The sequence below is a fragment of the Lissotriton helveticus genome, chromosome 1_1 (assembly GCF_964261635.1).
Source record: "Lissotriton helveticus chromosome 1_1, aLisHel1.1, whole genome shotgun sequence".
NCBI lineage: Eukaryota > Metazoa > Chordata > Amphibia > Caudata > Salamandridae > Lissotriton > Lissotriton helveticus.
In genome coordinates this window covers 1035376144-1035448232 of record NC_136057.1, presented here as the reverse complement: position 1 = coordinate 1035448232, position 72089 = coordinate 1035376144, and positions in this window count along the sequence as shown.

The following is a 72089-nucleotide window of genomic DNA, read 5'->3' as shown; positions in this document are numbered from 1 at the left end:
GAAGCTTTCCGTTAGCTCAAATTGATGCCGCGACCCGGTCCGCGAACCGGTAAGAAATCAACATAGTGACGGTATCGCATTGCCGCGTAATGCGTCTTATGACGTACTGCGTTAGCGCACCCGGAAGTGCCCCGGGGCGCGGACCGAGGCGCGAAACGCAGCTCTCCGGAAGCGATCCGCGGCGCGTCGCGAAAGCGCGATGTATCGCGTTGCCGCGTAATGCGTCTTGTGACGTACCGCGTTAGCGCACCCGGAAGTGTCCCGGGGCGCGGACCGAGGCGCGAAGCTCAGCGACCCGGAAGCTAACCGGGGCGCGTTCCGCAGCGCGTAACATGAGCGTGAGAGGTCATGTGACTTGTTAATAAAACTTTTCATTGGTTCATTTCACTTTTGGTTTCATAATGATGTAAGGCTAGGTCAGGTGACCTAAAAATAACACTTTTCATTGGTTGAGAAGTATTGTTTTTCCCAAATGATGAAAACCCCTCCTTCTTTCCTCACTCTGACTTTCATCATTGTGAGAGGAAGACCTTTATTACTATATCAGAAATGGCTTCAGTAGTTGCTTCAGCTGGTGGACCCCCACCACCACCTCCACCTCCTCATGGGAAGAGAGGACCACCTCCCCAGGTGATGACCAACACTGAGGAGGAAGAGGAAGAAATGGATGAAGAGGAGGGAGAAGAACCACAGTTCTTAGAAGAAGTGCCCCGGGTTTCCCATAAGAAAGCCCGTTTCATCTGGCAGTTTTATTCGATCCCTCGTGGCCAAAAAAAAGTGAATGCGAGGTATGTCACCTGCCTCATCTGTAAAGAAAAATTATCCAGAGGAACGGATAAGAAATATAGTTATGGCAACCATACTATGCACAGGCACATGACAAGGAAGCATCCACTCAATTATAGCCGGGCGGAAATACGGGATTTGCAGGAAAATCCAAGATCAACTCCTGTGGCCAGATCAAGAATATCCATTTCATTGACACCAGCAGAGGCACGGGAAACTGTGCCAAACATACAAGAAAATTTTGGCCACATGATCCACACTTATATGCACTGTCGTGCGTTGTTAGCATGTGGCAATATGAGCATAAATGCTATCAACCTGGCGTATGAACACCATAATTGCCCTAACCGCCCCCAGTAATTTTTTTTTTGCTCCTGTTGAGCCCTTTTCAATGCCTGGTTTTTGTTGTTTCCCCCCCCCAAAAAAACCAAAAAATATATAAAATCGTTCAAAAAATACAAAAAAAACAAAAAATGTTCAAAAAATTTAAAAAAAATATAAAACAACAAAAATATAAAAAAAAAAGTTCTTTTCAGAACTACCTTCCCTTTCAAAAAAAATTGCTAGAATGTTTAGCACTCTGGCAAGCTCTATTTCTTTTGGTTCGCTTCCCGGTTAGCTTCCCGGTACGCGGACCGGGAGCTAACCAAAAAATTTTTTTTTTTTAAAAAAGAGTAAGTATAAGGAAAGTAAACAGAGAGTGATGTTAAAAGAAAGACAGCTATAGGGAGTAAAGAAGAGATACTGTTTAATAGATCTATTTACCGAAGAAAAGACGGAAGAGGGTATAATTGTGAAAAACAAAATAGATAACGAAGTGAAAGAAAAAAAAAGAGAGTATAACATTAACAAAGAAGAGTTTCTTGGAGAATGTGAGTGAATGTTCAAAATAAGATTAAAACATGAGGAATAACAGAGAGAAAAAATAGAAAACAGAAAACAAAAAATAACAGAAAAAGATTAATTGAAATAGCAAAGAAATGTAAGTAACATAGAGCCATATCATCAACATAGGCAATAAAAGTTTTGCAGCTTTTATTGGCAGAAATGTGTCGCTAAAGCTGCTTTTGCGGCAGAAAACTGCCGCTAAAACCACTTTTGCACCAGTTTTCTGCCAATAAAAAGAGCAATAATTTTATTGGCTGTGTTCATAATATGCCCCTTAGTGTGCTTCAACTACACAGAGAAAGCATTATGAACAAATAGTGATAGAGTGATCAGTCAAAGACACTAAGAGTAATAGAGACGGAGTGAGTGAACAATAGTGAGGAACTATGAGAAGAGAGGGACTGAGAAAAAGAGTGGAAGGAGTTGAGTAAGTAGGTAATAGAGAAAGGAATGAGGGAAGTAGCAAAGGCAGGAAACTGAGGGTTAAAGAAATGAAGCAGTGGAACTAATAGAAGTTAAATGTGATAGAAATGTAACGAAAAGAGTACAAAACATTTACCTTATAATTGTCGTTAAATTACTCACTTTTTGTTTTTATACTTTCAATCTGTGAAAGAGAGAACAAACATTTGAAAAATATTAAAACATGTATTTAAAAATTACAAAAGACAAGGGAAAAGATTGAAGGACAAACAGTTTTTCAACAACTTTGACACTTACAGAAGCTTCTGCTTCTCCAGGCCCCCTACACAGTCCTAAAGATATACATTTTAAACTAACAGTATCTTGATGCAGATGAAGTGAGGCCTATCTTAAAACATGGTGCATCTTTTGCATTGCTGTTGTCTCAGAAAAGTGTCGCAAGACACTAAAATTTTAAATAATTGCTTCAGGATGCCAATAAGATGTCTCCTATCCAGAGGTTTGTTTGAGGTGAGGCCTACTCAGGGTTGCAGATGAAATTTCGAGTTGTTGAAGAGAATAGAGGACATAATATATGTGAAGGTCTACCAATGAAGTGAGTCATGTCGACTGCACTCTTGAACAAAGTCCAAACCTCCTATGTTTCCCTGGACAGACCTAAACTTGATCTACACAATGTGCTTCGTAATGATAGGAAACACAGGTGATGTAAATGAAATACGTGCAATTTATTTTGCTCATTTCACAATCACATCACTTGTGTTTCCTTTGCTTAGGTATCTCATTGTGCAGATGTAGTCTAGCATATGAAAGAATACGCAGAAGCGCAGCACTGCATGCAACAACTTTGACACTTACAGAAGCCTCACCTTCTCCATGCCTCCTACACAGTTCTACATATACATCATAAATGCAAACAGTACAGAATTAATTATACATGTTAAATGGTTTATTTTTGCTGTTCTCAGAATGTATCAAAATTCACTAAAAACAGTGACTTGAAGGTATTCATCATATAACAGCGGGGAAAAAAAAACACAATCAAAATGATTGTGTTTAAAAAACCCATACAACATAACAAATCAGAATTCAGAACTCCTTAAAGTTAACTTTCTTTCCATGACGTCAAAGGATGTCCTATGAACAGCTTACACTCTGTTGTGCTGTTATTACTTTCAGCCCGCCACTTTCTGAAAGAAAATCTCCATCGTTTTTAAAAACATGTTACATGCAATAAATGACTTCTTGCTCTCTACCACAAGTTTCCACAAGGCCAAATCTTGTCAGAGCCATTTATAACTCTTGGATTTCTTGTAAGCCAATCCCGTCATTTGGCATTTCTGCAACTTTCAGAATTAAAATGTTGAAGATCATTTTAACAATCCAGGAATAGTAATATCTTCCTCTTCTTGCTCAGTCATGTTCTACATTTCCTATGACACTGATACTGCTTACTATGAAGCAGACTTACACTAACTCTATGACTAGTACAATTATTTAATTCTCTACATCACTTTCAATCACAAAGCAATGTAAAACAGTAGACAGCATTGCAGACTTACATTCCCTCTACTCTATGTTTTGATTGGCTGCTTCAATTAGCTTATAAAAAGAAATAGTTTTTCTGAACTCATTCAAAGTGCACTTATTTCTCCATGACGTCCAGTCTTATGGTTAGAAGTTATGTCTCTGAACTACACTTATCCTCAAGGCCAAATTGTGTAGGAGCCATTAGAACTTCTTGAAATTCCACAGAGCACATCCCGAGATTATTTCCCTAAAATTTTGGTTTTAAAAACACCAGGTAAGAGTTTTTAAGGTCATACGGCAATTTTTTTTTGAAAATTAAAACAGAATCGTTGCAGAATGACCAGCCATTTCTAGACTTTAAATAAGCCGTGTAATGTCCTGATGTTATTGAAGGGCCGTCATGATATATAATTGCTGCAGTTACAAAAGTCCTTCCTGATATTGACAACTGCGAAGCTACAAAATTTTTAATTAAAGTTGTCAATTTTGTTCCATCAGGCCTACATCGTTGGAACATTAAAATGACATACTGGCCATATGTTCGTATAAATAATGTGGACATCATTTCAGATTTACATTGGCTACACTCCATGTTGTGATCAGCTGCTTTTACTAGCTTATTAAAGGAGACTGATTTACTGTCTGGCAAAGTTAAATATATAAATCTTTCTGAGTCTACACTAGTAGTACTTGATACCATACAGTTCTCGCAGTCATGCTGCCATTGATAAGAAAGCCCAAACAGCTGATCTACATCTACACCTTCAGCATGCAATACATCAAGCATATACATTAAAAACTCCTGACAATCTTGCTGAATATTTTGAGAGAATTGTGTTTGGCCTGAACATCTGTCTAACAGATTTCGAATTTCAGACACACTTTCTATGTTTGTTCTATCAGTGCTACATTTCTCTAACACAGAATTTAACAAACTGCAAAATCTTTGATCAGAATTGACCACAATCTCTTCTTTTACATTTTCTAGAGAAAACAAAACATTAACCACTACATTAGCATAGCAGTTGACACCAGAACTGTTTTCAAATTGAAAACCAACAACATCTTCAACAGAATCCTTTTTGTTTCTGCTTGTAATTTTAGGTTCATCGACTTTTCGTCTTTTTGCTACAACCTCCCCAGTATTGGTCACATTTCTTCGTTTCCGGCCTACCACACGTTTCTCAAACAAAGGATACTGAGGCAAATGTGGCGCATACTCTCTTCTTAACCTATTGTATTCCTTAACACAATCTAGATCCGCACAAATGTTTGTGACATCACACTCAATCAAGTACAATCCCGATAAAGTTCTAACTCGTGACAATGCCACATATGCCATACCCTCCTTGAACACAGAACTGCCAATATTCACCAATGCACAGTCTACACTTAAACCTTGCGATTTATGGATTGTCACCGCATATGCCAAGCAAACAGGAAACTGCTTACGGCGAACATATAAGTCTTTTACAACCAAAAATCTAGCAGAGCAACGACCAATTAGCTGTACTTCCTCAATGCCATCAAATTTAATTTTTAAAAATTCAATTCCATCTCTATTTCTGTATTTTACAAAATCAACAACATTACCCATTGATCCATTTACCAGACCTCTTTCAACATGTAAATTCCTTCTTAAAATTATACGGCAGTTCAAGCACACATTCAGAGTCTTTTCAAAACCTGCAGTTTTAGATATACTCTTCTCTAATGAATCCAATTTTGTTTTCAGATTCTCAGACAAAATAATTGTTGATTCCATATGCTCTACTCTGTCAATAGCTTCCAGTTTCACAATCTCTTGCTTTTCTAAATGCAACATTTTGTTGTTGAATTTGGCACATTCTGCAAGAGTTGGCATCAAACATATTCCAGATTTCTTATCAGTAATTTTCTGAAAAATATTCTCAGGCACAACATCTTGTTCTGGATATAAATTTGACAGTAATCGTGCATGTAAAGCTTCTTTCCCATGCTCGGTCACTTTTCCAATTCTAACATCTTGTAGAATAGTCTTGTAAACTTCATCCTTCGCCTGACGCATATTTTCATGCAGTTCAGCATAATTGAAGTTTAACCATATATTGACGTTGCCAATGCTGCCTAGGCACTTCCTGGTATCTTCATGCGTGAGCATTTTGAACACAGGTTGCCCTTTCACTGGTGTCAGCTGCAAAAGATCTCCGAAAACAATGATGTGTTTGCCACCAAATAACACATCATACTCTGTTTTGAGAACTTCTTGCATTCTCAAATGCACAAAGGCAATCATGACATTGGAAACCATGCTTACTTCGTCAATGATAAGAAGTTTCATTTTCCTCAAGATTCTTGAAACTTCAAAACAAGCATCTCCAGATAGCTTGTGATATTGTAATTTGTTGTCATGCTCCACTGGCAGCATCAGTAAACGATGTAAAGTAATCCCTTTAATGTTATGTGCTGCCAGTCCAGTTGGAGCGGTGACAACACAAGACAGCGATGACTCTGTCCTTTCCTGCAAATAGCATGAAATTGCTTTAATGAGGAAACTTTTTCCAGTTCCCGCTTCTCCACTCACGTACAGTCGGACAGGCTTCAACGACGTACATGAGCACTCTTTCTTGTCATGACTTAATCCATGATCAATTTGCATGGTAACTTCGTCATATATTTTCCTCTGCTCAACGTTGAGTTGTCTTTCCAACTCTTCTAAGTTAACCGCATCCTCCTGAGCATGTGCCATGGCTCTTTCCACTTCATTCATGGCAGTGGCAGCTTCATTTTCGATAACAGGTCCTCCTAGTGGATCCTGACTCAATGAAGCAGAACTCTGACTGTCCTGAGAACTGTCTCTGGCAATCTCGGCTGCAATCGTTGCTTCCTGCTCAATTTCCGCATTCAACATTTCTACATATTTGGGAAAAGCAGGACATTCTATGGTCTCCTTGGCGGCATTGAAAGAGTCTTCGTAACAGAGGAAATCTCCAAGCAGTTCCTCTTCTGCACGCCAAGGCTTGAAAAGTTGCAAAAGTGCTAAATAGAAAAACTCCTTTTTTTCAGGAGATTCGCCACTCAATTTTCGATGGTTTACCAAGTGGCATTTTCTTTGCTTGACCAGACATCCCTCACTTCCTATTACAGCATACACTCCTTTCTCAGTATCTTCTTTGATGTTCCTCTTGAATATGTAATTTTGAAGAACCTCATACAGACAAACATTGTCGAGGTGACTGCTTCTATTTGGATAATATGTATCCAACATGTTGGTCTTCAAAATGTCGGTACTGTTTGGCTCCTTTTCCGCCAAATACTCAATTTCCCGCACAGGTTTCAGAACTCGATTACGCGTTGCAGCAAGACCAAGACTCGCCCAAATGATACTCCTGGACTTGGCATAGAGACTTGCTGAAGACAACCGGTCAGAGCATTCGTAAGCTCCAATTTCTCGATGCGACAACATCTTCAGACTGAAACTGTACAACTTCTTGCTGAGGCTCTTTTCATGGGAAATGTCCTCCCACATATCCTTCAATTCTGTCTTCTCTTTTTTGGTGATGTAAGACGTCACATACCGTGCCACAGCCATACAGTTATCAGCCACAAACTGTATATCCATGTTAGCATTCCACATGGACAAAATCACCGGGTTGTAGTCGTTGATGTACTTGGACTCTTCGTTCCTCTTCAAATTGTATGTGTTTTTAGGTGATTTCTTCATGACATTATGTCGCAGCGAAGACATCAAACTGTTTACTCTTCCTTTAGAAATCACCGGTCGTGGAAAGCCGAAACGACATTTGGTGTAGAACTTGTCCTTGTTTCGGAATTTACGACGGCAGTACTTTCCACATCGATGGCTTTGGAAACGCAGAACTTTTTCTCTTAGGATTTTCTTCTCCTTTGCGTTTGGAACAGCACACGTAGAATACTGTTGGATGAAACTCATCACTGAGTCTTCTGGATCCGTTCCAAATTTAGGTGCATCCTTGATCCACAGCAACATATGTATATGAGGAGCACCTCTTGCTTGGTACTCCTTTCTCCAGAAGAAATCCAACACCTCTCCAAGAGGTGGATTCTTCTTATTCATGATGAAAGACATCATAGCTTCAAATCTATGATTGAAGTACCTACATACATTGACTGGATCCAAAGAGCACAGTTCTCCGGGTGTCTTGAATTCGATGTTATCTACGTTAGCATTTGCCTCTCGTAGAAATTCAAGTAAGTCTTCCCAGCCATACTCGGCACAGCTCAGAGTGAGGAACCATGTGGGAGTACCTAAGTTCCTCAGCATACATTTTAAATCACCATGACGACGGTACCAGTACTCATTAGTACCACGCTGACACGCCATGAGATTAATCAGGTGAGAATCCAAAATACTGTCTTGGACATTGACTTTATCCATAAAGTCACTTGCCGAGATGTTTTGCATGTGTATACCACTTTTCAAGATGTGGTTCACTGCATATGACAGTCCAGACAGATCGCTTTCAAACAGGAGATGAAACAAATAAGGAATGCATTGTCGAAACCTAGCATCTCCTGCATACAATCGCAAAGTCCGGTATTCAGAAGCAGGAATTTGATGAGGTCGCTCATCATATCTTCCTCCCTGACCTGTTGGAAAAAGCTGTGGGAAACACCGAGCTTCCAAACTTTCCTCCCAAACACTAATGGGACTCCCTTTGGCTTGTTTCATTTGAAACAACTCAATAGCATTCCCCATGACTTCCTTGGAATGCAAAGGATGAACACTATAATGTTCATATATTTCTTCACTAGTAGAGGGTTCTACTTTCTCAATTTGACCAGCACACAAATCGCTATCCTCTTCCTCACTTACTTCCTCTTCTGCAACATATACATTCTTATAGTATTTATTATTTTTTTCAAATACAATGTTGCCTTTTTAACTTTCCTAACATCTACTAAATCTTGCCATATTTTCTTATTCTTTGTCGGAACCCCATTAACTAAGATAACCAGAGGTTCCTCTTCCACTTTTTCTACTCCAATTGTGTTAATGTTTTTCTTCAAATCTAGAGGCAAATAAACAACTCTTCCCTTTAATCCTCTCTGTAAATCTGATGGAGGCAATTTCCCTGTCTTTGGCTCCATTCTTACAATAGCCTGAAAGGGATGGATACTTTGAATCAAAATAGATTCATAAGTATTTAAATCCTTCAATTCAGAAGGATTCTCAACCAATTCCAGATTATTATGAACTGCTCTAGCAGGCATCTGGTTTTGATTTAATTTGCAACAACAATAAGTACACACACGTTGATCCAATCCCAAATCAAAACAATTTTCTACCATCAAGTATGTTGCAAAATCCTTCCATTCACTATTATTTTCCCTTTCACTTTTTGCATATAAATCCACTAACTTAGTCTGATTCTTATAATAAGTGCGTCGACAACACACACAAGTGAAATTTGGCCTCTCACTTGATTTGACCTGAAATGTGACAATTTCCCTCTGGAAATTATCTGTACTGGAAACCTGTACACTATCTTCCACATTACCCGCTTCTTCTTGGTCAATTTCAACATTCTCCTCTTTACTTCCAAAGTAACAAAACTCAATTTCTTCACATATATTCTTCACATCTATTTCAGAACCATGCAAAAGAGCAGCGCATAATTGTTTAAGCATAATTGCTGGACTCTTAGCATAATACAACATTCTAACTAATTTCCTCACTTTATTATGATGCACTGCTAGCATTCTGAAATGATGAAAAACACTCTGGCATACTCTCCTGGAAAGACAAGCCAGTGAATGACCATGCAAACCTGTCACTTCTCTCACTCTGCAAGGATCTCATTCTTGCAACAACCTTATTTTCTGCTTCAAACTTTTCTTATTAAATGACCGTACAAAATCACAAAGCAAATTGATGGAATCCTGTCGCACACTACAAATACTACTACACTTCCAGGTGTACACAGGACCCTTAGCACGTCTTCCTAAAACCTCATTACCTAACACCTCTTCTGCCTCTGTTGTCACAAGTTTTTCTTTTTCAACTGGACAACCATCTTTCAATTCATAAGCACGACCACTGGTGTCAACTGCATGCACCAAATCATTATCCTGGAAATAACTCTCCTCATTAAAAAATGCCTCACAGCTTGAACTATGAATCCATTCTCCAGAAAAAACTTCACAAAAATTACTACGATTAACTATTCTCTTCCATCTACTATTTCTTTTAAAATCATAAATTGCCTTGTTTAGCTTCCTAATTCTATTGATTATCAAAATAAATAACTTACGTTTAATTTCAAATGCCTGATCAATAACTTTCTCAACTTTTTTTTTTCTCTTATAAAAAACCACTTTCTGTTGACCTTTCTTAATATTTTTTAACAAATTGCCAATTATCCTGTTGCGGAACATTCGTTTACGAATGTCCCTAAACTGTTGTTTCCTTCTACTATCATGCACAGAGTTATCTCTTGCTCTAGCAGTAACATTTTTGATTGGCCTTTCCTTTCCATTTGAATTGGTTCTCTTTTTATGGACTGAAACATTTTCTGTAGTAATATTTTTTTTACTACACATATTTCTTATGAATGTTTTTGTACTCTTACCCGGTGCTTTCTTCGTGACTTGACAAATCTTTTTGTTAGATGACTGCTGCTTCTTTTGATTCACCTGCTGTCTTTGACGTTTTGCAGCCTTTCTCTCTCTTTCTTTCGTTGGCATGGTGAAATGTTGAAATGATCTGCAGTTGAATCTGTGGTAAAATATATTAAAAAATGTTATTAACCACTATTACCAAACAGTAAATCAATAACAGTGATCAAAAACTTAACACACTACTTGACATTTTAAATAGAAGATTTTTTAGTCCTTGGCAAATTTACAATACAGAAATAGCAGAAAAGAAATGGAATTTATATTCATGTTACCTGTGCTATTTTATATGTGAATCTGATCTAATTTTATGAGCATATTTTAATATTTTATTGAAGACACTACACATAACCTGTTTTTGAAGGTGTCTTTATTTTTAAATTAAACGGTTTACACTTTTACTTTTTATTTATTATAAATTTTAAAAATAAATGTTTATAGTTCCATAGGCTCAAGCAGGTCAGCTTCCCACCCTATGTCATATAATTCGGACAAATCTGCATCCTCATCACGCTCTTCTTCATCCTCAGGATTTAAATCATCCAAGGGATCAACATCCACTGATGTTTCAATTACAAGTTCAATGATGAGGTCAAAATCAACTGATTGCAGATTGTCGCTCATGTTGATGTTGTCTTTATCTTTAAAGAAAGATAACAACAATGAGATGTTGCAGAGTAAGAGACAAATCTCAGAGATTATAATAGTAAAATTGTTTAACAAGAGTAACATTTTGCAGCTATTATTTAGCCATGTCCATCGATGCTGAGCAGGTGAAGCCTATGTCTAATTTTTCAGTGAACATGACTCATCTCTTCTTAACCTTGGATAAGCCTCACCAACTCTGTGTCCCCTGCACATACTTAAATGTAAAGGGGCAGATTTATGTTAAATGGCACATCCCCAGGCATGCACCAGTTAACGTGCACCGCTGCTCTGCCACCCATGGTGTGCCGTATTTACAATCAGATAGGAGAAAGCTGCGTCAAAACCCTGCGCCTGCTTTAAGCAGGCATAGGTCTTGACGCAACATTGTGGAGATGGGGCACCCCTGAGCCTTGCTTGAGCTGCATCGCACTTGCGATACAACTCCAGCAATCACTACCTTTACAGCACAGATACGTCACGCATCTGTGCCATTTTTGCCCCATGATGCCCCGCATTGTAAATGCAGCACACCATGGGTGGCGGAACAGCGGCGCAGGATGACTGGCACATCCCTGGTGATGCGCCAGTCATCATAAATCTATCCCTAAGCTTCTTATCTTGTTACAGATGAACCGCCATATGTACCATCAAACTATTTTGCATTTCCTAAATAGCGAATTTTAAGGAATAAATAGCAATTCTTTACCATTCCTAATTTGCAATGAGCAAATTGCTAATTGCAAATTACCCATTCATTTCCATGGGCTAGGAGGCTCATAGGAATGAAGGTACAATTTGCGATTAGCAATTAGCTCATCGCAAATTAGGAATTTTTCCAAGGGTGCAGGGGTGTCTCAAGAACACCCTGCTGCACCCCTGAAAAAGAAATTTGGGGGCATATGGCGCACATACATGCCCTAAGGGCATGTATTGGCGTCATATGGCACCTTTTGTTTTTTGGAAAAAAAGCTTTTTGAAAAGAATTCGCAAATTACCACAAACTAGAAGTTGGTGGTAGTTTCCAAATCCTTAATGTCATTTTTTACATATTTTTTGTTTGATACATTGCATTTAAGTAATCGCAAAATTTGCAAATCCTTCAGTGCAATCGCAAAATAAGGAATAGCAAATTTTGCTATTCCTTATTTTGCATCAAACTTGTTTGATACATACCATTTGTCTAATTAGCATTCGCAAAGGCCGAAATTCGCAGAATTTTGATCTTTGCGAATGCTAATTAGCTTCATACATATGGCCCCAAGTGAGGCCTGTCTTGCAACATGGTGCATCTTTTGCATCACTGCTGCATCGGTTTCATGTGGCACGTTTTTTTTACACCATGACACATCTGCCTAAATGCATCAATTTGTAATTTTGTCGCCTCATAGCAAATCTTTTGCACCGCCGCTGCATCATAAAAGTGACGCACAGTGGCGCAAAAGAGGCATACACCTATCATAAATCTGTCCCTAGCATTTTAAATGATTAATCCAGGATGACGATAAGGTGTGGCCTATCCAGAGGTTTGTTTATGGTGAGGCCTACTCACAATTGCAGATTAAAGTTACGCTTGATAAAGAATACAGAGGAGATAATACATGTAAAGGCCTACCAATGTAGTAAGTAATGTCCACTTTATTGCGCCAGTCATCATAAATGTATCCCTAAGCTTCTTATCTTGTTACAGATGAACCGCCATATGTACCATCAAACTATTTTACATTTCCTAAATAGCGAATTTTAAGGAATAAATAGCAATTCTTTACCATTCCTAATTTGCAATGAGCAAATTGCTAATTGCAAATTACCCATTCATTTCCATGGGCTAGGAGGCTCATAGGAATGAAGGTTTAATTTGCGATTAGCAATTAGCTCATCACAAATTAGGAATTTTTCCAAGGGTGCAGGGGTGTCTCAAGAACACCCTGCTGCACCCCTGAAAAAGAAATTTGGGGGCATATGGCACACATACATGCCCTAAGGGCATGTATTGGCGTCATATGGCACCTTTTGTTTTTTGGAAAAAAAGCTTTTTGAAAAGAATTCACAAATTACCACCAACTAGAAGTTGGTGGTAGTTTCCAAATCCTTAATGTCATTTTTTACATATTTTTTGTTTGATACATTGCATTTAAGTAATCGCAAAATTTGCAAATCCTTCAGTGCAATCGCAAAATAAGGAATAGCAAATTTTGCTATTCCTTATTTTGCATCAAACTTGTTTGATACATACCATTTGTCTAATTAGCATTCGCAAAGGCCGAAATTCGCAGAATTTTGATCTTTGCGAATGCTAATTAGCTTGATACATATGGCCCCAAGTGAGGCCTGTCTTGCAACATGGTGCATCTTTTGCATCACTGCTGCATCGGTTTCATGTGGCACGTTTTTTTTACACCATGACACATCTGCCTAAATGCATCAATTTGTAATTTTGTCGCCTCATAGCAAATCTTTTGCACCGCCGCTGCATCATAAAAGTGACGCACAGTGGCGCAAAAGAGGCATACACCTATCATAAATCTGTCCCTAGCATTTTAAATGATTAATCCAGGATGACGATAAGGTGTGGCCTATCCAGAGGTTTGTTTAAGGTGAGGCCTACTCAGGATTGCAGATTAAAGTTACGCTTGATGAAGAATACAGAGGAGATAATACATGTAAAGGCCTACCAATGAAGTAAGTAATGTCCACTTTATTGCGCCAGTCATCATAAATGTATCCCTAAGCTTCTTATCTTGTTACAGATGAACCACCATATGTACCATCAAACTATTTTGCATTTCCTAAATAGCGAATTTTAAGGAATAAATAGCAATTCTTTACCATTCCTAATTTGCAATGAGCAAATTGCTAATTGCAAATTACCCATTCATTTCCATGGGCTAGGAGGCTCATAGGAATGAAGGTGCAATTTGCGATTAGCAATTAGCTCATCGCAAATTAGGAATTTTTTCAAGGGTGCAGGGGTATCTCAAGAACACCCTGCTGCACCCCTGAAAAAGAAATTTGGGGGCATATGGCGCACATACATGCCCTAAGGACATGTATTGGCGTCATATGGCACCTTTTGTTTTTTGGAAAAAAATGCTTTTTGAAAAGAATTCGCAAATTACCACAAACTAGAAGTTGGTGGTAGTGTCCAAATCCTTAATGTTATTTTTTACATATTTTTTGTTTGATACATTGCATTTAGGGAATCGCAAAATTTGCAAATCCTTCAGTGCAATCGCAAAATAAAGAATAGCAAATTTTGAATTAAGGACATTTTAAGTCATTTCCACATGTGCAGTGTTTTCAAATTATGATTTGAAAATCGTTTTTGGGGAAAAGGAATGGTTTGCAAATTTATGACAAGGACATAATGGTGTATGCTTCTCTATAAGGCATTTCACTGTCTCTGATGTCATTTTTCCCATATTACATTATAAGACCTTTCCCCATGGAGCACATTCCTTGTAAATATGCTCCCACCTGTGCATGGTGAATTTACATTTTGACTGTTTGAGTCACATAGCCATGTTAAAAGTGACCCAAAAAAATTGCAAACGCTTTAAAAAAACACATTCATGTGTCTTAAGGACATTTTAAGTCATTTCCCCGTGGACAGTGTTTTGTAAGTGGCGCAAAAGAGGCATACACCTATCATAAATCTGTCCCTAGCATTTTAAATGATTAATTCATGATGACGATAAGGTGTGGCCTATCCAGAGGTTTGTTTAAGGTGAGGCCTACTCAGGATTGCAGATTAAAGTTACGCTTGATGAAGAATACAGAGGAGATAATACATGTAAAGGCCTACCAATGAAGTAAGTGATGTGCACTTTATTGCGCCAGTCATCATAAATGTATCCCTAAGCTTCTTATCTTGTTACAGATGAACCACCATATGTACCATCAAACTATTTTACATTTCCTAAATAGCGAATTTTAAGGAATAAATAGCAATTCTTTACCATTCCTAATTTGCAATGAGCAAATTGCTAATTGCAAATTACCCATTCATTTCCATGGGCTAGGAGGCCCATAGGAATGAAGGTGCAATTTGCGATTAGCAATTAGCTCATCGCAAATTAGGAATTTTTCCAAGGGTGCAGGGGTATCTCAAGAACACCCAGCTGCACCCCTGAAAAAGAAATTTGGGGGCATATGGAATACATACATGCCCTAAGGACATGTATTGGCGTCATATGGCACCTTTTGTTTTTTGTAAAAAAATGCTTTTTGAAAAGAATTCGCAAATTACCACAAACTAGAAGTTGGTGGTAGTTTCCAAATCCTTAATGTCATTTTTTACATATTTTTTGTTTGATACATTGCTTTTAAGGAATCGCAAAATTTGCAAATCCTTCAGTGCAATCGCAAAATAAGGAATAGCAAATTTTGATTTAAGGACATTTTAAGTCATTTCCACATGTGCAGTGTTTTCAAATTATGATTTGAAAATCGTTTTTGGGGAAAAGGAATGGTTTGCAAATTTATGACAAGGACATAATGGTGTATGCTTCTCTATAAGGCATTTCACTGTCTCTGATGTCATTTTTCCCATATTACATTATAAGACCTTTCCCCATGGAGCACATTCCTTGTAAATATGCTCCCACCTGTGCATGGTGAATTTAGATTTTGACTGTTTAAGTCACATAGCCATGTTAAAAGTGACCCAAAAAAATTGCAAACGCTTTAAAAAAACACATTCATGTGTCTTAAGGACATTTTAAGTCATTTCCCCGTGGACAGTGTTTTGTAAGTGGCGCAAAAGAGGCATACACCTATCATAAATGTGTCCCTAGCATTTTAAATGATTAATTCAGGATGACGATAAGGTGTGGCCTATCCAGAGGTTTGTTTAAGGTGAGGCCTACTCAGGATTGCAGATTAAAGTTACGCTTGATGAAGAATACAGAGGACATAATACATGTAAAGCTCTACCAATGAAGTAAGTAATGTCCACTTCATTGCGCCAGTCATCATAAATGTATCCCTAAGCTTCTTATCTTGTTAGACATCAACCGCCATATGTACCATCAAACTATTTTGCATTTCCTAAATAGCGAATTTTAAGGAATAAATAGCGATTCTTTACCATTCCAAATTTGCAATGAGCAAATTGCTAATTGCAAATTACCCATTCATTTCCATGGGCAAGGATGCCCATATGAATGAAGGTGCAATTTGCGATTAGCAATTAGCTCATCGCAAATTAGGAATTTTTCCAAAGGTGCAGGGTTGTCTCAAGAACACCCTGCTGCACCCCTGAAAAAGAAATTTGGGGGCATATGGCGCACATAAATTTTTACAACATTCCTTTACCTCAAAAACGATTTTCAATTCATAATTTGAAAACACTGCCCACAGGGAAATTACTTAAAATGTCCTTAAGACACATGAAAGTGTTTTTTGATTGCCTTTACAGCATGGTTGGGTCACTTTTAACATGGCTATGTAACACAAACATTTAAAATCTAAATTTGCCATGCACAGGTGGGAGCATATTTACAAGCAATTTGCGCCACAGAGAAAGGTCTTACATTAAAATGGGAAAAATAACATCAGGGACAGTCAATTGCCTTATAAAGAAGCATACACCATTATGTCCTTGTCATAAATTTAAAAACAATTCCTTTTCCCCAAAAACGATTTTCAAATCATAATTTCAAAACACTGCACATGGGAAAATTACTTAAAATGTCCTTAAGACACATAAAAGCGTTTTTTGATTGCCTTTGCAGCATGTTTGTATCACTTTTAACATGGCTATGTAACACAAACATTCAAAATCTAAATTTTCCATGCACAGGTGGGAGCATATTTACAAGCAATTTGCGCCACATAATTCATAATTTTCTCCTTAAAGCACACTATTCTCTATCTAAATTAAAGAAATATTTTCCCACCTTAGCAAATACTTTGAGTTTGAAAACAGTCTCAGAAACACACCAATTTGTCTTCAGCAGAGCAAAAGGTATGCACTCCAGAGTCTGCAGCTATCAAAAGCACAGAAATGCTGTAATTCTTCACACATATCTCTCATGTCACCCAATCAAAACTCTTCCCTCACTTTTTTTCAAATGAAAACCCTTCCCCCCTCTGCCATTTCATGCCTTTTCTGCATGGCAACCACCTCTTGGAAGACTTCTGGTGTTTGCAAGTTCACACAACAATGTTGCAATTGAACTCTGAACTCTCAGTGCACCTGCATATCCAGTGCATTCTTTCATTTAATGATTTTTTATTGACCATTCAAAATACATCTTTCAAATAACTCATCCATGCACCCTAACTTTCTGTTTTCAGCAATCAAAATCCACCAATCACTGTTACTGCTTCATGAACACAGAAACTCCACAGTTTTTTTCATTTTAAACTCTCATTTTTTCAACTGCCATTTCATTGCCACACTTCATCTGACTGCAGGAGAACCTTCTCTCACCATGTTTTCTGTCTGGATTGTTGGACATAGTTATATCCACTGGGCTCACAGGTATGCTGAGAACAGAAAATTACCTAACCTCAATTTACAAGATGTGGAAATTAAGTGGTTTGGCCACAGAGGATTAAAATGTCACCAATTGATACCATTGGTGAAAACCTTTATGCATTTGCCCAAACCTGACCTGTTAATTGTGCACTGTGGAGGTAATGATTTGGGCACTTTGACTGGGGTAGGTCTGGAAATGCTTTTAAAGGACACCTTTGAGCAATTAATGGCACTTTTTCCTCAGACTGCCTTGGTATATTCAAATATATGCCAAAGACAGAAATGGAGGTGGTCAAACCAATTTTGTCCACAAATTGAGAAGTCGAGGAAGCATGTAAACAAATCTGTTTCAGCTTACATGAGAGACCATGGAATGGGCTCCATGTACAACAATAACTTGCGTTACTACATGCAAGATATCTACAGAGGAGATGGAGTTCACTTCTCAGATGAGGGCAACAGAATTTTCACTCTGAATTTAAGACTGTGCATTGGTACCTACTTATAAGTACCTAAATGTACCATAAACCCAAAAGCTCTTCTCAGAGCTACCCTACATCTGATCACTCACAATTATTATTTTACTGTAACATTTTTCACTAATTTTCAACAAAGTACGCTCCCTGGGGCGCTACCCGGTACGCGAACCGGGAGCTAACCTCGCGAATTATTATTATTTTTTTTTTTTTTCGCACATATAAGCCTCCTCAGCCACCCTCACAAAACCTAGGGGGTCAAGATAAGTCTACCGTGCCCCCTTTTACCCATTCTGAACATTATTTGCCCTTCCATTTTGTATCTTAATTCAACCGAAACACAAAATGGTGGACTCCCGTAACGCTTAAGGTTCGCGAACCGGGGCGCTCAACGGTTCGCGTACCGGGTCGCTCCCTGGGAAGCGCACCATCAAAAAAGGTGAGAAAGTAGTTTACAGAAAAGCCACTGGAGACAATTTCACCAAATATAGATTAGCTCATACTACATACCAATCCCTACCATTTTCACCAATTTGATTGGAATTCCATTTAGCCATTTAGCCTGTAGACCTCTCTAAATACCCTGAGGTAAATTACTTCTCAAAACACATCTGAAGTGTTGGAATTGACAACCAATTAAAATGTTACTTTCATTTTCTATTTTTTTTACCTGACATTTGATTGGTTATGTACCTGAATATATATAAAAGAAGAGAATGAAACACAGCCATTTTGACTACTACTTCCTGGTGTACATTTCAATTGGATTTTCACTAATCACTTCAACTTCTTTCTAAAGGTAAGTTGTTATTTTAAAAACTGAACTATATTGTGCACTATAAGTTAATATGGTAAACTTTTTCTGATAGTTATATACTATCCCTCTGTAGTAGTTATAGATTTAGATAGACTTCTCTGTTATAGTTATGGATGGAGTTAGGCTTCTCTTTTATAATTATGAATTTACTTACGTTAAATCACATACACTTTTTTATATTCCTACTTCCACTCTGATACTATACACTGCCCAAAGATAAATTCTCTGTTAAAAAATGCCTATCTAAAATTAATCCCAACAGTGCCCTATCTCTACTAATATATATTTTTTTAATACAAATTTCAGGCAACATGGAAGGCGAACAGAAAGTTTCATTTCAAATTGTCCTGCAACAGAGCAGCCAAGAATTAATTGATCCAAATTATATAGAATTTATGGATGAAACTTGGGACCAAGAACTACTGCAATGTGTGCAAGCAGTGGATGACCTCCTTCAAAATGAGGACATTTTACACCCTCATAGATTACAAGCTATGTTCAATGAAAATGACGACATTTCAGACAGTGAAATGTTAGAAATGTTATTAAATTTTGAAACACAATCACAATAATAAATAATTGCTTAAAAAATAAAAAAAATAAAAAATAATCAACAAAACCAACAATCAATTAACATACAGTATTTGAAAAGTCTATCATTCATTTTTCATTGCAGTACGCTGCCCAGAACGCTTCCCGGTTCGCGGACCGGGCGCTACCCACTCAAAAAAAACAAAAATTTTTTTTGTTTTTTTTGCCCCGCGGGCCCTTTTAAAACCTCCACATTAAACCTAGGGGGTCAGGGAGGATCTAGTATGCCCCCTTATGGTTATTTCCCCCTTTGTTTTGGCCTCCTCTTGTCTCTCAATCCTACCGAGAGACAAGATGGCGGCCGCTCCGGACTGTTTAGAATGTTGACAGACACCGGAGAGCCAATCAGCTTCGCTACGCGAAGTTCCGGTACGCTTAAGGTCCGCGGACCGGAGCGCTGCCCAGAGCGCGCTTACAGATATATATCTTTTTTTAAACGTTAATTTCTCAAAATCCACTGGAGCACATATATTGAGACCTACAAAAGGCACATCGGGCTACCAGTCCCTACAATTTTGCCAAGTTTCATGCAAATCCATTCAGCCGTTCGGGCTAAAAGTGAGGCCAACCGCCCTATGGAAAACTCAATGTTAAAAACACGTTTTGGGACCCCCCTTTTTTCTCGACCCCCCCTGGACGAACCCCCCCCAAATTTCCAGGGGCTGCTCAGAAACAAAATGTTCCATTTTCCAGAAAATTTCAGCCAATTCCGTCCACAAACGCCAAAGTTATTAGACATAGAATTTTCAAAAATCCCATAGGGAAAAAATCCTAACTATATATACCTACTGGCGACCGCCAGTAGGTAATATATATATATATATATATATATATATATATATATAACCAAAGCTCCCCGATTTCCCAGGAAGAATGGGCCGTACTCGTTCCTCGGTTGGTAATCCAATTTTATTTAGCTTTTTTTCTTTTCTGTGGGCATTAGTAAATCTGATATCAAGACAGACGCTGGAAATTACCGACGCGCTTCGGCATTGCAAATGCCTTGTTCACGGTAATGAATGACACTACATCTTGTCCTTTTACTCTTTTGCAACACACAAGCGAAATTACCTCATTTCCTGCTACATGCCCCTGTCTGACGGCATTCTGGGACATGTAGTGCAATTCCAAACATTCTAGTTTTTGCTCACCTTGCTTTTACGGAGAACTATGCTAAAACATGTTTTTTCTAATTCTATTAACATGTAAGATGTCATTTACGTTTACCATTATGCTTTACAGTTGCCCAAAAAAATTTTGTTATGCAATATTGTTACACACTCTCCATATTGATAAGTAATAGTCCCGGGCTTTTGTGCATATCGGTCTGCCTGTCAGTTTATTTGTTGCGTGCTATAAGTTCAAAAGCTTTTTGTTCTTAATTTCCTACAATCTATTTATCCTGACAGGATTCATCCTTGATTTCTGATATGGTCTGAGTTCACAGTGTCCGTTTTTAAACATAAAACCTTTATTGTTCATAAGTGAATATACAATTCTTCCGATTGGTTCAGTCCAAGGGGGGTCATGCTCCTCATGTTGATGATGTCACGCGATTCTTTCTGACGGAGTATTTTCTCTCTGTCTCCTCCTCTTACATTTTGAGGGATCAATTCTACTCCGTAGAATTTTAGACTCATCCAGTCGCTTTTGTGTACTGCTTCCATAAGCCTAGCAATAGCATTGTTTTTGTCTTTGTTCTTGGTTGCACGTACATGCTCTAATATTCTTTTCTTCAGTTCACACGTCGTGCTCCCGACATATTTTAGAGCGCATGGGCACTCTACAATGTAAACAACATATTTGCTTTTACATGTGATCAGTTCACGGATTTTCCAGCATTTTTTCTTTGCCATCTCAATTTCCCGCGTTGGTCTGGCTATTTGACAAACTTTGCAATTAAAACATTTCACAAAGCCCTGTTTTTGGAGCCAGTTTTTCTTCTGAGTTTTCGTTTCAAAGTGGCTATGCATTAATTGGACTTTTAACTTCCGGGCTCTGCGATATGGTACTGTCGGATTGTTGCCCACTATTTTTGACAAGGTATGGTCCAATTTCAGAATCTTCCAGTTTTTGCGTAGTATGGACATTATCGCTTTTGAATCTTGTGTGTAGTCCATAATTAATCTGATTTCACCCTCAGATTGTGATTCTGTTTCTTGTTTCAATGTGTCTTTGTTCTCTAAACAAGCTTCTTGTGTTTTTTCTTCTGCTCTCAATAGGCTTTTCTTGATGACCTTGTTGTTGTAATTTCTGTATTGAAATCTTCTTGCAGCAGCCTTGCTGTGTTTGTCCCATTCTGACGATTCACTACAGATTCTTCGAATTCTGAGGAATTCTCCATATGGTATGCTGGTTTTTAAAGATGGTAGGTGGAAGCTTGAGGCAAGAAGTGTTGCATTCGTTGCTGTGCTCTTTCCAGGCTCGGACTGCCCGTTGCGGGCACCGGGCAATCCCCCGGTGCGCCGCAAGGGTGGGGGCCGGTTTTGGGCCCTGGGGGCCGTTTTTTTTACAGGGCCGTTTTTGCAGCATAGCTGCAAAATCGGCCCTGTAACAAAATCGGCCGGAAACCGGCCCCGGCAAAGAGCTCGGTCACACCCCCAGGGGGCCGGCCGAGCACTTTGCCAGGGCCGGTTTTGGTTGTCAGTCCGGCCCTGGCTCTTTCGGTGGAGTGTGGTTTCTAATTTTTTGTCCTTTATGTAAACTTCCGTATCCAGGAATGTGACCCTCTGGTTACTCAGTTCATAAGTGAATTTCAGATTTTTTAAACTCACATTGAGGATCTCAAAGTATATATAATCACTGAAAAACCAAATGTTTTGTGCCTCCACCATGCACTGCTTACGATATTACATCACTCATGACATGTTCTGTTCTGACCTCATCCCCCGGGGCCAAACATATTTGTATCAGGGGAGGTGTGTGACCCTCTCTAAGCTCAAAGGGGCCTCGGGGAGCACGTCCCCAGGGTCATATATTAACTATAGGGTAGGGAGCGCAAGTCGCCATTCCCTGAGCCTTAAGAGGCCATCCCTGGGACCAAAAACATTTTATTTAGGGGAGGAGGAACTTGGCTCTCCTCCGTGATCCCAAATGGGCCCCAGGGACCCCATCCCAAGGGACATAAATTAACTATAGGGTAGTGGAGCATAGCTCTATCCCTGAGCCTTAAGAGGCCCAGGGGACCCCATATCCCAGGGCCAAAACCAATTATTTTAGTGGAGGGGACGCGTAGCCACACTTCCCCGAGCCCAAATAGGCACCGGGGACCCCATCCCACAGGACCATACAGAAATTATACTGGAGGGGGTGCATTGTCACACTTTCTGAGCCTCAGGAGGCCCTGATTACCCCATTCCTCGGGCCAAATAAAACTTCTTTTAGGGGAGAGGTGTGTGGCCCTGCCTTCCAGAGCCAAAATGGACCTCGGGCACCCGGGGTCAAAGCCTAATTAATAGGAGAGGGGGCATGTGCCCCGTCCTCCATGACCCTTAAAAGGTCAGAGGGTTCCCATCCCCCGTGGTCACACATATTTATATTAGGAAAAAGGGGCATGTGGCCCCCCTCACGGGCCCTAATGTGCTCCACGAACCACATCCCTTGGGGCCTTACATTAGTTACAGGGGAGGAAGGGTGCATAGCCTTAAGAGGCCCAGGGACCCCTTCCCCTAGGGCCAAACATATTTATATTTGGGAAGGGAGAGGGCGGCACATGTCCGCCCTACCCAAGACCAAATGCAACCCGGGGACACCACCCCACAGGGCCATAAGTTAACTCTAGGGTAGGAGGCTTGGCCCCCACCCCGAGCCATAAAAGGCCTCAGGGACCCCATCCCAGAGCCTACAAATTATTTTAGGTGAGGGGGATGTGGCTCCGCCATGCCAAACTAAAATGGGCCCCATGGAGCGCATCCCCTGGGAACAAATAATAATAATAAGGTAGGGGTACATGGGCCCTTTCCTGAGCCTTAAGAGGCCAGGAGACCCAAACCCACAGCCAAAAACTGTTATGTGTGGGGAGGGGTTTGTGTCGCTTCCCTCCCCCTCCATGAGCCCAAATGGGACCCGGGGACCCCATCCCCTGGTGCCATCCACTAATAATATTGGTTTGGGGGCACGTGACCCCGATCCCGAGTCTTAAGAGGCCACAGCGCCCCTATTCCTGGGGCCAACCCCTAATAATAGGGGCAAGGGGGTGCATGGACCTCTCCCTGAGCCTTAAGAGGCCCAAGGACCCCATCCCTCAGGGCTAAGCACTAATAATAAGAGAGGTAGGCATACACCCCCCTCCCTTATCCTTATTAGGCCCCAGGGGCAAAATTCTAATATTAAAGCGAGAAGGGACATACCACCCCGTCCCTGAGCGTTAATAGGCCCTGGGGAACCCATCCACTGGGGCCAAATACTATTATTAAGTGGGGGCATGTGGTGCCCTTTCGAGCCTTTTTAGGCCCTGAGATCACATACCCCAGGGCCGAATAGCATTATTAAGGGGAATGGGCATGTGACCTCCCTTCCTAAACCTTTTTAAGCCCTGAGGACCCCAACCACCAGGGCCGAATATCATTAATAAGGGGAGAAGGGCATGCTTCCCCTTTCCAGCGCCTCTTGGCCCCCAGGGCCAGAGGTGGGTGCTCCGGTGCCGGCCCGGGGTCCCGCAAACCACTAGTTGGGGCCACAACTGAGTCAAGGGCCCCTGCGACTCCAGCGGGCTCACTGCATGGTGAGGGAGCCGGCATTAATTCCGCCTGGAAGGAACAGCTGTCTTTACATGCTCCCTCTGGGCAGAAGCAATATCTGTTTCCCTGCCTGCATTAGTGCAAGCAGGGAAACAGAAACAGAAGTCTGTTACCATCTTGCAGGAGACAGGCAGGAAGGGCATACGTTTCCTTACCCTTGATGATGCGGGCAGGGAAACAACTCTGTACTGCAATGGGGGTCCCTCGGGCTTTTTAAGGCTGGGGGGGGCTGTGCGGCCCCCTCCCCTTTAACATGACATATGTTCCCAGAGATGGGGTCCACTGTGCTTTTTAAGGCTCGGGGTGCTGCCTTCGCAACTTTTTATGAATTTGGCCTCCATCTTGGGGAGTGGGGCCCATGACCCCTCCAATTAATGAAGGTACATGCCCCAGGGGATGTGGTCCCCAGGGCCCACAATGGGCCGCAGGAAAGGGGGCTACACTCACCCTCCCCAATTAATTGATAAAAAATCACGGGACGCCATCTTTTTTGCTTGTCGCGATCCCGAAAGAGTTTCATGGGATCGCACAAAAACTGTAAAATTTGTTTTTTGAGCCTCCCTTGTCCCAAAGGACCTAGGGGGAAAGGGTATCCCTACCCAGCCCCCTTACATTAAGGTCCCAGAGTCCTGTAATGGATGGTAGAAAAAAATTTCTTCATGTGCTTGCAGCCGATGAGAGGGCTTGCTCATGCGGAAACAAGTTGCCCTAAGGGTCTTATCCATATTGCCACTGGTCATCATCTTGGTGCTTCACAAACGGTTGTTATGGTACATAAAAATAGTCTACCTTAGGGCTGAGTTTCTGTGTTGGCTTTCAGAGCAGGCCATTCAGATTTATCTCCACCTGAATCTAGACCCTTTAATTTAAGTTGTGTCAAGCTTTAGGTCGGCCCGAAAGTACCATTGTCACCAGACTCCTTCGTGTCCAGAAGTCTCTGAGGTGGTTGAGGTGAGCCTCTGCTTGGGCAAGTGTGGTCCGGGAAAATAGTCTCTGTATATATCGTTTTGAAAGACATTGACAATTGTCTTGCAGGTAAATCCTCATGATTCAGTTGTTGTTGAAACTATCAGTGAGAAAACCTTTATCAGCACAATATTCGTTGACATGTTGACGGAATCTTTGTTGATGCGGTCATCTTCATTGACAGATTTTTAATTGTCATTGACAGTTTTATTGGTGCCTTTATCAATTAAGTTGTTGATAAGCTTGAAGTCATTTTTACCAATGGAATAGCAGCTGTGTAGGGGGTGCTGCTCATCATCAACAATGAAAGTTTCATCCGCAATTCTTTCGATGGTGCTCACATTGACAAAGGTGACAGAAGAGAAATCTTTCTTTCAAAAGTATAGCAAGTGCACACACAGGCTTATCAGCATTAGGATTTATACTAGACTTTATGGCAATGTCCACTATATCAAATGGTGGATTTCTACCTCTGGCAAAAGTTCTTGTCAGTCATACTCGAAATTTTGGGAGGTGGCTCTTTGGAGGTCAATGGATTTTGCTCTGAAGACAATTTACCATATCTTTTTTATTCTGAATGCTCCCTTTTTAAGCCTGATAGATGAGTCTTACAAGTCCTCCCCTGATGAGGGGAAATCTTTAGCCTTTGACTTTAGGGACCACAGTAATATCCTACCTTCCTGATCTCCAATGGTTTTACTAGAAAATCTTTAAGTATATAATGCAATCCTAGCCTTGTGGGAAGGTTAAAGATAATATATGTATTTCTGGGGGATTCTCAAAATGGAGTCTTACCTTGCCACACAAGCCACAAGATTGTTTGCTAAATGTGACATTTTGTGTCCACTTTAAAATACAACCACATATAAAGTAAAGGTTGTACTAGGCTGTGCTAGTAAACATTCTGAAGAGATAAATGTACCTAAGCAGACTTAACTTAAGTAGCTGAGCAAGGCTCATAGAGATTCCTTTTGTGAACAGATTGTGGTGGAAATCTGAGGTATGCTGACCTCTACGGGGGGCAGAGGCGAAAAGGTTCAGCTCTCATCTCATTGGTTGGAGTGTGGATCTTTAATTTGTTGGAGTTTGGATCTTTTTTAATGAGCTGAGCGGAATACATAATGGACAGTATTTCAAACCTTGTCAGGCTATGTTTAACATTGCTCTGAAATAGAATTTAAGGATAAGACTTCTTCCCAGATGAGGGGGGTGATTCAAGCATGTGAACCTATTAAATAATGCTGGAGAAAATGTGGTTATATGTAAACTGTTTAACCCTTTCGGTGCTCATGATGGAATGGTTCTGTCATGAGCACCAGTGCTCCTGTGCTCATGATGGAACCATTTCGTCATGAGAACAGGTGCACTAAATCCCTCTACTGCAGACAGCAGAGGAATTTTCTTTTTTTTAATCGGCATCGGGAGGTTGGGGAAGAGCTTCCCCAACCTCACTAAGGCCATTTTGCATTTTCATTGCAATGACGATCAAGAGCATGGCGCGCTGACGTCATTGCATTGAAAATGAAACTGAAACTTAGTTTCAGTTTCATTGTTTCAGTGCTCGTGGGGCTATCTCAACCCCCCGAGCACCGAAACACTTGGGAGAGGTATCATTGGAAAGGGGGAATCTCCCCTTTCTAATGGTACCATTCCCTAGTGAATCCCTGCTTTAGGGCAATCCAAAAGCAGGGACCACTAGCCACGAGCTACCAGGGAGGGGGGAGCGGTCCCTTGGGCAAGGGCCTTTTGCTCCCCCCATATAATTTGGGGGCAGAAAGCACCCTAGACGCCAGGGTTGTATTTATAGGCCAGGGGTGGGGCCTGCCCAGAACTGGCATGCAAATGCCCCCACCCTACCCCAAAGAATTCAAAAGACTTTATGCCCCCCTTGGAGGCAGATGGAGGCAGTAGCCCCTGATCTGCCCCTGGGGGGCAGAAATCCCACTAGGCACCAGGGATGTTCTTTTTTTTATACATAGGGGTGGGGGCTCCCCCCCCCCCCCGAGGCAGATGAGGGCAATAGCCCCTTATTTGCTCCCTCAGGGGGCAGAAAGCTCACGAGGCACCAGGGATTAATTATTTTCAAAATTCAGGGGTGGGGGCTGCAGAGAATGGGTATGCCAATGCCCACACCCCCCAAATAAAGATGTCACAATCTATATCCCCATCCCAGGAGGCAGATGGGGGCAGGAGCCCCTGATCTGTCCGCGTGGGGGGCCGAGAGCCCACTAAAAAAACAGCAATTATGCTGGATCTTTAATACATAGGGGTGGGGGCTGCCCAGAATGGGCATCCCAATGCACCCACCACCCCCAAAAAAATAGCCACAGTCTTTCTGCCCCCCTTCGGGGCATATCAGGGCAATAGCCCTCGATTTCCACCCTCCCCAGGGCGGCAGCAAGCCCACTAGGCACTGCCCTTTTTGGGAATGTGCCTACATGTGGATTTTGGATCCTAGCACAGTCGGCACATAGGGAAAATAGCAAACCTGTATATTTTTGTAAACTGGACACCTAGCGGAATCCAGGATGAGGTGACTTGTGTGGCTTTCACCAGGTTATGTTACCCAGAATCCCTTGCAAACCACAAACTTTGCCCAAAAGAGCACATTTTCCTCACATTTCTGTGATTCCTTTTACTCAAGAGACCAGGGGGAACGCTGGGTGGTAGGACATTTGTGCCGGCACAGTAATCCCACACAAAACTATGTGTGAAAAGTGATTTTTTCAGCTAAATTTGAGGTTTGCAGTGGATTCTGGGTAGGAAAACATTGGGGGATCCACGCACACCTCACTGGACTGGCTCCCCAGGGTGTCTAGTTTTCAGAAATGTGTGGATTTGGTACGTTTCTCTAGATGGCTGCGAGCCTGGGCACAAAAAAACAGGTGCCCCACTGCAAAACCAGGTAGTTTTAGGATAGGTAATTTTGAAGTCACCACAGTATGATTTGGGCCATTTATAACCCTGGGCGAAGTACTACGCTACGCTTGCGTAGTTTGCGCTACTCGCACTACGCAAATTGCACGTAGGACAGTGCAAACACCTGTAGCGGTACTTTTTTGCTTGCTCACGGTCCTCAACATCATGTTGCTGATCGCGAGCATGGAAAATAAACCTCCCGGTGCGATTCTCAATGCAGGGAGGTCACGTTTCTCTTTGCGAGTGGTCGCGTATGCTCGCGACCGCTCGCGATGAGAAACTACCAGTCCGCGTTGAGAAAGCTGCCGCTGGAGTAGAAATCTACTCCAGTGCCAGAAAACGACCGCTTGCACTGTGCAAAATGCGGCTTGCACTGATTGCACAGTGCGGACAAGCATCCGGCACTGTGCAATCAGTGCGAACAGCATTTCGCACAGAGCACTATGCAGTTCGCGTAGCTACGCGTAGCTCGCGTAGTGCGAAGTGCAAAGCGCGTAGCTTCTCGTAGCGCTACTACACGAACTACACCCAGGGATAGCCATTTCCTGTTGCAACCACTATGCCTACCCACACAAATGAGGTACAATTTTTATCGGGAGACCTGGGGGAACAATAGGTGGTATGAAATTTGTGTCAGCCCGATGATCCCACAAATTTTCCACACAGAAAACTGAGGGGAACATTGGGGGATTCAGGAAAGCCATACCTCACTGGACTCCCCATGTTGTCTAGTTTTCAGAAATGTGTGGGTTTGGTACGTTTCTCTAGATGGCCGTTGAGCCCGGGGCCAAAACCCAGGTGCCCCCCCCTTGCAAAAATAGGTCATTTTGTGATAGGTAATTTGGATGTCTCCACAATATGTTTTGGGCCCTTGCCTGTCGTGGGTACTTGACCCACCTACACAAGTGAGGTACCATTTTATCGGGAGACTCTGAAGAATGCGGGTGGGTGGAAGTTTGTGGATCAATGCAGATTCCAGAACTTTCCATCACAGAAATATGAGGAAAATGTGTTTTCTTTAACAAAGTTTGAGGTTTGCAAGGGATTCTGGGTAACAAAACCTGGTGAGAGCCACACAAGTCACCCCTTTCTGGATTTCCCTTGGTGTCTAGTTTTCTAAAATGTATAGGTTTGCTAGGTTTCCTTAGGTGCCGGCAGAGCTAGGGTTCATAATCTACAGCTAGGCACTTTGCAAAAAAGGATCAGTTTTCACTGTAAAAATGTGGTGTGTCCACGTTGTGTTTTGGGCTGTTTCCTGTCGTGGGCACTAGGCCTACCCACACAAGTGAGGCACCATTTTTATCGAGAGACTCAGGGGAACACAGAATTGCAGAGCAACTGTTATTATTTATTGACTTTTGATGCATGTATGCCTTCCAAACGTAAGATAATGTGTAAAAATGATGTCACTTTGAAATATTTCCTATAATTCCCATGCTCGTTTGCGTACCCACAATTTTGGAGATGCGCAAATAGCTACTGTTTCTAAACTCTAAATTTTTTTCCCATTTCAGAAAGACATAGGTGTCTTTCATACCGATTGTTCACTATTTATATATTCCCAAATGAATTGGTATTTACCCGGTACACAATAAAAATCCATTGCAATACGCTACTCAGTTATTGGCTCTGGGTTCCTCGGTTTCCTGGTGAACCTACAAGTCCTATATATCCCCAGCAAAAATAGGCTATGTCCCAGTAAAATGCCAAAACTGTGTAAAAGACTTTGATTTTCTGACAAAAGTCTGTCAGTCTCTGAAAGCAGGGAAGATGGTGATTTCAGCACCATAAACCCTTTGTTGATACCATTTGCAGGGAAAACAACAGACGCTTTCATCTGAAGCCCTTTTTTCCAAAACCAACCAACATTTAGTAGTATGTTGGCTAATTTCTGGGTCCCCTCCAGGGGAATTCACAAACCCTGTGTACTTTTAAAATCCCCATGATGTTGGAAGAAAAGTACACAAATTTGGCTGGGATACCTTTTGTGGTCAAAAAGTTTCAGGGGCCTAAGCGTGAACTACCTCAAATAGCCAAAAAAAGGCTTAGCAAAGGGGGGAAAAGGCCTAGCAGCGAAGGGGTAAGAACATAAACTGAATGATCTACAACAAGGAAGGCACTGAGAGCCTCTTGTGATGATAACTCAGGAAGAACAATTCCTCCACATCAATGAATCCCTGGGAGTTCTATACTTATAAAGGTGTGGGCATAGATGAGGCTCTGCTCAGATTTGGGAGGTAGCTGCTGCTCACCTGCTGCTTTTTCCAAGAGGGCTGTTCTTCTGTTGCAAATCCTGGTGCCAGTTCTCCACTTACAATAGGTTTTGTCTCCTGGAAAGGAGCATGCCGTGAGCCTAGATGCCCATCTCTGCTCCTTAAGTTCAGCAGGTCGGTACTTGTCAATATAGCCTGATGAAAGCGAAACATAGTGGCTGGATAATGAAAACTGTACAGAGATTGAAATAGCATAAGCACCACAAAAACCATCATATAGCATGACTGTAGACTTAGGGACACATTCAAAAACAAGGGAATCCAGATCCCTACCCTGATGTTTTGGAGCATTTAAATCAACCGTCTTCTTTTCTTCCTATGAAAACTGAGTTCAAATTTTGTTTTTGTTGATATTTCTATGATGATTTTAGGTATTTTAATCAGCTGCTCTGTGATGAAGTATACTTCAATTAATGCTGTGTAAGTAATTGGGATAATATTTGTTATTTTATTCTAAGTACTGTTGTTTTAAGGGCTGAGACCATCAAATCAAGTTATGTAATAATATAATAAACAATATTAATGGATTTAGGTCTTTATGTTTCCAAAGAAACGTTGTTATATTATTTTATATTATATCCACCCTTATTACTAGAAGGCCATCCCAGTTGGCCAGTACATTGGAAGAATAAAAAATACTAGGGCCCCTTCATGTTGTGGGCAGGCAATAAGCTTGGGAAGCATGCACCCTAGCTGATGCTTAGGACCATTGAATGATGCCTGTTCTCCTTCTCTACAGGAGCCTTGGAGGAGGTAAGGGTCCACAGAAAGAGCAGTCTGGGGTCTTGAGCAGTTAGGAACAAAGTTAGAGTCCTTCAGCACTTTGCCATCAGGTAGCAAGATGGCCCACATCAGAAAAGTACAGATGTAAACTACCTTACATATGGTCATTTGTTTTGTAGCCAATATAAAAAGAGTCTGCCCCAGTTAGATTCCTGGTTGGGCTTTTCTTTAATACACAGAACACCAACATAACAACAGGCACACATTACCTTAACACACTTGTTAGCAGCCTCAGCAGTGAGGTCAAGGATTAAACTGGCATGGAGTTTAGAGTTTCCTTTCACTGGCCAGAGGGGGTTTGATGCGCAGTGGCATAAATGTGAAATGTTTGCATTGCTTTGTGGAACTTCGGGCTCTTTGACACGTGAGACATGCAACTTTTTACACACTTTGATTTCAAAGTTTACAGTCCAATCAAATCACACATGAGACACAGCTCATCAAAAGTGTGACATACCTAAACATATTACAATAAATTAATGTTCCCAAGATTCAACGTGTATGTTGCCTGACACTAAGCATCATTTTAGATGTACACAAGATGAAACTACGTGGCTATGTATATGTTTATGTTTTTTAAACAGCATTGAATAGCCTATGTGCTGTGTTTTTTTTATTTCAAACGTTCATTTTATTGGGCTAGGATAAATGTCTAAGTGTCAGCCAATGTGTAGCCTTCTCGAGGGCCCGGCTCTATCTCAGTCACTGTCTGTGTTCTTAGAAGTTGGAAGCAGTTTCACACTGTGCTTGTACTTCTGTCTGCCTCTCTGACCAGATCCAGTTCTTGATTTCACAGTTGTGTATTTTACTGAGCCAATTTCTGGAATTCTCAAAGATCTCAGTTTCTGTTAGTCGTTGTCTTTGTTCTTTTGAGTCAGGGAATTATCCTACAGTGTCTGACCTTCTGATGGATTGAAGAATATATTAGCCAATTACTTAATTCTCAAGAGTTGTAGGCTCTTTCAGCCAATGTCTGACTCACGATGCCACAGGCTCACTTAGCAAATGATTGACTTCTGAAAGATTGTGGCTTCTATTAGCCAATCTGTGGGCTTTTGAACATCAGGCTGATTTCACTGTCAATTCAAGGGTCGGAGGTTGTCTCAGACAATGTCATGCTTTCCGTAGGGTGGACGATTCTATCAGACAGTGGCTTACTTTTGAAATATATGCAGATTTCACACGGATGAAGGAGTTGTAGGCTATTCAATAATATGATTGCTAAAGGAGTGCAGGCTCTTCAGACAACATCTGTCCCCAAAAGTTGTACTCACTGTCAGCCAAAGTCTGACTTCTCAAGGATGGTAGCCTCTCTCAGTGACTGAGTTCCCAACAATTGTAGGTTCTTTCAACCAGTGTTCAATGATCTCAGACCTCACAGGTTCTCTCAGACAATGGCCTACTTCTAACACATTGAAGACTACTTCTACCAATATTGTGTTACTTTTTTTGTATACAATGCATGTGATTCTTCGCTGGTCTGACCCACTTAACAGGAAATGCGATCCTATCTGCACTGCGACCCAGAGTATCCATCTATATGGGGTTTTGATACACTGAAAGGTATCAGTCCAATTTACTTCACCAAGCAGCTAGCCCTTTAATCCTCGGCTGTCTGTTCTTACCATAACCATAGTAGAGGCCTTTTCTATACATTCGCAACTGGTAGTAGCACAGCTTCTTGTGTGCTCCCTCCCATCACAACTCCCACATGTGCAACACCTAAATAAGAAATAGAAACTCTTATGAGTGCAATGAAACAGAGTGAGCACAGACTTAATGTACTCAATTCTATGTTTACTGTCCATGAGTTCTTTTGCCCATTTTTGTTTTTTCTTTTGATTTTTCTGTTTATTTGTGTTTTCTGTTTCTTTAAACTACAGCCTTGAAAAAGCCTTAGGCGTGCCCACATCGTACACAGAAGATGAATGTAGATTACTATTAAATGTTCTACTTGAAACAGAACTTGAATTCATAAAAATTATTTCATACTTTCAAATCATGTTCTTCAAAACATGTATAATATATTTATAAAGACGATTACAGCCTCCAAATAACTTTGCCTTGTGCATCTTTCAGAAATATTGCTCTTAATGTGTAAAGTTACCTACACTCAATCAAAAAAAGAGGTGAATATTGACAACTGTTCGTTCGACGTAGAGACTTCCCTTTCTAGTATTACCAATCAGCAAGGCTTTGGCAACAGTAGGCTCAAGTAATAAATAGAGGTTTGTGAATTGTTTGGTATGTTTCAGTGTGCATTTACTAGCTTTAAATAGCATTGAAACAACCTTAATCTGATAAGGAATGATCTCCTCCACTGGCATTAGGAGCAACTGTGAGCTTTCCATACATACTGGTGTCCCTAAGAAGATACTGGGACTGGGTCAGAGGCTGTCACATGTCTGTCTTGCCTAACATCACTGGCTCTACTCTACTGCTGTGGACCAATGTAATTATGTGGACAGGTTTTGGCATTCTGCATCACACACCCAAAATATGATTCTCAGTCCCCTATATCCACACATAACATATAGAGCCTGTGCGTGAGACTCATCAAAGAATGAGGCTGACATTTTCACCTCAAGTTCTGAGGGACATTAAAGAGATCTGAAACCCTCAAAATACCACTCATTTCTAATGCATACCCATTGTTAGGTTACATCGCCCAGTGTATATCACTTACCTCATTCCTTACAAGTCTTCCGATGGTCCAGGAATCAACAGTGTCACACTCCATCTTCTGAGCCCATGATCTTTCTGATCTGTCAACTGCTACCCTTTGATTGGCTGCAAAACTGCATATTAGAAGTTTGGGTTGATTGTTCAATTCAAAATTGCTTTCCTGAAAGAAGCAAGTGAGTCTATTATGAGGGTGTAGAGTCAAAATATCGAGTTTTTAATATCGACTAGACATAATATCGAGTAAAAAATATAGAATGGACATAATATCGACTAGACATAATATAGACTACCAAAATATCGACTAGAAAATGTTAATATCGAATAGAATGGACATAATATCGAATCAAAAATATAGAATGGACATATTATCAACTAGACATAATATAGACAACACAAATATCGAATTTTAGGTAAGTTAATATTAATTTTTATTTTTTGTGTAATATAATTGTGTAGCGGGTTGTGGGTTTATAGAGGAATAGGGTGGGAAGTCTTTTAATTATAATTAATTAAATATGTTATTTTATTTATTGTTATTTATTTAGAATTAATTGTTAATTAATTATTAATTGGTAATTAATTAAAATATAATTGGTAATTAGTTTTAATTGATTAATTGTTAAATATTTTAATTTTAGTAATTTTTTTTCTGTAGCGGGTTGTGGGTTTATAGAGGAATAGGGTGGGAAGTAATTTAATTATAATTAATTAAATATGTTAATCAATTAATTGGTATTTATTTTGAATTATTTGGTAATTCATTTTTAATTGATAATTAATTAATTGTTAATTTATAATTAATTTTAATTATTTGTTTAATTGACAACTATGTGAATAATATTTTATTTTCTGTAGCGGGTTGTGGGTTTATAGGGGAATAGGGTGGGAAGTAATTTAATTATAATTAATTAAATATGTTAATTAATTATTTGGTATTTATTTTGAATTAATTGGTAATTAATTTTTTATTGATAATTAATGAATTGTTAATTGATAATTAATTTTAATTAATTGTTTAATGGACAATAATGTGAATAATATTTTATTTTCTGTAGCGGGTTGTGGGTTTATAAGGGAATAGGGTGGGAAGTATTTTAATTATAATTAATTGAATATGTTAATTAATTAATTGATTGGTATTTATTTTGAATACATTGTCAATTAATTTTTAATTGGTAATTAATTGTTAATTGATAATTAGTTTTTATTTTTTGATTAATTGATAATTATGTGAATAATATTATTTTCTTTTTAGTAGCGGGTTGTGGGTTTATAGGGGAATAGGGTGGGAAGTAATTTAATATAATTAATTAAACATGATAATTAATTAATTGGTATTCATTTTAAATAAATTGGTAATTAATTTTTAATTGGTAATTAATTAATTCCTAATTGGTAATTAAAATGTATTAATGGATTCATTTATAATTATGTGATTTATACTAATGTTGCACTCTCTGGAGTGGGAATAGTAATTTTTACACCTACGCTATCCAACACTTTCCCTACTGTTGCACTCTCTGGAGTGGGAATAGTAATTTTAACCCCTACGCTATCCAAGGCTTTCCCTACTGTTGCACTCACTGGAGTGGGAATAGTAATTTTTACCCTTACGCTATCCAACGCTTTCCCTACTTTTGCACTCTCTGGAGTGGGAATAGTAATTTTTACCCCTACACTATCCAACGCTTTCCCAAATGTTGCACTCGCTGGAGTGGGAATAGTCATTTTTACCCCTACGCTATCCAACGCTTTCCCTACTGTTGCACTTGCTGGAGTTAGAATAGTAATTTTTACCCCTACGCTATCCAACACTTTCCCTACTGTTGCACTCTTAGGAGTGGGAATAGTAATTTTTACCCCTACGCTATCCAACGCTTTCCCTACTGTTGCACTCGCTGGAGTGGGAATAGTAATTTTTACCCCTACGCTATCCAACACTTTCCCTACTGTTGCACTCACTGGAGTTGGAATAGTAATTTTTACCCCTACGCTATCCAATGCTTTCCCTACTGTTGCACTCGCTGGAGTGGGAATAGTAATGTTTACCCCTACGCTATCCAACACTTTCCCTACTGTTGCACTCGCTGGAGTGGGAATAGTAATTTTTACCCCTACGCTATCCAACGCTTTCCCTACTGTTGCACTCGCTGGAGTGGGAATAGTAATTTTTACCCCTACGCTATCCAACACTTTCCCTACTGTTGCACTTGCTGGAGTTGGAATAGTAATTTTTACCCCTACGGGATCCAATGCTTTCCCTACTGTTGCACTCGCTAGAGTGGGAATAGTAATTTTTACCACTACGCTATCCAACGCTTTCCCTACTTTTGCACTCTTTGGAGTGGGAATAGTAATTTTTACCCATATGCTATCCAACGCTTTCCATACTGTTGCATTCGCAGGAGTGGGAATAGTCATTTTAACCCCTACGCTATCCAACGCTTTCCCTACTGTTGCACTCGCTGGAGTTGAAATAGTAATTTTTACCCCTACGCTATCCAACACTTTCCCTACTGTTGCACTCTTTTGAGTGGGAATAGTGATTTTTACCCCTACGCTATCCAACGCTTTCCCTACTGTTGCACTCTTTGGAGTGGGAATAGTAATTTTTACCCCTACGCTATCCAACGCTTTCCCTACTGTTGCACTCTCTGGAGTGGGAATAGTAATTTTGACCCCTATGCTATCCAACGCTTTCCCTACTGTTGCACTCTCTGGAGTGGGAATAGTAATTTTTACCCCTACGCTATCCAACTCATTCACCAACTATGGTTTTTTCAGTGAATTTAAAAGGTTTTTTAAATGCTAATTCCTAACTATAACTGGTGTGAAACCTATGTTTTTTTCAGTGAATTTCATAGGTTTTTTAATAGCTAATTTCTATTTTATAATGAATCCTATATTGTATATTTATGTAATACTATTTTTTATATATATATATGCGCAAAATAAACCGTATGTGGTTTGACATCTGCTGCGAGTGCCGTCTTGTTGCTTTCTGCTGCCGGCTGCCGGTCGCAGAGTTGCGGAGCTTCGAATATATATATATATATATATATATATATATATATATATATATTTTTTTTTTTTTTGGGCCCTGGAGCGCTCCCGGTGCACGTACAGGTGAGCGCACCGGTAAGCACAGTCCTGTGGCGCGCCCCGGTGCACGTACCGCTGAGCGTCCCAGTAGCGCTATTGCCGCGAACGAAAACATCATCGTGACGTATCGCGTAGCCGCGTAATGCGTCTTATGACGCACGGCGCAAGCGCATCCGGAAGCGCCCGAGCGCATACGACCGCGCTACGTAAGCGCCCCTGGGCGCGCACCCGGGCACACAGCCAGGCGCGCCCCGGGGCGCGTAGCGTAAGCGCGTCGGGTCATGTGACCTGAAAATAACACTTTTCATTGGTTCAGAACAGTTTTGGTTTCCAAATGATGAAAGCCCGAGTCATGTGACCTGAAAATAACACTTTTCATTGGTTCAGGACAGTTTTGTTTTCCAAATGATGAAAGCCCCCACATTTTTTCCTCATTCTCACTTTGTACTTTGATTGAGGAAGACCTGTTTACAGATCTATTTGTACCTATTTGTACTGAAAAATGGCTACAGTAGCAGCAGCAGCAGGAGCATCTGCACCACCACCACCACCACCACAACACCACAGTGGTGGAGATGAAGAAGAGGAGGAGGAGGAGGAGGAGGAGAGGCAGCAGTTCCTGCCTGAACATACTACCCCCTATAAGCCAAAGGAGCACATTGTCTGGGAGTTTTTTTAAAATCCCAAAGGACCAAAAGAAAGTTAATGCGCCAAAGGTTACTTGTCTGATCTGTGGCACTGTACTTTCCAGGGGGTATCCTGCCAAAAAATACTCTTTTGGCAACAACACCATGAATCGCCACATGGAACGCCGGCATCCAAACAACTATGCTGCGGCAGAGGTCAGACAACTGACCAGAAACCTTTCCCAATCTTCTCCCAGCACCTCCCAAAGTAAACAACCCACTCCATCGGGTCGAGACACAAGGGAGATGGTCCCAAACATCAAAACCAAGTTTGGTGGATACAAAATCGTTTGTATATTTTGTGGAAAAACAATTACCTATGGTGAGCAAAGTATTAAACTCATCAACCATGCTGGTGACAACCACAAGTGCCCAAAGAATCCTTAATTTTTTTCCTGGTTTTTTTTGCTCCAGTTGAGCCATTTACAATTCCCTGTTTTTTGTTTGTCCCCATAAAAATTACAAAAAAAAAATTACATTGTTCATAAAAGCCAAAAAAAGTAAAAAATGTTCAAAAAACAATAAAAAGATATAAAACAACAAAAAGAATTAAAAAAAACAGTTCTTTTTAGAACTACCTCCAATTTATAAAAAAATGCTACATTTTTTAAAAACTCTGTCATTCTTTTTTCTCCAGAGTACGCGTACCGGTAAGCGCACCGTGGCGCCCCCCCCCCCCCCCAAATAAATAAATAAATAAAGGAGTTAGCATGAGGGAAGGACACAGAGAGAGTGATGTTAAGAGAAAGAGAGCTAGAGGGAGCAACACAGAGGGTCTGTGTATTAGATAGTAAGACAGAGAGAAGGTGTAATAGGGTGTAAGTGAGAAAAGGAAAATGAATAAGGGAACGAAAGAAGGGAAGAGAGAGGAAGAAGACTAAAGCAGAGGTACTGGGAGAATGTGAGTGGGCGTTGAAAGTAAAGGGAAGGACAGTAAAGGATGGGGAATGAGGGGTAGTGACGGAACCGGAGTAAAGGAACAGCTGTGAGGGAGGGTGAGAAAAGAGCAGTGAGTGTAAGTAAAGAGGGTGGATAAAAGTGAATAAGGGTAAGACATGGAGAGTGACAGAGAAAAAGGATAGAGAGAGTAAAGGAAGGAGTGACTGAAAGGGACTGAGTGAAGCAGCAAAGAAAGGTAAGTGAGGGAGTGTGGGTGAGTTATAGGGAGTGAGCATGACGAAAGAGTAGTGACAGAGTGAGGGGACAGAGACAGTGACGGTAAGAGAGACAGAGTGAGGGAACGGGAGTGAGGAACTGTGTGGACAGATGGACTGAGAGAAGGAGTGAGAGGAGTGGAGTAAGTGAGTAAGGGAAAGGGAATGAGTGAGTGAAGAAGGAACGGAACAGAGGGTAAGGGAAGTAAAGCAGGGGGACTGAAAGAAGTTGAATGTGGTAGGAGAGTAAGGGAAAGAGGAGTAAACATGAAGAATAAGTGAGGGAAGCAGAGTAAGGAAACAGGAGTGAGGTAGGGTGAGAGAATAGTAGTGAGGTTAAAGCAAAGGGTGATGACAAACTACATTTTTTTAGTCACACTTACCATATAATTAATGTAAATTTAATTACATGTTTTTACTACACTTTGTATCTGTGAAAGAGAGAAGAAAAAATAAGTTATAATAAGTAAAATAAATATTTTGAAATAGAAGAGACAAGTCAAGAGGTTAAAAATCATAAAAGTGTACTAAGAAATAAAGTAAGAGGGAAGGACACAGAAAGGGAAATAAGGTAATGTAGAAGGACAAAAAGAGAGAAAAAGAAATAGAAGGAAAGCAAATTACTAAGAGTAAGGCAGATACATTCAGTGACAGAGAGGAAGAGAAGAAGAGAGAAATGAACTGAAGGTAAGAAAGATACTAAAAGAATGTGAGTTAGCAAAAGTAAATCAGGAAAGAGGAGTAAGTAAAAGGGGAATGACTGTGAAGGGAAAGGAGTCTGATTGAGGATGCATTTACAAGAATGAGGAATGGAAGATGGAGAGGCTGCTGCTGATTTATTTTTATGCTGCTGACTAGCGCGAGCACAGCGCTTTTTAATGCAAAAATAATTAATTAATTTTTAATTCACTCTGTGGGTCCCGCTTTTCGCTGGGGTTGTGTAGGACATACCTTCATTCTAATAGGAGATTACACCGCTGTTGAGCGGGTCTTTAGCTGCTTCCCTGGGGCGGGAGCCATCTTGGGGGAGGAAGTGCCGCTTTGGGACGCCATTGTGGTTGACAGCCTAGTTGCTGCCTGGCGACCTCGCACGCTCGAGGCTACTTAATCCTGCCCTCATGCAAGCGCGCAGCGTATGCGCGCAGCGTGGGCGTGCCGGAGGCTCGCCAGAGGCAAGCCCATCTGTGCCTATCAGTGTCCAGCCGGGGCCCGGGGCAACGACCCCTGGTTCATGTATTGTATATACTAGAGGTGAGTTGGAGGCTCTTGACTCCAGTAATATTGATATTAGTCCAGAATGTGCTGCCATTCTTGTGCGGGAGGGACTCCTTACTGCCCCTATTTTCCATTCTGGTCGGAAAGATATAGGCAAGGTCAGAAGCTTACGCTACGGCCTACTTAATACTCGCTCCCTGCAACGACATAACTTAGAGGTTTTTACCCTGCTAGAAGAAGGAGAATTAGACCTTTTGGGACTAACCGAAACATGGTTAGAAGATTCCTCTACGTCGGATCTCGTTGCTTCCTTGCCATCCGACTTTTCAGCACTTTTCTATAATAGAACTGGAGCTAAGAGGGGGGGAGGCGTTGCCCTCCTTTATGACTCACGTCTATTGGCCGAAAGGTTTATGACGGAAAACTTAGCGGGTGCGGAGGTGATGGGTGTTAAGTTGAAACTAGGGACTGACTGTTTGGTCATCCTGCTAGTCTATCGCCCACCGTGGACTTCGCCTGAATTCCCCGATTTGTTTATAAGACTGGCCCAGGACATTCGTTCAAGATATGATAAGGTAGTGATAATGGGTGACCTTAACTACCATTGGGAGAAGGTCCCGAAAGATGGTCAGGCGTCACAGATCGAGGAGGCGTTAACCTCATTGGATCTGGCCCAACAAGTAAGGGGTCCAACCCATGTCAAGGGACATACCCTGGATTTGGTATGGACGACAGTTCCTGCTCAGGACATGGCAACGGCCCAGCCATGTGTATGATTTGATTTGATTTGATTTGATTTTGGGTTTTATAGAGCGCATAGCTACCCTAGGGCATCCCAGCGCTAGTGACCACTGTCCTGTGGGGTGAGGAGACAGGATGGAGGACTCAGGGGAAGAGTAGGGTCTTTAGTTGTTTCCTGAACCTGAGGTGATTGTGTTCTTGCCTCAGGGAGAGAGGAAGGGCATTCCATAGTCTGGGGGCATTGTACGAGAACAGGCGACCGCCTGTTCTGGACTTCCTGATTCTTGGAACGTTTGCAAGGGAAAGGGAGTTTGATCTTAATTGTCTACTCGACTGTTGTTTTGTTACAAGTGGCCTCAGGATGGGGGGGCCTTCGTTGTGCATAATTCTATGGGCTATGCACAGGGATTTAAAGTGATTAAAGGGATTAAAGGGATTAAAGGGATTAAAGTGATTAAAGTGATTAAAAAAAAGTGATTAAAAAAGTGATTAAAGTGATTAAAGTGATTAAAGGGATTAAAGGGATTTAAAATGGTCTGATCACCATTTGGTGGGAGGTAAGCTATTGGTGGACAGACAGAGAACAACAACTAAAGGAGGGTGGAAGGCAGTTAGAAAGTGGAATAAAATTGATAATGATAAAATGATACAGCTACTTCGCACCAACTCCCTTCTCAACAATCGCCCCCATAACCCAGAGGTTCTTTGTGAGGCACTCATGGATAAAATCCGGAAGGCCACGGACAAAGTAGCACCAATTTGTAGGGTGAACCTAGTGGATAGGAAACGAGGGGCCCCATGGTATAACGATTCACTCAGAGCAAAGAAACGTGGGTTACGTAAATTGGAAAGAATATGGCGCAAAAATTATAGTCCTGATTCTCGGAGCAGTTATATACTGGCTCTCGCTAGCTATAAGCAAGCGATTATAGCTAGGAAGTCCGAGTTTTACGAGGAGAGGATCTCTACTGCTACGAATCCACAGAAAGATGTCTTCCGGGTCCTTACTGAGCTCAGGAAGAATAAGGAACAGTCTCCGGATTTTAGTCAGGAGGATTGCCAGAAATTCCAGGACTTTTTTACCAACAAAATCATCGACTTGGTCACTGAAATTATGGCAACCTCGCAAATTGACTGTCCACCGGTGGCCATCCCAGCTAGAATGCCAGCTATAACTTTGCTCTCCATTCTACCCTTGATTACAAAGGATAGGTTAGCCTCTCTTATGAGGCGGGTCAAGTCGGGCTCCAGGTTGGATCCATGTCCACCTGAAGTGTTTAAACTCGCACTCCCTGGTATAGAGGAAGATGTGCTGAGTCTCTTAAACCTTTCTCTACAGATTGGACAAGTGCCCTCCTCCTTTAAGGAAGCCCGCCTTATTCCTTTGCTAAAAAAAACGGGGGCGGACGCGAAATGTCTGAAAAATTTCAGACCAATTTCCCAGTTACCGTTCCTGGCGAAGGTACTGGAGCAGCACGTCCTCACCACTTTATCGGAACACCTGGAAAGTAACACGCTGCTAGAGCCGAATCAGGCAGGCTTCCGTGCTAATCATAGCACGGAGCTGGTTATGCTGTCAATCGTAGATGAGCTTAGGAACAGAGCAGACAGGAAAATCCCGGGGGCCCTGGTGCTGCTGGACCTCTCCGCGGCATTTGATACTGTGTGTCATGAACAACTATTGTCGCGGATGAGGGATTTCGGCATTCAGGGCATAGCATTGGCATGGTTCACTTCCTTCCTTCGAGGGAGGACGCAGAGAGTGCAATTAGGTGACATGCTTTCTACCGCAACTTCGATCACTTGCGGAGTCCCACAAGGGTCTGCTCTGTCACCCCTATTGTTCAATTTATATCTGCAGCCTTTGATCCTAATGCTTAATCAAATGGACTGCCAGGTATATAACTACGCAGATGACACCCAGATCTTCATCCAATTGGATGATAGCCAGAATGCTTTTGCTAGATTGCAAAACATTCTGAGAAGTACAGCTAACTGGATGTCCAGTAACTCCCTAAAAATCAACCCGGACAAAACCGAGGTGCTGCCAATTACTATCGCTGGCAACCCTTGGTGCGATCGTTTCTGGCCTGGGGAGTTGGGCATGCCTCCGGAACCGGCGGAGGTGGTGAAGAGCCTGGGCATCCAGGTGGACAGTAAGCTGTCCATGAAAAAGCAAGTAACAGCTGTGGTGGGCAGCTGTGTCGGCCTCCTCCGACAACTCAGGAAAGTTTCTTCGCTGCTCTCTTTTTCCACTTTAAGGAGTGCGGTCTCTGCAATGATTTTGGCCAGGTTGGACTATGGCAATTCGTTGTACATAGGACTTCCACAGGGTCTTTTAAATAGAATGCAGACGGTCATGAATGACGCCGCTAGGCTCATCTTTAAGAAACCGAGGAACACCCAGGCATCCCCTCTCTTGCGGGAACTTCACTGGCTGCCTGTTAGACAGAGGTTAATGTTCAAGGGGCTCTGCATTGCCCACAAAGCTCTCTATGGAAGGGCACCTACCTATTTGAAATCACGCCTGACCCTCTATAAACCAGGGAGGGTGCTTAGATCTGCTGACTCCACCTATCTTGTTCAGCCACGCTGCAGACTGATCACTGTGGGCGGGCGTGCCTTTTCACATACTCTCCCAGCTATGTGGAACAAATTACTGTTGGAACTCCGTAATGAGACGAACCTAATGCCCTTCCGTAAGAAATTAAAAACGGTGCTTTTCCAGCAAGCGTGGGGTGGCCGCTAATTGTAATCCAATGCATCCTTTTATTGTCTAGCTGATCCTAACAAAGCGCTTAGAGACCTCTGGGTTATAGTGCGCTATATAAATCAAAATAAATAAATAAATACATAAGATGACTGAGAGTGAGTGAAGGGAAGTCACAGACTGAAGGGATGAAGGGAGAGAGAATAATATAGAAGGATTGAGGGAAAAGGAGTGAGGAAGTTAGTAGACAGAGGGACTAAGGGAAGGACTGAGTGAAGTGGAATACAATGAGTGAGGAAAGGAAAATGAGTAAGGGAAAGAGAGGGGAAGAGGACTAAAGCAGTGGTACTGAGAGAATGTGATTCGGTCATGAAAGTAAAGAGAAGGACACTCAAAAATAGGATATGAGGGGTAGTAATGGAACCGGAGTAAAAGAAATGAGATGAAGAACGATGAAAGAGGAGCAGAGAAGTTGTTGTAAGGTAAATTATAGAAGGTAGATAAACACAAGTGAGCATAACACAAGGAGAGTGAGGAACTGAGGACATAGAGGTAGTGAACGAAAAACAGAGAGAAGAGGACAAAAGAAAGGAGCAAATAAAGATAAGTGAGGGAGAGTGGGTGAGTTATAGTGACAGAGTGCGACAAAAGAGGTGAGTGAGTAAAGAGGAATTACTAAAAGAGCAAAGGAGGAAAAGACGGAAAAAGGAAGTAAAGCAGCTAGACTGAAAGCTGAAAAGTGGTGCAAGGGAGAGAGGGGATGCAGACAGTTGAAATGGAAATGAGGGGTTGTGAAAGAATTGGAGTAAACGAATGGGGGTGAAACAGAGTGAGAGAAAGGCAGAGCTGAAAGAGAGTGGAAAAAGGAAAGTGAGTGTGAGACAATGGGAATACAATATAAATTACACAATACAAACTATAGAATAATTTGTACAACATGTTAGATAGTTTATTTTTGCTGTTCTCAGAACATATTGAATTTCACTAAAAACAGTGAGTTCAAACTATTCATCATATGACAGCGGGGAAAAAAAACACAATCTAAAAGATTGTGTTTAAAAAAAAACATATAAACTTACAAATCACATATGTACACTAATCTTTGATTTACTTACTTTTCCTTTATGCCAAATAGTACATCATGAAGGTCCTTTTCGTTGGAAAGTACTCTGCTGTTCTCTAAAAATTCCATTTCATCGACTTTCCATAAGAAAAGCTCCAAGAACATCTGAAATATGTTTCAATGTTTTCATATCCTCCTTGTGTTCAGTCATGACTCTTTGCTCATTCCTTCACCTTTCCTTAAGGCCAAATAGTGTCAGATGTATCAGTATGTTTTCAAATTACTCAAAACAAACTCTGAAATTAGCGTTTTCCCGACGTTCTGAAAGAAAGACTTATACAACATTTTCACAATGTTTAAAAATTCATATTTCCATTTCTGGCTCACTCATGTTGAACATTTCCTATAATACTGATATCACTTACTATGAGATCCACTTAGCGTATCTATATGAGAATTAGAATTTTTATATTATCTTCATCACTTTTACTCACAATATAATTTTAAACAGCAGACTAACTTTTAATAACTGCTCCCGTCTTTATAGGCCAATTACCTTTACTTAAATTTCGGTTCTAAAAACACTAGGTAAGAATTTTTTAAGTCAAAAGGCAAACGTTGTTTGAAAGTCAAATGAGTATCATTACAGTTAGTCCAACCTTTTCGACATTTTAAATAAATTGTATAATGCCCTGATGTTGTTGAAGGACCGTCATGATAAATAATAGCTACAGTTGCAAAAGTTCTTCCTGAAATTGATAACTGAGAAGCCACAAAATTTTTAATAGAAGTTGTCAATTTACTTCCATCAGGTCTACATCGTTGGAACATTAAAATGACATACTGACCATAAGTTTGTATAAATAATGTGGACAACATTGCAGACTTACATTGGGTACACACCATATTGTGATCAGCTGCTTTAACTAGATTATTAAAAGATACTAATTTGCAGTCTGGTAAAGTCAAATATATAAATCTTTCATTGTCTATTCTAGTACTACTTGATAAACCACAATTGTCGCAGTCATGCTGCCATTGATAAGAAAGGCTAAAAAGATTTTTAATATCTACTCCTTCATCTTCCAATACATCAAACATATACATTAAAAATTCCTGACAATCCTGCTGAATATTCTGTGAAAATTGTTTTTGACCAGAACATATATCTAAAAGATTTCGAATTTCTGAAACACTTTCTATTTTTGTTCTACCACTGCTACATTTCTCAAACACAGAATTCAATAAACAGCAGAATCTTTGATCCCGATTTTCAACAATCTGTTCTTGTAAAGTTTGAAGAAAAAAAACAACATTGACCACTACATTAGCATAGCAGTTGACACCAGAACTATTTTCAAACTGAAATCCAACAATATCTTCAACCGAATCCTTTTTCTTTCTCCTTACAATTACAGTGTCATCTACTTTTTGTCTTTTTGCTACTACCTCACTGCAATTATTCTCATTTCTTCTTTTTCGGCCTACCACACGTTTTTCAAACAGAGGATATTGAGGCAAATGTGGAGCATACTCTCTTCTTAATCTATTGTATTCTTTAACACAATCTAGATCTGCACAAATCTTTGTCTCATCACACTCAATCAAGTACAATCCTGATAAAGTTCTGACTCGTGATAATGCCACATATGCCATACCCTCTTTAAACACAGAAGTTCCAATGTTCACCAAAGCACTATCTACACTTAAACCTTGAGATTTATGAATTGTCACCGCATATGCCAAACAAACAGGAAACTGTTTTCGGCGAACATATAAGTCTTTCACAAGCAAAAATGTAGCTGAACAACGACTGATTTGTTGTATTTTGTCAATGCCATCAAATTTAATTTTTAAAAATTCAATTCCATCTCTATTTTTGTAATTCACAAAATCAACAACATGACCCATTGCTCCATTTACCAGACCTCTTTCAACATTTAAATTCCTTCTCAAAATGATACGACAATTTAAACACACATTCAGAGTCTTTTCAAAACCAGCAGTTTTAGATATACTCTTCTCTAATGAATCCAATTTTAATTTCAAATTTTCAGACAAAATAATTGTTGCTCCCATATGCTCTATTTTATCTATAGCTTCCAGTTTCACAATCTCTTCATTTTCTGACTTTAACATTTTGTTGTTGAAGATTGAACATTCTTTCACAGTTGGCATCAAACATATCCCAGATGTGTTCTCAGTAATTTTCTTAAAAATATTCTCTGGAAGAATGTTTTCATTTGGATACAAATTTGAAATTAATCGTGCATGTAAAGCTTCTTTCCCATGCTCACTTAGTTTTCCGATTCTTACATCTTGTAGAATATTTTTATAATCTTCATCCTTTGCCTGTCGCAGTTCTGCATATTTGAATTTTAACCATATATTAACATTTCCAATGCTTCCTAGGCACTTCCTGGTATCTTCACGCGTGAGCATTTTAAACACTGGTTGTCCTTTCACTGGAGTCAACTGCAGTAGATCTCCAAAAACAATAATGTGTTTTCCTTCAAATAACACATCATGCTCTGTTCTAATAATTTCTTGCATTCTCAAATGCACAAAAGCAAGCATTAGATTTGAGACCATGCTTACTTCATCAATGGTAAGAAGTTTCATTTTCTTCAGGACTCTGGAAACTTCAGAACACGCATCTCCAGATAGCTTGTGGTATTCCAATTTATTATCATGCTCAACTGGTAGCATCAGTAAACGATGTAAAGTAATCCCTTTAATATTATGTGCTGCCAGCCCAGTTGGAGCGGTTACAACACAAGACAGTGGTGATTCAGTCCTTTTCTGCAGATAAGTTGCAATTGCTTTAATCAGAAAACTTTTTCCAGTTCCCGCTTCTCCACTGACGTACAGTTGGACAAGCTTAATTGATGTACATGAGCACTCTTTTTTTCTCATTACTGAATCCATGTTCAATCTGTTCTGTGACTTCGTCATATATCTGTTTCTGCTCAACGTTTAGTTGTTTCACCAAATCTTCTAAGTTAATTACATCCTCTTCAGCTTGTTCCATAGCTCTTTCCACCTCATCCATGGCAGTGGCAGCTTCATTTTGAATAATTGGTCCTCCTAGTGGATCCTGACTCAATGAAGTAGAACTCTGACTGTCTTGAGAACTGTCTCTAGCAATCTCTACAGTAATTGTGGCTTCTTGCTCTATTTCTTCGTTCAACATTTGCAGATAATTTGGAAAAACAGGACATTCTATGGTATCCTTGGCTGCATTAAAAGAATCTTTGTAACAGAAAATCTCCAAGTAGTTCCTCTTCTGTACGCCATGGCTTAAAGAGTTGCAAAAGACCTAAATAATAAAATTCCTTTTTGTCTGGAGATTCGCAACTCAATTTTCGATGATTAATCAAATGGCCTTTTCTCTGCTTCACTAGACATCCTTCACACCCAATGATAGCATACATTCCATTATTGATATCTTCTGTGATGTTCCTCTTATAAGTATAGTTTTGCAGAACTTCATACAAACAAGTGTTCTCAAGATGACTACTTCTATTTGGATAGTATGTATCCAACATGTTTGTCTTCAAAATATCTGTACTATTTGGTTCTTTCTCCGCCAAATACTCAATTTCCTGTACAGATTTCAAAACTCGGTTTCGTGTTGCAGCAAGACCTAGACTCGCCCAAAAGATTGTTCTCGATTTGGCATAGAGACTTGCTGATGATAACCGATCAGAACATTCATATGCTCCAATTTCTCGATGCGACATCTTTAGACTGAAACTGTATAATGTTTTACTTATACTCTTTTCATGTGAAATGTCCTCCCACATTTCCTTCAGTTCTGTCTTTTCTTTTTTGTGATGTAAGACGTCACATATCGAGCCACAGCAATAGAGTTGTCAGCAACGAACTGAATATCCATGTTTGCATTCCACATGGACAGAATCACTGGGTTGTAGTCGTTAATGTACTTGGACTCTTCGTTTCTTTTTAAATTGTATGTATTTTTTGGTGATTTCCTCGTCACAGTATGTCGCAGAGAAGACATCAAATTATTTACTCTTCCTTTAGAAATCACTGGTCGTGGAAACCCGAAACGACATTTTGTGTAGAACTTGTCCTTGTTTCTGAATTTTCGACGACAGTACTTTCCACAACGATGGGATTGAAAGCGTAAAACTTGTTGCCTTAAACTGTTTTCTTTGGTAGTTTTTGGAACAGCTCATGTTGAATACTCTTCAATGAAACTCATCACTGTTTCATCCGGATCTGTTCCAAATTTGGGTGCATCTTTAATCCATAACAACATATGTATGTGAGGAGCACCTCTCGCTTGATACTCCTTTCTCCAAAAGAAATCCAAAACCTCTCCAAGGGGAGGATTTTTTTGTTGGTAATAAAAGACATCATAGCTTCAAATCTATGATTGAAATATCTGCATACATTCACTGGATCCAAAGAACACAGTTCTCCAGGTGTTTTGAATTCTATATTTTGTATATTTGCATTTGCCTCTCGTAGAAATTGAAGTAAGTCATCCCATGCATACTCAGCACAGCTACGAGTGAGGAACCATGTAGGAGTTCCTAAGTTTCTTAGCATACATTTCAATTCCCCATGACGACGGTACCAATACTCGTTTGTACCACGCTGACATGCCATGAGATTGATTAGATGAGATTCCAAAATATTGTCTTGCAGATTGACTTTCTCCATAAAGCCCCTCGCCGAAACATTTTGCAGATGTGCTCCACTTTTCAGTATATGGTTTACTGCATAAGAAAGCCCAGACAAGTCACTTTCATACAGTAGATGAAACAAATATGGAATGCATTGACCTTGGATCTTGAGCATATAATCTTAAAGTCCGGTATTCAGATGCAGGAATTTGAACTGGTCGATCGTCATATCGTCCACCTCGACCTGTTGGAAATAACTGTGGGAAACAACGAGCTTCCAAACTTTCTTCCCATACACTAATGGGACTTCCTTTTGCTGCTTTCATTTGAAACAAGTCAATTGCATTCCCCATTACTTCTTTGGAATGCAAAGGATGAACAGTATAATGTTCATATATTTCTTCACTTCTAGACACATCAACTTTTTCAATTTGGCCGGCTGAACAATCACTGTCTTCTTCTGCAGCTGTTTCCTCTGCTCCAACACATACATGTTTGTAGTACTCATTGTTTTTGACCAAATACAACGTTGCCTTTTTGACTTTCCTAACATCCACTAAATCTTGCCAGATTTTCTTACTCTTTGTCGGAACCCCATTAACTAGAATAACCAGAGGTTCCTCTTCCACTTTTTCTACACCAATTGTATCAATATTTTTCTTGAAATCTAGAGGCAAATAAACAACTCTTCCCTTTAATCCTCTCTGTAAATCTGAAGGAGGCAATTTCCCTATCTTAGGTTCCATGCGAACAATAGCCTGAAAAGAATGGACACATTGAATCAAAATAGATTCATATGTATTTAAATCCATCAATTCAGAAGGAATGTCTACCAACTCAAGATTATTATGAACAGCTCTAGCAGGCATTCTGTTTTCATTTAATTTTTTAAAACAATAATTACAAATACGCTGATCAGAACTCAAATCAAAAGAATTCTCCACCAACAAATAAGTTGAAAAATCCTTCCACTCATTATTATTTACATTTTCGCTTTTTACATATAAATCAACTAATCTAGTCTGATGCTTATAATGAGTTCGTCGACACCACACACAACTAAAATTTGGCCTTTCACTTGATTTCACCTTAAACTTGGAAATTTCCTGGTCAAACCTTTCTGTACTTGAAATCTGTACATTATCTTCCACATTACCTTCTTTTACTGTGTCAATTTCTACACTGTCCTCTTTTTCACCAAAATAACAAAACTCAATTTCTTCACAAATGTTCTTCACATCTAATTCAGATCCATGCAAAAGAGCACTGTTTAACTGTTTAAGCTTAAGTGCTGGACTTTTTGCATAATACAACATTCTCACTAATTTCCTCATTTTATTATGATGCACTGCTAACATCCTAAAATGATGAAAAACACTCTGACATACTTTTCTAAAAAGACAAGCCAGTGAATGCCCATACAAACCTGTGTTTTCTCTCACTCTGCAAGGATCTAAAGTCTTGCAATATCTTCATTTTCTGTTTTAGACTTTTCTTACTATATGTACGTAAGACATTACAAAGCAAATCGATTGAATCCTGTCGCACACTACAAATACTACTACACTTCCAAGTGTACACTGGACCCTTAGTACGTCTCCCTAAAACTTCATCAGCTATCACCTCTTCTGCATCTCTAGACACAAGTTTCTCTTTTTCAATCGGACAACCGTCTTTCACCTCATATGCTCGACCACTGGTGTCAACTGCATGCACCAAATCATTCTCCTGGAAGTAACTCCCCTCATTAAAAAATGGCTCACAACTTGAACTATGCATCCATTCTCCAGAAAAAACTTTACAAAAATTAGTCCGATTAATTACTCTTTTGCATCTACGGTTTGCTTTGAAAACATCAATTGTCTTGTTAAGTATCCTAATTCTATTGATTACTAAAATAAATAATTTTTTCTTAACTTCAAAAGCCTGATCAACAATCTTCTCTACATTTTTCTTTTTCTTTGTAAAAAGCAGCTCTCTGTTTACCTTTCTTAATATTTTTTAACAAATTTAAAACTACCCTATTGCGAAACATTCGTCTACGAATGTCCCTAAATTGGTTTTGCCTTCTATTCCTATACATACTGTTCTCTCCTGCTCCAGTAGTAAGATTTTTGGGGGGGCTCTCCTTCCTTTTCAAATTTGCTCTCTCCTTCTGTATATTCACATTTCCATTAACATTTTTTTGTGATCTACATATGTTCCGAAAAAAAGACTTAGTTGTCTAACCAGGAGCTTTTTTTGCATTTTTTGAAGTATTTGTTGTAGGGGGGTGCTTTAATTCCGTTTCTGTTTTTGATTTTTTCCGCTTGGCATCTTTCCTTCTCCTCTGCCTTGAGGGCATATTTCCTTACTATTGAAATCTTGATTTCAATCTGTGGTAAAGAAAAAAATAACACATTATAGACCACTATTAACAAACGATATAAACACTAGTTTACAACATATCTAAGTTTATACCACAGCAACTATGTAACTAGGAGTAACACAGAGAAAAAGAGCTAGAGGGAGTAACACAAAGAGACAGAGAGAGTCAGACAAAGAAACAGGTAGAGGGAGTAAAACATAGAGAAGGAGTAAGACAGAGAGAGTGTATATATGTTGTAAGACAGAGAAAGGATGTAATAGGAAGAGAGAGTAAGTCAAAGAAAGGGATAAAGAGAGTAAGTCGGAAAAAGGGTGTAACAAGGTGGAAGACAGAGAGAGGGTGTAAGAGGATGTAAGACAGAGAGAGGGTGTTAGAAAGGGAAAGGATGTAAAAGAGACTAAAACAGAGAGAGGCTGTAAAAGGTAGAGAGAGAGAGTAAGTTTGAGAGAGGGTGTAAGAGGAAGTAAATCAGAGAGAGGATGTAACAAGGAGTAATGAGAGAGAGGGAATAAATCAGAGACAGGGTGTAAGAGAAAGTAAGTCAAAGAGAGAGTGTAAGAGAGTGTAACACAGAGTCAGGATGTAAAAAGGAATAAGTCAGAGAGAGGGTGCTAGAAGGGGACAGGTGGAAAAATAGGGTAAGTCAGGAAGAAAATATAAGAGACTTATACATTCTTGATAATACTGGGTAAAGAAATGTTGGTGCATAAAGGAATTGTATTTTGTAAATGAGTGAGGTTTCAGCAGTGTAATGAAATGCTTATACATATGACTTTTTCTCTCTTTTTTAAATGTTATTTTAAAAAAAGATTTCAGGCACATGAATTGATTTTACATTATTGACAAGGATTAGATAGTATCTGCATGATTAAAAAAATATATTAGCACATTTCACAATCATGTCACCTGTGTTTCCTCAGATTAGTAAGCAGATTGTGCACATGAGGTGAGGCCTGTGTCCAGGGGTGCAGAGGAGGTGAGGCCTATGTCCAAGAGTGCAATGGACAGGACTCACCTCCTCTGACCCTTGAACAAGCCTCACCTCCTCCGTGCGCTCAGGACAGGCCTCAAATGTTTGGGTAAAATTAATGGTAACAGGATGAAGATAAGGTGAGGCCTAACCAGGAGTGCAGATGAGGTGAGGCCTGTCCAGGGGAGCAGAGGAGGTGAGGCCTGTGTCCAAGAGTGCAGTGGACAGAACTTCATAAAGCCTCTCCCCCACTGCACTCTTAGACACAAGCCTCACCTCCTCAGCAACTTTCACAATCATGAAAGCCATTTCGACTTTCCTCACCTCCTCTGCACCTTTCGCAATCATGTCAGGTGTGTTTCCTCAGATTATGAATCAGATTGTATTTTTGTATTGTTCCTTTCTGTTATATTTTTTGTTAATGGTTGGTAAAAAATTTCTGCTGCATAGAGGAAATGCATTTTGTAAAAAACTGAGATTTCAGTAGTGAAATGCAATGCTTGTACAAATGACCTGTGCTCATTTTTTTTTAATGTTAATATAAAAACAATTAAAGGGGAAATGAATGGCTTTACCATTTTTCAGAATGATTAGAAATTGTCTGCATGATTAAATAAATATATTTGCTCTTTTCACAAACATGTGAGTTGTGTTTTCTAAGATTAGAAAGCAGATTAAGCTTTTTTATTTTTCCTTTGTGTCATATTTCTTGATAATACTTGGTAAAGAAATGTTAGTACATAGAGGAATTGTATTTTGTAAAAGAATGATGTTTCAGTAGTGTAATGAAATGCTTGTATATATGACCTGTGCTCTGTTTTTTAAATATTAATTAAAAATCGTTTTACGGCACATGAATTGGACCCCTGGACAGGCCTCACCTCATCTACACTCCTGGACAGGCCTCACCTCATCTGCACCCTGTTACCATCAATTATACCCAATACATTGAGGCCTGTCCAGGGGGCATAGAGGAGGTGAGGCTTGTCCAAGGGTCAGAGGAGGTGAGTCCTCTCCACTGCACTCATGGACACAGGCCTCACCTCCTTTGCACCCCTGGACATGCCTCGCCTCATCTGCACAATCTACTTCCTAATCTGAGGAAACACAGGTGACATGATTGTAAAAGGTTCAAATATATTTATTTAATCTTGCAAACACTATTTATTCCTTCTCAAAAATATAAAAGCCATTCATTTGCCCAAAAATCGATTTTTCAATAACATTTTAGAAACAGAGCGCAGGTCCTATGTACAAGCATTCCATTTAACTACTGAAACCTCACTATTTTTCAAAATACAATTCCTCTATCTAGCAAATGTTGATACCAAACATTTTCATTAAACTTAACAAAAAGCAACAACAAAAAAGCACAATCTGCTCCCTATTCTAGGGTAACACAAGTGACATGATCGTGAAAACTGCAAATATATTTATTTAATCATGCACACACTATTTATTTCTAGTCAAAAATGTAAAAGCTATTCATTTTCTCCAAAATCGTTTTTCAAATAAGATTTAAGAAACAGAGCGCAGGTCCTATGTACAAGCATTCAATTTCACTAGTGAAACATCACTATTTTACAAAATACATTTCCTCTCTCTTGCAAACATTGATACTAAGCATTATCGAAAACCATGACACAAACTAACAAGAGGCTCAATCTGCTTCCTAATCTGAGGTAACAATGGTGACATGATTGTGAAAGTTTCAAATATATTCATTTAATCATGCAGACAGTATTTATTCCTTCTCAAAAATGTAAAAGCCATTCATTTGCCCCCAAATCGTTTTTTAAATAACATTTAAGAAACAGTGCGCAGGTCCTATGTACAAGCATTCAATTTCACTAGTGAAACATCACTATTTTACAAAATACAATTCCTCTATCTTGCAAATGTTGATACCAAGCATTATCAAAAAACATGACACAAACCAACAAAAAAGAAGCTCAATCTGCTTCCTAATCTGAGGTAACACAGGTGACATCATTGTGAAAGGTTCAAAAATATGTATTTAATCCTGCAGACACTATTTATTCCTTCTCAAAAATATAAAAGCCATTGCTTTGCCCCAAAATCGTTTTTTAAATAAAATTTTAGAAACAGAGCACAGGTCATATGTACAAGCATTCAATTTCACTACTGAAACCTCACTATTTCACAAAATACAAATCATCTATCTTGCAAATGTTCATATCAAGCATTATCAAAAAACATGACACAAACCAACAAGAAAGAAGCTCAATCTGCTTCCTAATCTGAGATAACACAGGTGACATCATTGTGAAAGGTTCAAATATATTTATTTAATCATGTAGACACTTTTTATTCCTTCTCAAAAATGCAAACGCCATTCATTTTCCCCAAAATCGTTTTTCACATCACATTTAAGAAACACTGCACAGGTCCTATGTACAAGCATTCCATGTCACTACTGAACCTTCACAATTTTACAAAATACAATTCCTCTATGCAGCAAAAACATTTTACCAAGCATTATCAAAAAACATGACACAAAGCAACATTAAAAAAACACATTTTGCTTCCAAATCTTCTCCATAGAGTATACAAGTCTCTATCTATATTAAATGAATCATTACTCACCTTTACAAATGCTTTGGGAGATTGAGAACAGTGTCAGACACACACACCAATATTTCTTTAGCAGAGCAAAAGGTATGCACTCCAGGCACTGCAACCATGAATGGCACAGAAAACCTCTAATTCTACACACATATCCCTCAAGTTAACCAATTAAAACTTTTCCCTCTCTATTTTCAAACCAACTCCCTTCCCCCCCTCAGCCCTTTCTACCTGTTACCATAACAACTCCCTCCTCACTGAACTCTCAGGTTTAAAAGTTTATTCTACAATGTTGCAAATGAACTCAGCAAGGATGTTTAACCTCTCAATAGACCAGCTTATCCGGTGCAATGTTTCTTTAAATGACTTTTTCTTAACCATTCAAATTACTTCTTTCACAGAACAGAACCATGCACCCTAACTTTCAGTTTTCAACTATCTAAATCCACCAATCATTGCTTGTGATTCAAGAGCACTGAAACTCCACAGTTTTTTTTGCAAACTCCTACTGTTCCAACTGCCATTTCATTCCTACACTTCATCTGACTGCACCAGAACCTCCTCTCACCATGTATTCTGTCTGGATTATTGGACATAGATACATCCACTGGGCTCAAAGGTATGCAGCTATCAGAAATTTTCACAACCTTGATTTACCAAATGTGACCATCAAGTGGATTGGCCAGAGAGGATTGAGATGTCATCAATTGATACCATTGGTGAAAACCTTTCACCATCTGCCACACCCTGACCTCATAATTTTGCACTGTGGTGGAAATTACCTAGGCACTTTGACTGGGGTAGGTCTGGAAATGCTTTTAAAGGACACCTTTAGGCAATTGATGACACTTTTTCCACAAACTGCCTTGGTATATTCCAATATATGCCAAAGACAGAAATGGAAGTGGTCCAACCAATTTTGTCCATAATTTGAGAAAGCACGGAAACATGTGAATAAATCTGTTTCTGCTTACATGAGAGACTATGGAATGGGTTCAATATACAACAATAACTTACGTTACAACATGCAAGATATCTGCAGAGGAGATGGTGTGCACTTCTCAGATGAGGGGAATAGAATATTCCTCCTGAATTTAAGACTGTGCATTGGAACCTACTTGTAGGTACCTAAATCAGCCACAGAACCCAAAAGCTCTTTTCAGGGCTACCCTACCTCTCATCACTCAAAATGATTACTTTAATCTAACTTTTTTCACTGTTTTTCACCAAAGTACGCTCCCCGGTACGCTTCCCGGTGCGCTTCCCGGTGCGCTTCCCGGTGCGCGTACCGGGCGCTCCCCCCGCGAAAACGTAAAAAATAATAATATTTTTTTGGCCTATATGGGCCTCCTAAGCCCCCCTCAGAAAACCTAGGGGGTCATGGGGTGTCTACCGTGCCCCCTTTTACCCATTCCCAACGTTGTTTGTCCTCCATCTTGTGTCTCAATTCTTCCGAAACACAAGATGGAGGACTCCCGTAGCGCTGCCGGTGCGCGTACCGGGGCGCGCACCGGTAAGCGCTCCCCAAAAATTTCAAGAAGTTAATTTACATAATAACCACTGGAGAGACTTTCACGAAATATAGAATAGGCCCTACTACATACCAGTCCCTACCATTTTCCCAAATTTGGTGGAATTCCATTGAGCCATTTGGGCTGTACCCCTGTGTAAATATCCTGAGGTAAATTACATGACAAAAACACATAAAGTGTTAGAATTTACAACCAATTAAAATGTTACTTTCATTTTCTACCTTTATTTCCTGACATTTGATTGGTTATGTACATGAATATAAATGAAAAATGAGAGGGAAACACGGCCATTTTGACTACAACTACCTGAGGTACATTTTTAAAGGATATTCTCATAAAACAAAATACACAAAAGAGCAGGTAAGGTCTACATATGATGTGTATCTGATATTCTCATAAAACTTCAACAGCTTTCTGTAAGGTAAGTTGTTAATTTGTAAGGGGCACTTTAAGTTAATTTGTAAAAACGTTTTCTGATAGTTATTTACTGTCCCTCTGTTATAGTTATAGATTGAGATAGGCTTCTCTGATATAATTATGAATTTACTTAGGCTTCATAACATGCACTTTTTTATATTTCTACTTCCTGCCTGAAACCATACACTGCCCAAATTCACTGTTAAAAACTCAGAAGTACCTGTCTGAACTTAAACCCAACAGTACCCTAACTCTACTGATATAGTTATTTTTTATGCAATTTACAGCAAGAAAATGGAAGGAAAACAAGACACAATTAATATTTCTTTTGAAATTATGATTGAGAACAATCCTGAAGAAGATATTGATGACTTGGAATTTATGGATCAGTCTCTGGACTAACAATTAATTGACTGTGTTGAAAGCATAGAATCATGGAATCAAAATGAGGAGATTCCAGATGATCTAATGTTGGAAGTTCTTTTAAATTTTGAAAAATTAGAACGATAAATTTATATTTAATAATTAAAAATTGTTCGAGACATTATTCATTTTTATATGTAATTCATGAAATAGTACCAACATGATTATAATATAAAGTGAGACTTATAGTATACTATGCAACTTTTTTATGTTACATAGTAATTTTGCTCATAGTTACTTCCTTTCTCCCACTATATTATCTCCAATGTGTATTTCACATCTCTTTTTCATCTCCTGCCTCCATGTTTTTTCTGCTTTCCTGACAGACAATGTTATAGATTCCATATACCACAATAACTTCTGTAACAACATGCAAATTATCTACAGAGGAGACGGTGTACATTGAATTTAAGACTCTGCATTGGTACCTACATGTTGGTACTTAAATCACCCACACAACACAACAACTCTATGCAGAGCTACCCTACCTCTAAGCACTTTAAATTATTATTTTACTGTTTCACTGGCTTTCCCCATGGTACGCTCTCCGGTACGCTCCCCGGTACGCGTACCGGGCGCTCCCCCCCTCCCCCCGCGAAAATAGAATTTTTTTTTTTTGCTCCGCGAAGCCCTTTTATAGCTCCCACATCAAACCTAAGGGGTCAGAGGGGGTCTACCCTGCCCCCTTTTGGTCATTTCCCCCTTTGTTTTTGCCACCTCTTGTGTCTCGATCCTACCGAGACACAAGATGGCGGCCGCTCCAGACTGTTTGGAATGTTGACAGACACCCGAGAGCCAATCAGCTTTCCGCTCGCGTACTCGCGTAGCGCGCTGGTACGTGCCCCGGTGCGCGTACCGGGGCGCGCATATAGATATATATATTTTTTTTAACCTAAATTACTCAAAATCCACTGGAGCACATATCTTGAGACATAGCAAAGGCACATCGGACTACCAGTCCCTAAAATTTTGCCAAGTTTGGTGGAAATCCATTCAGCCGTTCGGGCTAAAAGTGAGTCCAACCGCCCTATGGAAATTAACATGGGGAATACATGTTTTGGGACCCCCACAATATCTCGGCCCCCGCTTGATGAATCCCCCCCAAACTTTCAGGGAAGGAGCAGAGCGGAGCGGGCCATCTTCTTTGAGAAATGCGCGAAGATTCGTCCACCGGCGCCAAAGTTATTCCCAATAGAATGTTGCGGATTTCCTATGGAAAACAATCCTAACTATAACTACCTACTGGCGACCACCAGTAGGTAATATATATGTAAAACGCATACAAGAACACCTAAGAGCAATAACAAATGTTGATGTGCGCTACCCCGTGGCCAGACATTTTGAGGAGTTCCACCAATCTAAGACCGCATTGTTGAGATACTTTGTAGTAGAACAAGTGAATGTGGGGAAGAGAGGAGGCAATAGAACTCTAGCACTCAGAAAGAGAGAATCCAGATGGATCATGGATTTGGAAAGCAAATTCCCTGGTGGCCATAATCAAGATGAGGAACTTTCAACTCATCTATATAATGAATAATTCTAATTTGAAATTGGTGGTTAAAACTGTATTGCAATCATGTTGAAATAATTTTTTGAGAAAAAAATAATTTTTAATGCATATTTTAATTGTGTTTTTTCTAGGAGAAAAGGAAGGGAGACATCACTTTTTCAATATGCACTGCACGCCTTCCCTACCCTTTTCTTCGGCAAATGATGATATCACTACACTTGATTAAGATAAGATAATCACAACTTTTCACTGTTATAATTTGGACATTTTCAAGACTTCAATCGATAATGTTTTTTGAAGATTTGTTTCTGTTATATATGACCAGTAACAGATGGGGCCTGACAGAGATATAACTAGTTGAAGAATGCACTTAGTATAGTGACAAGAAATAGGACGAGTGGTTATATGAGTTACGTAATGGGCAATACCGGCACTAGACCGAATGAAGTATAACCAAACAATACCAGCAAACAAAACTATGCGAGGCACTAGACCTGTTCACAGTTATGTTACTATTATGACTGACTAATAATTTTGATAAGGTTTGCTATTCATCAATTTCGATGTCCACATAATGTCGTATAACGTTATGTCCAATACGGTTCGTATGAGTTGTACATAGCCATTATGCAATAGTACTTTACTGTAAATATAAGCTTGTATATACTAGCCCAAGATGGGCGAACCGTTCACATAGAGAAAGTGACTATTCTGAAGTATTTGTACGTTTTCTCTGTCCATGACACTACCCCAGTGTGGTTGTATTTAATACAGTAAAATGTCGAGTTAAGGTAACGTGTGATCAAGACACACTTTGGTGTCGAAACGCGTAACGTTTACTGAGTAATAAAATACCCGATATATCTTTACTACTGAGTGCGCGAGTTGCTTTTATGCACACTGTGGATTATTAATTGGATTTTCGGCTGACGGGTTCGCCGAGGAAACCCGACTATGGGAGTAGGATCCCGGAAGAACCCTTCCTGTTTCAAGTAATTCAAAACGAGGGATCCAGTGCCGGTCGGTTTCTAAGTGGATTCCACGCACACGATATTCAGGATTGAGGCGACGCCGCGACTCCGCAAGGTAAGCCTCCCCTGTTTCCCTCTGTGTCTCCCAGGGTAAGCCTATGCAGGATTGCAGTGGGTAACCTCGGTTGAGCGACGAGTGTAGATGGGGAGTGTGATGCTGCAGAGCGGGCGGGCATAAGACGGGAATGCAGTAAGAGAGCACAGGCTCACAGTGCAAATGTGCACAATCAAAGACTTCCCGTAATTCTTACACGCCTCCCTGAATGTGTAACTTTGACGGCATCGGGAACCACTTAATTGAAGTGGTGTAGTATCGATATCACAAATAAGAACTTAAATTGTATCCATAACATTGACGCGATACACAGTATCGTTCATCACTCAGCATAACCTAAACGCAAAGTAAACAGTGAGTTTCAAAAACAGTATAACTACCAATACCATCCACGGGTGGGGACCTACACACTACTATGGAGGAAGAAGGGGAAAGAAGATGCGAGGCAGCGTCCTTATTTGCCAGAGCGCCAGGCAAAGGAACCCCAATAATGAAGACACAAGGGAAAGATGTGTGCAATCCCTTAAATGAATTACTGCGGAAATATGAGAAATTGAGGAAACAGGAAAGTGCCAAATGGTGGGAGGCAACATCGTTGCAAGATTATGTGGAGAAAGGAATGGTGCCAAGGGGCTTACGAATCTACATAACACCTTCCCACGAATCATTAAATCCAAAAATGTTGGATGATTGGTCTCAGAACTCTGCCACAAGTTCCAGGAATATGCTAAACATACTAATCAAGTATGCATGGGAGGATCGAGATGTAATTCTAGAACAAATAAAAGAACTGGATGATGAATTTCTTAAAAGCAATGAACAAGACATCATCAAAAAATTTAAGGAAGAACTAAAAAATAGACTTAAAAAACATGAAGAGGATATCAAATATAGAAAACAAAGGAAATTGCATCGCGACTGCGGAGATTATGAGAGTGGGCGAATCTTGACATATAGCCCAAAATACGATTATCTATATAATCAGCAGGAGTCTCTTGCAAATAATGAGAATCAAATCCAAATAGAAAGCGAGCAGAGTGCAACAATACAAACCAGTGGCTCAGAAACTGATACCTCCCAACAATCCTCAAGCACAATATCTGTGGTAGACATTTCTAAAAAACCGGCGAATTTTTTACAGGAGTTCCGAGTATTGAGAACACGGAGAAAAAAAGATGCAGATTTGGACCAACAAATAGGATTCAAACGAAACCCAACGAGAGGACGACCAAGGGGAAGAGCAAGAGGCAGGGGAGATCGAAACAGAGACGACTCAAGCTCCAGCAGAGGAGAAGAAAAAAAAAAAAAACAGTGGGAACCAAACATGGGGTTTACAAGAAAAGAAAATAAAGATGGATAAAGACACGGTAAATAAAACAATAATTAATCTATCTTCAAGAACTTTGACTTTTAAAGAAAAAGAAACATTATGTTTGGGACTCACATTCTGCCCAACTGAACTATTTGACTATGCAGATACAAGGGTTGACATCTTCAAATTTATTAGGAAGTTGAAATTGACTAAATGGCATTCATTGGTGAGAAAGAAACCAGAAACCAATGTAGACGAAAGTATAAACATTCCTGAACTAACAGTCGGTGATACTGATATTCTTGAAACTGTGTATTCATTGAGTGACAGAATTTCAGATAATGGGTCTGGTTTAGATGTTGTTGGAGTAAGAGAAACCAGGACAGACAGAGCTGCCAATACATCCTTTAAACCTAAGTTTAAACCTAAGTCGGTATTTTATCCCACGCTCCCTCATGATGCAATTGATACTTTTCACGAGGTGGTAACTAGAGAACTTACCAAACTGAAACATAATTGCCCCAAACAGAGAAGAAGAGAAAGCAATCTGACAAAGGAAGAGATGGATTTCATCTTCTCCTTGGCAGATGATAAAAATGTTATCCTACGACCCTCAGACAAGGGAGGAAACATCGTGCTATGGGGGAGAGAACTGTACATAAAAGAAGCCCTTTTTCAATTGGAGGGGGGTAACTTTTATTGTACTAGTAGCATGAGTGAATATAACACTAGTATCCTAGAAACATGGGAACAACTGACAACCTGGCATAATGAGGGACTGCTGTCTTGGCATGAATTTTGATTCCTCAAGAAGGACTACCCAAAACTTCCTATATTTTACCTTCTTCCGAAGGTTCATAAAAACCCGAGAGAACCGCCAGGGAGACCTATCATCTCCTCCTTAGGCAGCATAAATGAGAATCTCTCGAAATATATTGACCATTTTTTGAGAGAATATGTGAGCCAATTACCTTCTTATGTTCAGGACACCACTGATTTTTTGAAAATTCTAAATGAGATCAAGTGGTCAGAGGGCTCTCTACTAATCAACATGGATGTGAGCGCCCTCTATACTATCATAGACCACACTCAAGGGATGGAAGCTAGTTATCATTTCCTCAAAAAGAGAGAAATAGGTTTCCGGGAACATACTGCAATGCTGATCCAAATGATGAAACTGTGTTTGAAAAATAACATTTTTATGTTTGATGGGGCAATGTATAGGCAAACCCGTGGCGCGGCTATGGGTTCTGCCTTTGCGCCCAGTTTCGCGAACCTGTTTGTTGGCAAATGGGAGGAGGAACTGAGGAAGGATGCTTTACTGAAAGAAGATTTTGCCAAAGTACAAACATGGATCAGATACATCGATGATTTGTTCATAGTGTGGGTTGGGAAGGAAGAGGAAGCAACCAAATTTATTGAAAAACTCAATAAGAACGTGTATAATATACACCTCACCCACACTATGAGCACACATCATGTAGAATTCCTTGATACAGAGATAGAAGTCGTGCAAGGTAATTTGATCTCTAAGCTACATAGGAAAGAGACGGCTGGGAATACCCTACTGCATGCTCTAAGCGCACATCCAGAGCCATTGAAATGGAGCATCCCTTACGGGGAATTACTTAGAGCAAAGAGAAATTGCAGTAATGAAGAGGGGTTTACAAAAGAACAAGAATGTATGCTGTCTAGATTTCGGGAGAGAGGCTATCCGGAATGGGTGCTGAGAAAAGCTGCAGAGGCAGATAGAATAGAGCTTCTTACCCCCAAAACCGATAATGAGAGTGGAACCACCCCAAATAGGATTATTACTACTTACCATCGTAGAACAGACAAGGTACGGAAAATCATTGTGGATAACTGGAACATTCTCCAGTCAGACAGTGTAATAGGACCTGAGTTAACTGAAAGACCCTTAATTACATACAGAAGGGGGCGCAATCTCAGGGATATCCTGGTAAAAGGGGACATTACCGACACGAAAAAACAACACATATAGGGCCTGAAAGGATTTTATCCATGTGGATACTGTGTAGCTTGTAAATCTAGCTATATGGTTAAGGAAGTCAGTATCCCGGGACAGACTACCAAGCGCAAAATTAAACAGTTTCTTACCTGTAATACGACCTTTGTTGTTTATGTTTTAGAATGCCCATGCCACAAGCAATATGTCCCCGGTAGCTTGTATCCTTTCTGGTGAAGAATTGGCTTGGTAGTTTGGTCTGCCCTGTTCCCATGATGCACTGGGCCAGGGACAGACTAATTTGCATATAGCCAGGTTCTGAGCTGGGATGGGGCAGTGAGCTAAATAACGGTGATGGATCAAGCCCTGATCTTTGGACTGGGTAAGAGTGGTCTGCTTAATTCAGACACTCTGTTCATCACCACCCCCTTTTCTGAACAAGCAATATGTGGGCAGCACAACTTGTATGGCCAAAAAACTCATACAAGAACACCTAAGAGCAATAACAAATGTAGATGTGCGCTACCCCGTGGCCAGACATTTTGAGGAGTTCCACCAATCTAAGACCGCATTGTTGAGATACTTTGTAGTAGAACAAGTGAATGTGGGGAAGAGAGGAGGCAATAGAACTCTAGCACTCAGAAAGAGAGAATCCAGATGGATCATGGATTTGGAAAGCAAATTCCCTGGTGGCCATAATCAAGATGAGGAACTTTCAACTCATCTATATAATGAATAATTCTAATTTGAAATTGGTGGTTAAAACTGTATTGCAATCATGTTGAAATAATTTTTTGAGAAAAAAATAATTTTTTATGCATATTTTAATTGTGTTTTTTTTAGGAGAAAAGGAAGGGAGACATCACTTTTTCAATATGCACTGCACGCCTTCCCTACCCTTTTCTTCGGCAAATGATGATATCACTACACTTGATTAAGATAAGATAATCACAACTTTTCACTGTTATAATTTGGACATTTTCAAGACTTCAATCGATAATGTTTTTTGAAGATTTGTTTCTGTTATATATGACCAGTAACAGATGGGGCCTGACAGAGATATAACTAGTTGAAGAATGTACTTAGTATAGTGACAAGAAATAGGACGAGTGGTTATATGAGTTACGTAATGGGCAATACCGGCACTAGACCGAATGAAGTATAACCAAACAATACCAGCAAACAAAACTATGCGAGGCACTAGACCTGTTCACAGTTATGTTACTATTATGACTGACTAATAATTTTGATAAGGTTTGCTATTCATCAATTTTGATGTCCACATAATGTCGTATAACGTTATGTCCAATACGGTTCGTATGAGTTGTACATAGCCATTATGCAATAGTACTTTACTGTAAATATAAGCTTGTATATTCTAGCCCAAGATGGCCGAACCGTTCACATAGAGAAAGTGACTATTCTGAAGTATTTGTACGTTTTCTCTGTCCATGACACTACCCCAGAGTGGTTGTATTTAATACAGTAAAATGTTGAGTTAAGGTAACGTGTGATCAAGACACACTTTGGTGTCGAAACGCGTAACGTTTACTGAGTAATAAAATACCCGATATATCTTTACTATTGAGTGCGCGAGTTGTTTTTATGCACAATGTGGATTATTAATTGGATTTTCGGCTGACGGGTTCGCCGAGGAAACGCGCCACCCGACTATGGGAGTAGGATCCCGGAAGAACCCTTCCTGTTTCAAGTAATATATATATATATATATATGTGTGTGTTTTAAAATATTTTTTTATTTTTTAAGTTACAATAATTATTTATTAATTTTAAGTTTATTTAAGTATTTTAAATATGTTGAAATTAATTATATTTATTATTATAGTACTTTAAAATTACTTTTAAGATATTTTAAAAAATCGATATTTTGACTGTCTATATTTTTTCCTATCGATATTTTGGAGTCGATATTTTTGTACTTACCTGTTTGTAGATAGGAAGTCGATATTCTGGCATTCTATATTTTTACCTCGATATTTTGGTAAGTCGATATTTTGACTGTCGATATTCTGTCAGTGATCCTATTATGAGACAGCAAGCAAAGTACCAATGATGCTATGCAGGAATGACTAGAGTTGTAATTGCTCTCCCTATGTTCCACTAACCCTCTGATTTAAGCAATCTGGCAAATGATCTTTTAAAATCTAGCACAATTTAAGCTTTAGCTACTTTCAATAGATAGTTATCTACGGCTCTCATCATAATTGAGACTTTTTAAAGTGATTTTGTTATCCACATTTATTTAACTTCAGACATGCCACCTCATGTGATAGCAATAGGTCCAAAAGCTGTGTGACATCACATGCTGTAATCTGATAGCACTAAAGAGAAAGTCAGGTTACTTCCACTATCCTTATGTATTTTGTGAAATGATGACTCTGCACAGCTTGATGAACACATTAGAGTGGTGGGGATTAGTAGTGAGTCCTGGTAACACAGTGGTAAGATGAGAGACACAGTTCTTTTCCAATCGAACGAATCACATGAACTCTGCAGATTGTATATTTTTCTGTTTTAAGAGAGGACTTAGTTTGCAGTCAGCTCTGGCTATCTTCCAATAAAAGAATATGAAGTATCACCGAATGGGCAACTTCATGTTAGTGAGCTGTTGTAAAGTGTTTTTAATGCAGAGACATTTTATTTCAATACGAAATGTGAGTTTTGCAAATAAGTGACTAGTGAAGAACTACAATTCCATCAAATGCACAGTCAGAGCATGTTCGTCCATGTTACAAATGTGCCATTAAATAGGTGATCATCAAGCTTATGCAAATGCATTCATGATAGTTAAACATCATTGTTTGTGAAGATGGAGCTGAAGTTCAGGGGGAGTAAAGAACAAAGGAGAGCGACACACAAGATGCATAATCCGGTGGCCTCTGGGGGGCACCTGCTACTGGTGCGCTGAAAATAATTAGTTTAACCGCCTGTCTGGGAGGAAATTACTTGACATGGATCTGATGTTAGGGGCCGGTGGGAAAATATGCGACCTTTGAAAGGCCCTAGAGGGTGCTCAATGGGGTTTAGGGACTGCACTGTACTTAAAGTTGGTTTGAAGTTTATCTTGTTTCCCTTTTTTCTTGTGTTTATGACTGTAAGATGCAGGCATTGATGATGTGTCAGAACAAGGTGACGGCGGACCGCTGAGCTCCGCCGAACCCACGGAGTGAAGCACTTAAATACAGCCCTTCATGGACGTGCAGGCTCTAATTTAACAATGTTTGCTGTTCCCTGATTTCCCTGTACTTTAAGTTGGTTTGAAGTTTATCTTTTTTCCCTTTTTGTCATGTGTTTATGACTGTAAGATGTGGGTCTGGCTTACACGTCGGGACAAGATGGCAGCGGACCGCTGAGCTCTGCCAAACCCACGGAGCGAAGCGCTTAAATACAGCCCTTCATAGCCGTGCCGGCTCTAATTTAACAACATTTCCTGTTCCATGATTTCCCTGCATACTTGCAGACCGGAGGGAACCTTCAGAGACTACTTCTTCATGCCCGGTTGCCGCGGCGGTGTTGTCCTGTAATGTGCGAGCGGCCACCATTTTCTATGCACGCCGCTTGTATTAATTATCTCCACAGCAGGTCACAACTTCTATGTTCTGGGTGAACCTCTCCTACTACTATAGCATACTTTTTGGACACTTTGTTATTTTAACATTTTCAAATGATCTCTACTCTTGTAACTTTAAAAAAAAAAAGGAAAAAACGTTTCCTTCAGTTACCTCACAATGAAGACTCTTTTAACGGAGACTATATACTTCAGTGGAGGAATATATTCTTTTGCTTGAGATATGCCTTGCATTTAAATTTATGGTTATTCATGATGTATTTATTCATGTGAGTTATTACTTCAGGCATTGGTGCTGCATGTGACCTTCACTTCAAGTTTAAATATGCCTCTTCAGCACTGACATTGCTGTTTGAATGTTTGGATGTGAGGCTCTTGATTATTAAACGACTCTTGTCAAGTTCCTTGTTCCGTTGCTTCCTTGCATGCTTTTAGGCCAGTGGGAATTATCATGCCCCTTTTCTCCTTCCTATTGCTGTTGGACTGTTTTCCCCTCAAACGCGAGTGATATCGTAACTGCAACCAGATTCTTTCTACACTACTATTATATTGTATGAGTAGAATTCGCTCCTTTCAAAAACTCTCTCAAGGGTCTGTACACTTTGTTAAAAGGGCTACTGATTCACGTATTACCGCCAAACCTTCCTCTTCTGGCACCAAACCTAAGAGAGCACAGAATGAACCTCCATCTCCAATTCAATCATCTCACAATCCTGTTCTAGATACTATCTTATATGAGGTACGTGCCCTCAAACATTTTATGAATGCTACCAATGAGAAATTACAACAAATTGAGGATCGGTGGATTGTTATGGAGGGCAAAATGCTCGATATGGAACAACATGTTGGGCACCTTTAAGATTTAGCTACCAAAACTCCCATGATGGAACAAGAAATACAAAAACTTAAATTGCATGCTGAAGATCTTGAAAATCGTAATAGAAGGAACACTCTTCGTCTTTATGGTCTGCCTGAAAATATTGAAGGTCCTGACCTTCTATCCTTCTTGAAAAATGTTTTACATGACCTTCTAGATCTTTAGTTTTCTGCTACTTTAAATATTCAAAGACGCATCGACTGGGCCGCCGTTGTTTTCTCTCCTGCTATTGGTCCGAAGGGTGGTGTGATTATTTTATGTCATAAATCGTTAAATATTCAAATTTTATCAACCGATTTTGATACGAATGGACGATGGGTATAATTTAAAAAACAAAAACTGTCTTTTTTTAACATTTATGGCCCTGTTAAATCTGACCCAGATTTCTAGCATAATGTGAAATTAAAATTATCTTCCATTTCTAATCCCAACATTATTGTGGCAGGTGATTATATTGATTGGTTAGACCCATATTCTGATAGAAAATCTAAATGTATATTTAAACCAGATAAATCGCACAAAGCATTCCAATCTGCTATTGCCTCTCGTCCATTCTTTGATGTGTGGAAAACATGTAATCCTGATACATATGAATTTACATTTTCTCTAATGTTCACCATACTATGTCTAGAATTGATTATATTTTAACCTCTAAATCTTTACTTCCTTCCATCAAGTCTTCTGAAATTGGTTCTATTTTCATCTCTGATCTGCCCCAAGTATTGCTAACTTTGATCTATCCCTCACTACTACTAAACATGCTCATTGGTGATTTCATAATTCCCTACTATCTGATCCAACTTTTGGTTCTATTTTCATCTCTGATCTGCCCCAAGTATTGCTACCTTTGATCTATCCCTCACTACTACTAAACATGCTCATTGGTGATTTCATAATTCCCTACTATCTGATCCAACTTTTGTTTCGGAAGCTACCTCTTTTTAAAAAAAATGTTTTTTCAATTTAATCAACCTATTGACACTTCCATCCATTATAACTGGGACGCTTTCAAAGCTTCATTTAGAGCCATTACTATTGCTTACACTGCCAGGGAAAAAAAAAACTGAATTCCCAATACCAAGCTACTTTACAACATATTAAGATACTTGAACACACTTATTTCACCTCTCAATCCCCATCTCTTCTATGGGACCTAATCAAAGCTAAATCCTTCCTTAATAAACCAGCTACTGTTGATGCGTGTAATATACTTCTTAAAATAAAATCCAAATATCATAGGGGTCAAAATAAAGCTGGCAAAAGGTTGGCCAATTATCTAAAAGTTAAATCAGAAAAGAAACATGTTGGACCTAGTCGAAAAACCCAAACAAATACTTTACTGCACTCTGATCCTGATATTGTTAATGCTTTTCAGTCCTATTATCAAACATTATATACTGGAGATACTTATCCATCTGCACACAATATCCCCAAAAATTTCACAGGTCTCCCTAACAATTTATCTACGTGGGATACTATGGATATTCTTGAAAAGACATAACCCTCCAAGAAATGTTGGAAGCTATTAAATCTTTAAAAAAACGCGAAAGCCTATGGTCCAGATGGTTTGTCTCTTGAACTTTTAACTTATTTCTCAATTTTGTTTGCTCCAGTAAGAAGAATCATCAATGATTTCTTAACTACTGGAGTATTTCCAGAAGAACTCAAAAAGTCATACATACGCCCTTTACTGAAGAAAACAAACCTGCACCCGCTGAACCCTGACAACTACAGACTCATTACAAATGTACCGTTCCTGGGCAAACTGATAGAAAGAGCAGCGTTCGCCCCGGATGTCAAAATTCATTGAAGAGAATGACATACTTTTAAACTTTCAAACAGGATTCCGTCCGGTAAGAGGCACTGAATCTGCCCTCCTTGCCATCTGGGATGACCTGAAGAATACAGTTGACCGCAACGGGGTTGCTGCGCTACTCCTCTTGGACCTCTCAGCTGCCTTTGACACGGTTGACCATGACACTCTGAAACAAAGACTCTATGAAGCCGTCATAGGGGGAACTGCTTTAGACTGGATAGCGTCCTACCTTCGAAACAGAACTAATTTCATCCATACCCCACCTTTCTCGTCCAAACCATACTCCACAAAAGCAGGGGTCCCTCAAGGTTCTATCATCTCGCCCATGCTTTTCAACATCTACATGAAGTCATTACCAGTACTGATCAATAAATTTCACCTCACGTGCTATAGCTATGCAGATGACATGCAAATACTCCTTCAACTGGAATGCCCCAAAGACATTGGAAAATCACCAATTTTCAGCTGTCTCAGAGCCATCTCAAATTGAATGCTTAAAAAACTGAAATACTCACGTGTGGCGATTGGAAACATTACAACCCGCTTGCCGCATGGCCTGATGAACTGGGATCACTGCCTAAAGTATCAAAGGAAGTAAGAAACCTCGGAATGACCATGGACTCCAAGCTGTCGATGAATACCCAAGTGGATAAACTAGCAAGATCATGCTTTGCTACTATAAAAACGCTGCGACAAATTTTCCCTCATTTGGGATTTCCACAAAAGGTCCAAGCTATCATCTCTCTTGTTCTGTCCAAACTCGATTACGCCAATAGCCTCTACCACGGATCACCTTTAACGACCATGAAAATACTACAACGGATTCAGAACTCAGCTGCCAGACTACTCTTGCATATCAAACCGCGAGACCACATCTCCCCTGCTTTGAAAGCCCTGCATTGGTTACCGGTTGCCAGAAGATCCACGTTTAAGCTGCTTTGTATCACCCACAAAGCAATACATGGATTGGGACCGCTCTTCATCAGGAATAAAATCACCAAACACATTCAACAAAGGAACCTCCGCTCTAAAGGAGGATCTCGCCTCAAAATCCCACCATAGAAGAAAAAAAACATGGGTGGCACACCCTTCTCTGTTCAAGCAGCCAAACTATGGAACTCTTTACCCCCCAACATAAGGTCCACCGACAACCACCTTATCTTCAGAAAACTACTCAAGATTTGTCTCTTCCCCACATAAGCACCATACGCAAACATAAATTTACAGCATATCCCTCTGTATACAAGCATTTATTTTCCACTATAGATATGTACCTATCTTTGTGTATCACTTTGTATAAACATGTAAAATAATTATGTTGTTAAGAGAAAAAATAATTATAATAAATAAATTAAAATCATCTTTGTTCTACATGTACATACTCCCATTGTGTATCTATGTACCTTCTATGTACTTGGATCTGTGTGTCTGTTACTTTTCTCCTGAAAAAGCATATCCAATGCACTACCCTATTTCTCATCCTGTGCCTCTATCAATATCTTTAATCTACATATACTTACCTCCTTTATGTATCTATATACGTTCAATGTAATTATGGATCTATATATTTATCACTTTCTTCTAATTTAGCATTTCCAATGCACTACCCTATTTCTCAGCCTATACTTTGCTCAATATATCTTCTAGCTCAACCTTCTCACTCATCTCAAACTTCTTCTACTACTCCTTCCAATGCACTATCCTATCTCTCATCCTATACATCTATCAATATATCCTCTACATCCACTCTCTCCTTTATCCCAAACTCCATACCACTACTATGATTGCCAAAATAACCCTTTCTAGACTCTCTCCTACTCTTCCCCTCCTTGCATCATCTGACACCTCTTTTACTATACCGATCCCCTAAAACAAACCTTTCTAAACTCTTTCCTCTGAGTCCTCCCCTCCAAAACTCCTCCTCCTATTGCTGAGACCTAAAAAAATATATACAAAAATCTTTCACTCTTTTATCCCTCCACTATCCTTTTCAATCGAAATTAACAGACTAACATGTTCACTTCTCAAATTCCATATTAAACTATACTAATATACTACCTAAATAACTGAAAAACATATCCACTACTCAAATTACTTCATATTTTTTGTAACTATACTAATTTTCAACAGTAATCCTTTATGGGTTCCGGAGTGGCGTGCTACTCGCCAGAAAGCGATTCAACACCCATCAGGGGTAACAAGTGCTACATGAATTCAAATCTTTCTTCCCCTTTTATCCCTCCGCTATCCTTCTCACTCCAAGTAACTGACTAATATCCACCACTGAAATAACTTCATATTTCACCATATTAATTCACCCCTAATCCTTTGTAGGCTTCCTGAATAGCGTGTGTCAACAAGCGCTATATAAATACAAACCTTTCCTCCTCTATCCTACTGCTATCAATCCAAATCCAAATAACTGACTAACCTATCCACCACTTAAAATGTACTTGCATGTTTCACTATACTAATTCAACACTAACCCTCCATGGGTCCCGGAGTAGCGTGCTACTCACCGAAAAAGCGCTTTGACGCCTCGTCAGGGGTAGTAAGCACTATATAAATGCAATTACAATACAATACAATACAATGAAATCTAAACCTTAAGGCTCTTTCCTAGATGTTCGTATCATTATCATTCCCAAATTAGATAAAGATCATACCCTT